The sequence below is a fragment of the Nicotiana tabacum genome, chromosome 23, assembly GCF_000715075.1.
Source record: "Nicotiana tabacum cultivar K326 chromosome 23, ASM71507v2, whole genome shotgun sequence".
Lineage (NCBI taxonomy): Eukaryota > Viridiplantae > Streptophyta > Magnoliopsida > Solanales > Solanaceae > Nicotiana > Nicotiana tabacum.
In genome coordinates this window covers 6,840,036-6,912,124 of record NC_134102.1, presented here as the reverse complement: position 1 = coordinate 6,912,124, position 72,089 = coordinate 6,840,036, and positions in this window count along the sequence as shown.

Here is a 72,089-nt window from a genome sequence, read left to right as displayed (position 1 = left end):
AGCCCATTTCTACTTCTTTAGGTGATGTTCATCTGTAATGTATGGTATCATATTGGTTGGTTTGGGTTTGGGATGTGATTTGGGAGTTTGGGTTAGAGTTAGGCTTGAATTGGCGAAATTAGTAATTTGGTGATTTCCGGTCTGTAGGGGAAAATTTGATATCGGGGTTGGAATGGAATTCCGAAAGTTGGAATAGATTCGTAGTGCCATGCTTGACTTGTGTGCAAAATTTGAGAATATTCGGACAAGGTTTGATTGGTTTCGGAGTCCTTTGTGGAATTTAGGAGTTGGAGTTCTTAGGCTTGAATCCGAGATTCGATTGGATGTTTGATGTTGTTTTCAAGTGATTTGTATGGTTGATTAAGTTTGAATGATGTTATGGGACGTGTTGGTGTGGTTGGTTGAGGTCCCAAGGGCCTCGGGTGTGTTTCAGATGGTTAGCGGGTGAATTAGCTATTGAAAGACAAGTGCTGGTGTTGCCGAGGTGAGTTGCTGGTGTTTCAGGGGTTGGTCTCTGAAGTTAGGAACGTGGACCACGGCGGAATTTCGCGGTCAGCGGTGGAAGTTCGCGGGGGCGGTGGAAATTTTGCAGTCAGCGGAGGGGCTGGCACGGACAGCGAATTAGGGACGCGACCCCAGGGGCTAGAGGCCTTTCGCAGCCGCGGTGGGAATTCCGCGGACCGCGGTGTAAGGTTCGCGGCGGCGGTAGTTTTTCGCGGTCAGCGAAATTTGAATCCGAGGGGTACACTATAAATACGAGATTCAAGGTTTTATTTTCATACATTGACCTAGAGAGCTAGGGTTTTGGCGATATTTCGAATGATTTTCAAGAAAACCATCGGGGTAAGTGATTCTAACTCAGTTTTGACTAAAATACATGATTATAACATTGAATCCATCATTTGATTAGAGAATTGGGATGAAAATTGGGGAACAATTGTAGAAAATTCATAAATGGATTTTTGAGAGTTGAACATTGATTCGAGGTTGGATTCTGATAAATTTGGTATGATTGGAGTTAGGGATGAATGGGTTTCTTGGCTTTGTGAATTTTATCGGATTTCGAGACGTGGGCCAAGGGGCTGAGTTTGGCCAATTTTGGGATTTTGATCTAAATTGATTAGATTTCATATGGGATTCATTCCTTTAGTGTGTATTGATGAATATATATTGATTTTGGATAGATTCAGAGCATTTAGAGGTCGAATCAAGGGGCAAGAGCATCGCGGACTAGAGTTTTGTCCGGTTTGAGGTAAGTAACGATTGTAAATATAGACCTGAGGGTATGAAACCCCGAAATTTCGTACTATTTCACTGTAATGAGGTGACGCACATGCTAGGTGACGGGCGTGTGGGCGTGCACCATTAGGGATTGAGACTTGGTCCATCCCATAACAACCGTAGAGTTGCATATTTGATTTAAGCTGTATAATAGCTATATGTTTTAGAAAGAATTCTTATAACTTGGGCTGAATGCCATGTTTGGGGCCTGGTGCCTGTACTGTATGGACCCTCAAGGGGTATTTTATTACTATCCTCACACTATTGTGATTTGAAAGCATATCCCCAGTCATGAGTTTTACATGTTTACTGTTTAACTCAATTTCAGCACTCTATTTTAAGGTATATGAAAGTTGCTTTGGGCTGAGTCCCCTGATTTTCACCGAAATGCCCGAGTGGCTTGTGAGGTTTATGACTGAGTGAGGCCGAGGGCCTAATTTGTGAGGATATGATATGGGATCGGGCTGCACGCCACAACAATATATGGATCGGGCTGCACGTCGCAACGGTATTGGGTCGGGCTGCACGCTGCAGCGATATAGCGCTTAGGCTGTAGGAGCCCCTCCGAATTTTGTACACACCCCCAGTGAGCGCAGGTACCTACTGAGTGCGAGTGCCGAGTGCCGAGTGATGAGTGATTCCGAGGCTTGAGTGGCTGAGAGGCTTGCCCGATGGGCTGTTCATGAGTGATATGTTTTGCCCCAGGGGCTTGGTTATGAAATCACTATTTCACTCTATTTTTATGTTGAGCCTCTATTGAAATTGTTAAAAATGTTTCTATGTGTTTTCCATTGAAACTGGAGTTTCTATGAGATATTTTGACTTGAATACTGGTTTGGCAATTGTTGTTTCCACTGAGACTTTATATTGTGAACTTTATGTGATTTTACTGCTCGTCACTGCGCTCAACCTTTATTTATGACTGTTACTTACTGAGTTGGCGTACTCACGTTACTCCATGCACCTTGTGTGTGGATCCAGGTGTCAAGGGATGTCCGAGTGAGTGTTGATTTATCCTCAGTTGGTTCCGGAGTTAGCAAGGTAGTTGCATGGCGACCGCAGCCTTATTTTCTCCCTCCTATCCTCTATTGTCATTTCTATTAGACTTTTCCTGTTGTCCTTATACATTGTATTGGACTTAGTACTTTCAGACTTGTTTCGTAGATGCTCATGACTAGTGACACCCGATGCCTGGCTGTATTTCCGCATATTTTTCCTTATTTTGGGTTTCTTTTGAAGGAATTATGAATGAATGGTTTGAAAGATAAATTTCTAAAATGGAATATTGCTTAGTTTGGGTAATGAGTTGGTTAGCCTAGTACCACGATAGGCGCCATCACGACTTGGTAGTTTGGGTCGTGACAAGTTAGTATAAGAGCCTAGGTTACATAGGTCTCACAAGTCATGAGTAGGTTTAGTAGAGTCTTGCGGATCGGTACGGAGACGTTTGTACTTATCTTCGAGAGACTGCAGAACCATTAGGAAAAATCTCACATTCTTGAATTCTTGTTGTGCGAACCCATTTCTTCTGGTGACTAAACTTCTATTGTTTTATTCTCTTACAGATGGTGAGGACACGTGCTACCAGACAGGGTAACCAGACACCAGTTGGGCCCGTGAGAGGGTGAGGCTGCGGTCGAGGCCGTGGTAGAGGGAGGGGTGCAGCCTGCGCAGCTGCCGGGGCAGTGCCTATGGACCCTCCAGTTATTCCAGATCAGGTCCCAGCCGCAGACGTTTCAGTGGGACCAGCTCAGGCACCGGCTGTGCCTATTGTTATTCCAGGTCTTCAGGAGACCTTGGCTCAGATTTTGACCGTATGCACCAGTCTTGCTCAGGCGGTCGTTGTTTCTGCTACAGCAGCTACTTCTCAGGCTGGAAGAGGCACTCAGACTCCTGCCGCTCGCACACCTGAGCAGGTTGTGTAGGGACTTCAGACACCGGGGTCACCTCCAACCCAACCGGTTGCCCCTGCTCAGGATTATGTGGTTCCAGTCATGCCTGATGACAAGCAGCGTAAATTGGAGAGATTTGGTAGACTTTAGCTTACGACTTTCAACGGTGCAGAGGGCGAGAATGCCTAGGGTTTCTTAGATAAGTGTCAGAGGATTCTCCGTACAACGGGTATTTTGGAGACCAGTGGGGTCTCATTCACTACCTTCCAGTTCTCAGGAGCTGCCTTTACTTGGTGGGAGGCTTATGAGAGGCGTAGGCCTATTGGTGTAGTGCCCCTTACCTGGCAGCAGTTCTCCACTCTATTTCTGGAGAAGTATGTGCCACAGTCCCGCAGAGAGGAGCTGCGCAGGCAGTTCAAGCAACTGCGTCAGGATGATATGACTGTGATGCAGTATGAGATGAGATTTTCAGATATAGCCCGTCATGCTGTTTGGTTGGTCCCTACAGATAGGGAGAGGATCAGGAGGTTCGTGGATGGCCTCTCACACATGCTTCGGATTCTCATGACCAGAGAGAGGGTGTCTGGTGCTACTTTTGAGGAGGTGGCTGACATCGCCCCTGAGATTGAGTCAGTTCGTCGCCAGAAGCGAGTTGAGAGGGAGGCCAAGAGGCCTCAGGGATCTGGTAGTTTTGGTGGTGCTCCTTCAGGAGGGCAGTTTCAGCACAGTAGAGGCCGTCCATTCAGGCATGCTCAGTCAGCCCGCCCAGGTCACCTTGGTGGATCATCTGGTCATAGTTCTCACAGTTCTCATCAGGGTCACTCATCATTCAGTGCCCTTCCAGCCCAGAGTTCACCTCGTGCACCATCAGGTCCTTCTACTAGTTATCCCGGTGCTAGGGGTTCCCTTCAGTCCCCATCCCCCGCACCGGGGAGTTGTTACGAGTGTGGAGAGTTTGGGCATATGAGGTGGCACTGTCCTCGTCTTCTTGGGGATCCATCTCAGCAGAGGAGTCAGCCCTCGACTTCAGCTCCAGTTACCTCACCACCCGCCCAGGCAGCTAGGGGTGGGGGTCAGGAAGCTAGAGGCCGCCCTAGAGGGGGAGGTCGATCGGGTGGAGGTCAGGCCCGTTTTTATGCACTTCCATCTAGACCAGATGCTATGGCTTTAGATGCTGTGATTACAGGTATTGTTTCAGTCTGTCACCAAGATGCCTTAGTTTTATTCGATCTCGGTTCCACATATTCATATGTTTTATCATATTTTGCCCATTTTCTAGATATGCCCCGTGAGTCTTTAGTTACATCTGTTCATATGTCCACCCCGGTGGGAGATACTATTATTGTGGACCGCGTGTATCAGTCATATGTGGTGTCTATTAGGGGTCTGGAGACCCGAGTGGATTTGTTATTGCTCAGTATGGTTGCCTTCGATGTGATATTGGGCATGAATTGGTTATCTCCATGTTATGTTATTCTTGATTGTCACGCGAAGACCGTGGCCTTAGCAATGCCGGGATTCTCGAGAGTGGAGTGGAGTGGAGTGGTTCCATAGATTATTGGATTTCGAGACGTGGGCCCGGGGGCTGGGTTTGGCCAATTTTGGGATTTTGATCTAAATTGGTAGATTTCATATGGGATTTATTCCTTTAGCGTGTATTGATGAATATATATTAATTATGGATAGATTCGGAGTATTTAGAGGTCGAATCAAAGGGAAAGAGCATCGCGGATTAGAGTTGTGTCCGGTTTGAGGTAAGTAACGATTGTAAGTCTAGACATGAGGGTATGAAACCCCGAAATTTCGTACTATTTCACTGTAATGAGGTGACACACATGCTAGGTGATAGGTGTGTGGGCGTTCACCGTTAGGGATTGAGACTTCGTCGGTCCCATAACAACCGTAGGGTTGTATATTTGATTTAAGATGTATAATAGCTATGTGTTTTAGAAGAATTCTTATAACTTGGGCTGAATGCCATGATTGGGGCCTGGTGCCTGTACTGTCTGGACCCTCAAGGTGTATTTTATTACTATCCTCACACTGTTTTGATTTGAAAGCATATCCACAGTCATGATTTTTACATGTTTACTTCTTAACTCAATTTCAGCACCCTATTTTAAAGTATATGAAAGTTGCTTTGGGCTGAGTCCCCTGATTTTTACTGAAATGCCCAAGTGGATTGTGAGGTTTATGACTGAGTGAGGCTGAGGGCCTGATTTGTGAGGATATGATATAGGATCGGGCTGCACGCCACAGCAATATATAGATCGGGCTGCATGCCGCAACAATATATGGATCAAGCTGCACGCCGCAGCGGTATTGGGTCGGGCTGCACGCCGCAGCGATATAGCGCTTGGTTTGAAGGAGCCCATTCGGAGTCTGTACATACCCCCAGTGAGCGCAGGTACCTGCTGAGTGCGAGTGCCGAGTGCTGAGTGACGAGTGATTGTGAGGCCTGAGTGGCTGAGAGGATTGCCCGAGGGGCTATTCATGAGTGATATGTTTTGCCCGAGGGGCTTGGTTATGAAATCACTATTTCACTCTATTTTTATGTTGAACCTCTATTGAAATTGTTAAAAATGTTTCTATGTGTTTTCCATTGAAACTAGAGTTTCTATGAGATATTTTGACTTGAATACTGGTTTGGCAATTGTTGTTTCCACTGAGACTTTATATTGTGAACTTTATGTGATTTTACTGCTCGTCACTGCGCTCAGCCTTTATTTATGACTGTTACTTACTGAGTTGGCGTACTCACGTTACTCCAGGTACCTTGTGTGCAGATCCAGGTGTCAAGGGACGTCCGAGTGAGTGTTGATTTATCCTCAGCTAGTTTCGGAGTTAGCAAGGTAGCTGCATGGCGACCGCAACCTTATTTTCTCCCTCCTATCCTCTATTGTCATTTCTATTAGACTTCTCTTGTTGTCCTTTTAGACTGAATTTGACTTAGTACTTTCAGACATGTATCGTAGATGCTCATGACTAGTGACACCCGATGTCTGGCTATATTTTCGCATATTTTTCTTTGTTTTGGGTTTCTTTTGAAAGAATTATGAATGAATGGTTTGAAAGATAAATTTCTGAAATGGAATATTGCTTAGTTTGGGTAATGAGTCGGTTAGCCTAGTACCACGATAGGCGCCATTACGACTTGGTAGTTTGGGTCGTGACATTCAAAAAGGTAAGTATCTTGCCTAACCATGAGTGGGGAAAATTCCCCTTAGGCATTGAGTCTTATGTACAATTTGTGTGATTGAAAACCATGTACGCGAGGTGACGAGTACATACTTGGTTTATATATGCAAATTACATTGGTTAAAATCCTTAGACGCCTTTATGTATTAAATAGGAAATTATTGGCACTTATTAAATCCTTTAATTGTCTTAACTAAATCCTTGTTTTGTTGGATTTGTTTTTATATGTTGATTTGATGTAATTTCCCCATTGATTTTTATATGAAATATTATTTTGTTGAGTTGTACACTCCCGGATATATTTGTTAAGGAAAGTTATAATATTTGAGCACTTTATCTGCAATTTGTGATATGTTGTAATATTTGAACACTTGATGTGCAATTTGTGATATGTTGTAATATTTAAGCACTTGATGTGCAATTTGTGATATGTTGTAATATTTGAGTACTTGATGTGCAATTTATGATATGTTGTTGTAACAACCCGACCGGTCGTTTTGAGTATTACAACCCCATTTCCCCATTTACTGCTCAATTATGCCTTACAGTTGATTAATGACTTATCGGGTTAGTTAGTTCGGGTCCGGAAGGATTTCGGAGTGAAATGAGACACTTAGTCTCATAATTAAAAACTTAAGTTGGAAAGGTGGACCGGATATTCACGTATGTGTAAACAACCCCGGATTCGAATTCTAATAATTCCAATAGCTCCATATGATGATTTTGGACTTAGGAGTGTGTCCGAAAAATTATTTGGAGTTCTGGTTCATGCTTTATTCTAAACTTGTTGTTCTGTAAAACTATGCATGTATGTGTCACAACCCGGAACTCCCACCGCCGGGACCGTGATGGCGCCTAACATTTTACTTGCTAGGCAAGCCAACATTAGAAAATTATTAAACCAGTCCTTATTCCATTCAGTAAATAACAATAATTTAGCTAAGATGAAATATAGTGAGTGCAGAATAATATAAAAACGGCGTTAATTACTACCACCCGGATCTGGAGTCACAATTCACGAACTTCTAAGATTTCACTACAAGTAAATATCTGAAGGAAATACAACTGTCTTCGATACAAATGAAACAGTAAAGGAAATGCATAGAAGGGGATGCCAGGGCCTGTGGACGCCAACAAGACTACCTTGGGTCTCCAAACGGATCAAGCCAGCAGCTAGACTTAGGGTCAACTCGGTCTGGTACCAAAATCTGCACAGAAAGCATCAGTAAAATCGACCCCATGTACTGGTAAGTATCGAGTCTAACCTCAGGCAAGAAATATTGGGAAAGGGACATGCCGAGGGGATTACATGGCGAGGAATCACAACAGGAATGAGAACATGATCAATCGATATATCTTTAACAGAAAGAAACAAGTAAACACAGTAAAGGAAAGTGCACGGCATCACCCTTCGTGCTTTTACTCTCAACCTCACCATAAGAAACAATAGGAAAGTGCACGGCATCACCCTTCATGCTTTTACTCTCAACCTCACCATAAGAAATAATAGAAACGGCACGGCATCACCCTTTGTGCATTAACTCTCTCATAACATGGCACGACATCACCCTTTGTGCATTATCACTCAACTCACAAAATGTTGCGCGGCATCACCCTTCATGGTTTAACACTCTCCCTCACCAAGATAATGAACAATAACAATAGGGAGATAGAAATATCAAGAACAAGTCTTACTTCAACATTCAATTCCACGTTGCTAACCTCAACTTTGAGTCAATACTCAATCAATACCAATTTCCGTAAAACATAATCAGAGTGTTCAACATAATGAATAGCTAGTCTAATCATGAACAATATGATTAAGGAATACCATGATTACAATAATAAGACTCACTCGCATGTTATGACTCGACAACAACGCATAGGTACTCGTCACCTCACCTATACGTTGTACTCGACATACAAACACATAGAAAATAGGCATATAATACCTAATCCCTCAAGCCAAGGTTAACCACGACACTTACCTCGCTCCGAAGGCCACTCAATACTCAATCACAGCTTTTCCTTTCACAAAAGCCTCCGAATCAATAGAATCTAGCAAATTACCAACCAAACAATTCAATTTAAGCTTTAAGAGCTACCCACGATTGCAAAGAATTCAATTTAGGCCATTTTTGAAAAAAGTCAACAAAAGTCAACATCCGGGCCCGCTTGGTCCAAACCCAAAATTCGGACCAAAACCCGATTACCCATTCACCCTCGAGCCCATATATACTATTGGTTTTGGAATCCGACCTCTATTTGAGGTCTAAATCCCCAAATTTCGAAATCCCTAGTATCTACCCAAAACTCCCCAATCCCACCATGAAAACCATAGAATTTAGGTTGAAATCTTGTAAAATGTAGTGAAAGATTGAAAGAGACTAGTTTAGAATCACTTAACTATGATTTGGGGAAGCAATGGTCTTTGGAAAATCGCCTCTTGTGTTTTAGGTTTTGAAGAGTTGGGAAATAAATCAAAAATCCCGTCCAAAAGTTATTTTGATCAGCTGCAGATGTCGCATTTGCGACCTGGGCTTCGCAAATGCTAAGCCCGCAAATGCGAGAAAAGTATCGCAAATGCAAACTCCTCGCATCTCTGCTGCCTTCGCAAATGCAAACCATTTGTTCGCAATTGCGAACATTGAACCATCGCGAATACGACGAAAATCTCACAAATGCGAGAATCCCAGTCCCAGCCCATCTTCGCAAAAGCGAACAACCGTTCACAAATGCGGCCTGTGATGATCGCAATTGCGATCCTGAACTTCGTAAATGCAAAGGTCCCCTTCCAACCCTAAATCACACCAGCTATGATTTCTATGTTCAATTCACTCTATAACCTATCCGAAACTCACCCGAGCCCTCGGGGCTCTAAACCAAAGGTGCACACAAGTCTAAAAACATCATACGAACACTTTAGATTTTCAAGAACACCTGGAACTACAAATTTAGCACCAAATCCAATGAAATTCTGAAGAACACTTTAAAATTCTTATTTTTACAATCGGACATCCGAATCGCGTCAAACCAACTCTGTTTCTCACCAAATTTCACAGACAAGTCTTAAATATTATAATGAACCTGTACCGGGCTTTGGAATCAAAATACAGACCCGGTACTAACAATGCCAAACATCAATCAATTCTTAAAGACATTAGATTTTCAGACTTTTAATTTTCATACAAAAATTCATAACTCGAGCTAGGGACCTCCGAATTTTATTCTGGGCATACGCCCAGGTCCCATATTTCATTACGAACACACCGGGACCGTCAAAATACGGGTCCGTGTCCGTTTACTCAAAATGTTGACCGAAGTCAACTAAAATTAACTTTTAAGACAACAAATCTTATTTTCATCAATTTTCAACATAAAATCTTTATAGAACACGCCCGGACTGCGCACACAAATCGAGGAGGGTAAAAATGAGATTTTTAAAGGCTTAAGAGCACAAAATCGAGTTCTAAAACATAAGATGACCTTTTGGGTTATCACATTCTCCACCTCTAAAATAACCGTTTATCCTCGAACGGATATAGAAAAGTACCTGAGCTGGTGAAAAGATGTGGATATCTTCTCCGCATGACCGACTCGGACTCCCAAGTAGCTGCCACGATGGGCTGACCTCTCCACTGCACTTGAACTGGAGGGTAACTCTTTGATCTCAATTGGCGTACCTGCTGGGCTAGAATAGCCACCGGCTCCCCCTCGTACGTCAAATCCTTGTCCAACTAGACAGAGTTGAAATCTAACACATGGGACGGATCGCCATGATACTTTCGAAGCATGGAAACATGGAACACCAGATGAACTGATGATAACCCCGGTGGCAATGCAAGCCTGTAAGCCACCTCTCTCACTCTCTCTAGAATCTCAAAAGGTCTGATATACCTACGGCTCAACTTTCCCTTCTTCCCAAACCTCATTACACCCTTCATTGGTGATACCCGAAGCAACACTATCACCCCGATCATGAATGCAACATCATGAACTTTGCGGTCGGCATAACTCTTCTGCCTGGACTGAGCTGTGCGAAGTCGATCTTGAATAATTTTGACCTTATCCAAGGCATCCTGTACTAAGTCTGTGCCCAACAACCGAGCCTCCCCCGGCTCGAACCACCCACCTGGCGACCGGTACCGCCTACCATATAGTACCTCATAGGGAGCCATCTGAATGCTCGACTGGTAGCTGTTGTTGTAGGCTAACTCTGCAAGGGGCAAGAACTGATCCCACGATCCTCCGAAGTCTATAACACATGAGCGGAGCATATCCTCTAAGATCTAAATAGTGCGCCAGAACTGTCCGTCTGTCTGAGGATGAAATGCTATGCTCAACTCAACCCGCATGCCCAACTCACGCTGTACTGCCCTCCAGAAGTGCGGGGTGAACTGCCTACCTCGATCAGAAATGATAGACACGGGCGCACCGTAAAGACGGACGATCTCACGGATGTAAATCTGTGCCAACCACTTCGAGGAATAGGTAACTGCCACAGGAATGAAATGCGTTGACTTCACCAGCCTATCCACAATGACCCAAACGACATCGAACTTCCTCCGAGTCCGTGGGAGTCCAACAATGAAATCCATAGTGATATACTCCCACTCCCACTCAAGAATCTCTATCTTCTGAAGCAAGCCACCAGGTCTCTGGTGCTCGCACTTTACCTGCTGGTAATTTAGACACCGAGCTACATATGCAACTATGTCTTTCTTCATTCGCCTCCACCAATAATGCTGCCGCAAGTCCTGATACATCTTAGCGGCACCCGGATGGATAGAATACCGGGAACTGTGGGACTCCTCTAGAATCAACTCACGAAGTCCATCCACATTAGGCACACAAACACGACCCTACATCCTCAAAACTCCATCATCTCCGACCGTAACCTTCTTGGCATCACCGTGCCACACCATGTCCTTTAGGACAAGCAAATAAGGGTCATCATACTGCCACTCTCTGATGCGCTCAAATAACGAAGACCGAGCGACGGTACAAGCTAGAACAGGACTGGGCTCAAAAACATCCAACCTCACGAACTGATTGGCAAAAGCCTGAAAATCTAGTGCAAGCGGTCTCTCACCGATTGGAATACATGCAAGGCTTCCCATACTTACTGACTTCCTACTCAAAGCATCGGCCATTACATTGGCCTTCCCGGGATGATACAATATGGTGATATCATAGTCTTTCAATAGCTCCAACCACCTCCTCTGCCTCAAATTGAGCTCCTTCTGCTTGGACAAGTACTGCAAGATCCGATGATCCGTGAATACGTCACATGACAAGTCGTAAAGATAGTGCCTCCAAAGCTTCAGCGCGTGAACAATGGCTGCCAGCTCTAGATCATGAACAGGGTAATTCTTCTCGTGAACCTTCAGCTACCGCGAAACATATACAATACCCTTGCCACCCTGCATCAATACCGCACCCAGACCAATACGAGATGCGTCCCAATATATCGTATAAGATCCTGAACCCGAGGGTAACACCAATACCGGTGTCGTAGTCAAAGCTGTCTTGAGCTTCTGGAAGCTCACCTCACACTCATCTGACCACCTGAACGGGGCACCCTTCTGGGTCAACCTGGTCAACGGGGCTGCTTATAGATGAAAACCCCTCCACGAATTGACGGTAGTAGCCCGCCAAACCCAAGAAACTACGGATCTTTGTAGCAGATGTGGGTCTAGGTCAGTTCTGAACTGCCTTAATCTTCTTAGAATCCACCTGAATACCCTCTGCTGATACAACATGACCCAAGAAAGCAACTAAACTCAACCAAAACTCGCATTTTGGGAATTTAGCATATAACTGGTTGTCTCTCAGAGTCTGAAGCACAATCTTGAGATGCTGCTCATGCTCCTCCCGGCTGTAGGAGTAGATCAAGATTTCATCAATAAACACAATCACAAAGGAATCCAAGTAGGGCTTGAACACTCGATTCATCAAATCCATGAATGCTGCTGGGGCATTTGTCAGCCCAAATGACATCACTAAAAACTCATAATGCCCATACCGAGTCCGAAAAGCTGTCTTGGGGACATCGGATGCCCTAATCCTCAACTGATGGTAGCCAGATCTCAAATCAATCTTCGAAAATACCTTGGTACCCTGAAGCTGATTAAACAAATCATCAATACTCGGCAATGGATACTTGTTCTTGATGGTGACTTTGTTCAACTGCCTATAATCTATACACATCCTCATCGATCCATCTTTCTTCTTCACAAACAACACAAGTACACCCTAGGGCGAGACACTAGGTCTAATAAAGCTCTTATCAAGAAAATCTTGCAACTTTTCCTTCAATTCTTTCAAATCTGGCAGGGCCATGCGGTATGGCGGAATGGAAATGGGCTGAGTGCCCGGAGCCAAATCAATGTAGAAATCAATATCCTGTCGGGTGGCATCCCCGGCAGGTCTATAGGAAACACCTATGGAAACTCACGAACTACTGGCACTGAATCCATGGAAGTAACCTCCGTACTAGAATCGCGGACATAAGCCAAATAAACTAGACACCCCTTCTCGATCATATGTCGAGCCTTTACATAAGAGATAACCCTTCTGGTAGAATGACCAAGAGTCCCTCTCCACTCTAATCAAGGCAACCCCTGCAAGGCTAAGATCACCGTCTTGGCGTGACAATCTAATATAGCATGATAAGGTGACAGCCAATCCATACCCAGTATGACATCAAAATCAACCATATCGAGAAGTAGAAGATCTACACGAGTCTCAAGACTCCTAATGGTGACCACGCACTAACGATAAACACGATCTACAACAATAGCATCTCCCACTGGTATGGGCACATACATAGGAGCACTCAAAGAATCACGGGGCACAACCAAATATGAAGCAAAATAGGATGACACATAGGAGTAAGTAGACCCCGGATCAAATAGAACTGAAACATCTCTACTGCAAACTGAAACAGTATCTGTGATAACAACGTCAGATGACTCAGCCTCAAGCCTGGCTGGGAAAGCATAACACCGGGGCTGGGCGCCACCACCCTGAACTACGTCCCTGGGATGACCTCTAGCTAGCTATTTCCACCTCTAACGGCCTGACCTCCACCTCTAATAGTCTGGCCTCTACCTCTAGCTGCCTGACCCCTATCTTTGGCTGGCTAAGCAGGCGGTGTAACAACTGGTGCCGGAACCATGGCACGAGAATCCTGATGTTGTGAGCCGTCCGATGTCCGAGGGAAAAATCTAGCAATGTTCCTCAGATCACCACAAGTATACTAAGAGCATGACGGGCCAAATCCACAAACGGGTCGCATATTGAGTAACAGTCATACTGCCCTACTAGAGATGCTCGAACTGACGGCGATGCTCCTCTCTCAATGTGATAGGGAGAAACTTCTCTAGGAAGAGCTGAGAAAACTAGTCCCAAGTAAGAGCAGGCGACCCAGCTGGTCTGGTCAACAAATAATCTCTCCACCAATTCTTGGCGGAACCATTCATCTAAAATGCAGCAAAATCGACCCCATTGGTCTCCACTATACCCATGTTCCGTAGAACCTCGTGACAGTTGTCGAGATACTCCTGGGGATCCTCTGAAGGAGCACCACTGAAGTAAACTGGAAAGAGCTTGGTGAACTTGTCCAATCTCCATAAGGCCTCAGAAGACATAGCTGACCCAACTTCGGCCTGTGCCGCAACAACTGGCTGAACTACTCTGACTGGCTGAGCTACTGGAGCCTGATACTAGGGAGCTATCTGCTCCGGAGTAGGAAGAGTGAGAGTCTAGGATCATCCTCCAGCCTGATAGATGGCTGGTGCAATGGGAAATGCACCAGTCTGGACCACACTCTCCATAAGGCCCACAAAATGGACCAAAGCGTCCTGAAGTACTGGGGTGGCAATGAACCCCTCCGGAACCTGAGCTGGCCCAGCAGGAACAGTCTGGGCTGGAACCTCCTCATCAAGCTCAATCTGAGGCTCCACTACTTTGGCTGCTGCTCGGGCTCTAGGCTGAGCCCTGCCCCTAACCCGGCCTCGACCTCGACCTCTGCCCCTCGTAGGAGCTGCCATTGGGGGCTCTGGTTGCTGCTCAGCTGAGGAAGCGGTACGTGTTCTCTCCATCTGCGAGAGAATAAGAGTAGAAGATTCCAATCAGTATTAAGAAGACAAAATTGCATGACAGAGAAGAATAAAAGTGAAATTTGTTCCTAAACTTCATAGCCTCTAGAAGATAAGCACAGACGTCTCCGCACCGATCCTCCAGACTCTACTAAGCTTGCTCATGAATCGTGAGACCTAGGCAACCTAGTGCTCTAATACCAACTTGTAACGACCCAAAATTCCCACCGTCGGGACCATGATGGCGCCTAACATTTCACTTGCTAGGCAAGCCAACATTAGAGAATCATTAAACCAATCCTTATTCCATTTAGTAAATAATAACAATTTAGCTAAGATGAAATAATATAAAAACGGCGTTAATTACTACCACCCGAATCTGGAGTCACAATTCACGAACTTCTAAGATTTCACTACAAGCAAATATCTGAAGAAAATACAACTGTCTTCGATACAAATGAAACAATAAAGGAAATGCATAGAAGGGGACGCCAGGGCCTGCGGACGGCAACAGGACTACCTTGGGTGTCCAAACGGATTAAGCCAGCAGCTAGACTCAGGGTCAACTTGGTCTGGTACCAAGATCTGCACAAAAAATGCAGAGTGCAGCATCAGTACAACCGACCCCATGTACTGGTAAGTGTCGAGTCTAACCTCGGTGAAGTAGTGACGAGGCTAGGACAAGACACCTACAAATAAACGTGTACAATATATCAATTTATACAACAATAACAACAATTAAAGAAGCAAGGCAAGAAATATTGGGAAAGGGACATGCCTAGGGGATTACATGGCGAGGAATCACAACAGGAATGAGAACATGATCAATCGATATATCTTTAATAGAAAGAAACAAGTAAACACAATAAAGGAAAGTGCACGGCATCACCCTTCGTGCTTTTACTCTCAACCTCACCATAAGAAACAATAGGAAAGTGCACGGCATCACCCTTCATGCTTTTACTCTCAACCTCACTATAAGAAACAATAGAAACGGCATGACATCACCCTTTGTGTATTAACACTCTCATAACATGGCACGACATCACCCTTTGTGCATTATCACTCACTCACAAAATGTTGCGCGGCATCACCCTTCGTGCTTTAACACTCTCCCTCACCAAGATAATGAACAATAACAACAGGGAGATAGAAATATCAAGAACAAGTTTTACTTCAACATTCAATTCCACGTTAATAACCTCAACTTTGAGTCAATACTCAATCAATACCAATTTCCATAGAACATAATCAGAGTTTTTCAACATAACGAATAGCTAGTCTAATCATGAACAATATGATCAAGGAATACCATGATTACAATAATAAGACTCACTCGCATGTTATGACTTGACAACAACTCATAGGTACTCATCACCTCACCTATACGTTGTACTCGACATACAAACACATAGCAAATACGCACATAATACCTAATCCCTCAAGGCAAGGTTAACCACGACACTTACCTCGCTCCGAAGGCCACTCAATACTCAATCTTTTCATTTCACACAAACATCTAGACCAATAGAATCTAGCAAATTTCCAACCAAACAATTCAATTTAAGCTTTAGGAACTACCCACGATTGCAAAAAATTCAATTTAGGCCATTTTTGAAAAAAGTCAACACCCGGGCCCACTTTGTCCAAACCCAAAATTTGGACCAAAACCCGATTACCCATTCAGCCCCGAGCCTGGATATACATTGGTTTTGGAATCCGACCTCAATTTGAGGTCTATATCCCCAAATTTAGAAATCCCTAGTTTTTACCCAAAAATTCCCAATCCCACCATGAAAACCTTAGATTTTAGGTTGAAATCTTGTAAAATGTAGTGAAAGATTGAAAGAGACTAGTTTAGAATCACTTACCTAAGATTTGGGGAAGAAATGGTCTGTAGAAAATCGCCTCTTGTGTTTTAGGTTTTGAAGATTTAGGAAATGAATCAAAAATCCCGTCCAAAAGTCATTTTGATCAGCTGCAGATGTCGCATTTGTGACCTGGACTTCGCAAATGCGAGAAAAGTATCGCAAATGCGAACTGCTCGCATCTCTGTTTCCTTCACAAATACGAACCATTTGTTCGCAATTACGAACATTGAACCATCACACATGCGACGAAAATCTCGCAAATGCGAGAATCCCAGTACTAGTCAGTTTTCGCAAATGCGAACAACCGTTCGCAAATTCGGCCTATGATGATCGCAATTGCGATCTTGAACTTCGCAAATGCGATGCGCCAGACGCAATTGCGAAGTCTGTAGACCTTAAGCACACCAGCTATGATTTCAATGTTCAATTCACTCCATAGCCTATTCGAAACTCACCCGAGCCCTCGGGGCTCTAAACCAAAGGTGCACACAAGTCTAAAAACATCATATAAACTTGCTCGCATGATTAAATCGCCAAAATAACACCTACAACTACGAATGTAGCACCAAATCTAATGAAATTTTCAAGACCACTTTAAAATTCCTATTTTTACAACCGGACGCCCAAATCGCGTCAAACCAACTCTATTTCTCACCAAATTTCACAGACAAGTCTTAAATATTATAATGAACCTGTACCGGGCTCCGGAACCAAAATACGGACCCGGTACTAACAATGCCAAACATCAATCAATTCTTAAACATATTAGATTTTCAGACTTTTAATTTTCATCAAGAATTCACAACTCGAGCTAGGGACCTCCGAATTCGATTCTGGGCATACGCCCAGGTCCCATATTTCATTACGGACCCACCGGAACCATCAAAACATGGGTCCGGGTCTGTTTACTCAAAACATTGACCGAAGTTAACTAAAATTAACTTTTAAGGTAAAAATTTTTATTTTCATCAATCTTTAACATAAAATCTTTCCAGAACACGCCCGAACTGTGCACGCAAATCGAGGAGGGTAAAAATGAGACTTTTTAAGGCTTAAGAGCGCATAATCGTGTTCTAAAACATAAGATGACCTTTTGGGTCATCACATTCTCCGCCTCTAAAACAATCATTCGTCCTCGAATGGACATAGAAAAGTACCTGGGCTGGTGAAAAGATGTGGATATCTACTCCGCATGTCTGACTCGGACTCCCAAATAGCTGCCTCGACGGGCTGACCTCTCCACTACATTCCAATTGAAGGGTAACTCTTTGATCTCAACTGGCGAACCTGCAGGGCTAGAATAGCCACCGGCTCCTCCTCGTATGTTAAATTGTTGTCCAACTGGACAGAGCTGAAATCTAACACATGGGACGGATCATGGTGATACTTTCAACACATGGAACACCGGATGAACGGATGATAACCCCGGTGGCAACACAAGCCTCTAAGCCACCTCTCCCACTCTCTCCAGAATCTCAAAAGGTCTGATATACCTAGGGCTCAACTTGCCCTTATTTTCGAACCTCATTACACCCTTCATGGGTGATACCCGAAGCAACACTCTCTCCCCGACCATGAATGCAACATCACGAACTCTGCGGTCGGCATAACTTTTCTGCCTGGACTGAGCTGTGTGAAGTCGATCCTGAATAATTTTGACCTTATCCAAGGCATCCTGTACTAAGTCTGTGCCCAACAACCGAGCCTCCCCCGGCTCAAACCACCCAACTGGCGACCGACACCGCCTACCATATAGTGCCTTATAGGGAGTCATCTGAATACTCAACTGGTAGCTGTTGTTGTAGTCGAACTCTGCAAGGGACAAGAACTGATCCCACGATCCTCCAAAGTCTATAACACATGCGCGGATCATATCCTCCAAGATCTGAATAATGCGCTCGGACTGTCCGTCCGTCTGAGGATGAAACGCTGTCCTCAACACAACTGGCATTCCCAACTCACGGTGTACTGCCCTCCAGAAGTGAGAGGTGAACTGCGAACCTCGATTAGAAATGATAGACACGGGCACACCGTGAAGACGGACGATCTCGCAGATGTAAATAACTGCCAACCGCTCTGAGGAATAGGTAACTGCCATAGGAATGAAATGCGCTGACTTCGTGAGCCTGTCCACAATAACCCAAATGGCATCGAACTTCCTCTGAGTCTGTGGGAGTCCAACAACGAAATCCATAGTGATACGCTTGCATTTCCACTCAGGAATCTCTATCTTCTGAAGCAAGCCACCAGGTTTCTGGTGCTCGCAGAATGAGATTGTTTTAAGGCTTAAGAGCGTAGAATCGAGTTCTAAAACATAAGATGACCTTTTGGGTCATCACATTTGACTGGAGGGTTGACATTTTTGATATCCAATTCTAAAAATTTTAATAGGTCTGTTATGTCATTTATGACTTGTGTGCAAAATTTGAGGTCAATCGGACTTGATTTGATAAATTCCGGCGTCGTTTGTGGAAACTTGAAATTTCAAAGTTCATTAGGCTTGAATCTATGTGTGATTCATGTTTTTTTAGTGTTGTCGGATGTGATTTTAAGACTCGAATAAGTTTGTATGATGTTTTAGTCAACCCCCCGGTCATCTTTGACCGGGGGTCATCACATTTGACCTTTTGGGTCATCACATTTGACCGTGGAATTGACTTTGAATCCATTTGAATTCATTATTTAATGGGTGAATTAAGTTGGAAAATTTAGAAAACCCTCTTGGTTTAAATTAAAAATTTGAGGGTCGAGTTGAGGTCGGATTTTGATAAAATTGGTATGGTTAGACTCTGGTTGATTGGGCTTTCGGATTTTGTAACTTTTGTAAGGTTTCGAGACGTGGGCCCCACAAGCGATTTTTGAGCTAAATTTCGGATTTTTATGGAAAATTATCATTTTCTTATGGAATTAATTCCAATAAATTTTATTGACTGAATCAAATTATTTGTGGCTAGATTCGAGGCGTTTGGAGGCCAATTCGCGAGGCAAAGGCTTAGCGGAATAAGAATTTCACGGTTTGAGGTAAGTAACTATTATAAATATGGTCTTGAGGGTATGAAACCCCAAATTTTTGTGTCATGTGATTATTTTGGAGGTGACGCACATATCAGGTGGCGGGCGTGTGGGCGTGCACCGAGAGAATTGTGACTTGGTCCGTCCTGTAAAACTGTAAAGTTGAATAACTTGTTGTTAGCTATATGCTCTCTACGTGTTGTGGAAATTTGACCGTAAGTCATGTTAGAAACCATGTTTAGGCTATATGTTGGTACTGTTGGGACCGACAGAGGTCGTGTACATGTTGAATTATCTTTTAAATTGTTGTTTTGTAATCAGTTACAGTTTACTTATTTATTTTATCTCAGTCTCTATTGTTCATTATTGATGCATCATATTATTGTTATTTGGGCTGAGTATCATGACTATTGAGAGCCCGAGAGATTGGAGAGATTTATGACTGAGTAAGGCCGAGGGCCTGATTGTGAGATATTATACTATAGCACGTGAGTTGTCTGTGCGGATCCTTGAGTTATCCGTACGGATCCAGATATTAATACTATAGCACGTGAGTTATCCGTGCGGATTATAGCGCTTGGGCTGTAGGAGCCCCTCCGGAGTCTGTACACCCCCAGTGAGCGCGGGTACCCATTGAGCGTGAGTGCTGAGGGCTGAGAGCCGAGTGGTTGAGCTGTTGTGACGAGTTGTGTGACTGTTGCCCTGAGAGGCTATACTTGTTTTTCATTTGTTGTTGTACTTAGTTGCTATTTGTCATTGTTGTGAAACTTTCTGAAAGATTTTATATCCGGATTACGTGAACTTGAACTGTATAAATTGATTTGACTTAAACTGCTGGATTTGAAAGCATGTCTATTCTCTGTTGTAATTACTGAAAATGAACTATAACTGTGTAGCTCGTCACTATTTTCAGTTCCTTATTTATTATTGTTACTTACTAAGTCGGTTGTACTCATACTACACCCTGCACTTCGTGTGCAGATCCAGGTGATCTCGGATATAGTGGGTGTTGATTCTTTCACACAATCAATTTTTTGGAGTTTCAGAGGTAGCTGCCATGTTTCGCAAACCTTGTCTCTCCTTCCCTATCTTTGTTTTTTGTTTATTGCATTTGGTCTCAAATTATTATAGACCGTATTCTCCAGACTTGTAATATATAGATGCTCATGTACTCAGTGACACCAGGTTTTGGGGAGTGTTCGTATCAGTATTTGTGGGATTTTGTATTATATTTAAATATTATGTTTTTCAAACTTAAAGGAAATCAGGGGTTATTGATGTTAGCGCCTTACATAGTATTGAGATAGGCGCCATCACGACAGGTCAGATTTTGGGTCGTGACAAGTTAGTATCAGAGCTTTAGGTGACATAGGTCTCACGAGTCATGAGAAGGTTTAGTAGAGCCTTGTGGATCGGTACGGAGACATCTGTACTTATCTTTGAGAGGCTGCCAAACCCTTAGGAAATTTTCCCTTTCTTGTATTCTATCGCGCGGAATTGATTCAACTTAAAACATAACTCTTTGAATTCCTTCCACGTATTCGTGTGTGTATGTGAGCGCTCAGTATCAATTATGCACCACTGGCTTATGATTCTATGAACGAGGTTTGAGATGTGTATTTTGTATTTTGTTGATGGTCCAGTCTGGAGGACTTGAGGCCAGGGTTAGACCGCAGCTTAAGCTCGGTAGCTTCAGTTGTAACGTGTACATTTGGACTCATATATTCGGTAATGTCCCTACGAGTGAAATTTGTGGCTCGATGAGCGGTGAAAATGACTATATGATGAGTATGATGTAAATGTGGCATGTGTGAGGTGGGATGAATGAGACGGATAAAATTACTTGTGACTCAAGAGTCAGCTATTGGGTACTTGATACCTGTTTTGATGTGACATACAGTCTGGAGTTGTGAGTGCGTTGAGGGATCTATCATGTTGTTTAATTATGGAGCGAAGTAGATTTTCATGTGGTGTTGATGAGTTCAAACCCAAAAATATTAAGTGATTCTGTGGTAATTGTGGGTGCGAAAGGGTATAACAAGATGCCAATTTGAGATTAAGCAAGTGGGTTATCTCCTGCGGAGTAATCTATGTAGGTGTGCTCCTTATAATGTTGAGTGGAGAGTTTTGTTTCTACCAGCGGGGCATATATGTTGAGATTTGAATTTGAATCTGGCTGAGAAAGTTGACTTGATTGTTACGAGAATAAATGCGAACTTAGCGGATGATTGAGGTATTTTATGGTGGGTGTTGCATAAGCTTGAGAAGAATTTTCGTTGAACTGATAGCAATATTATGGCAGTAATAAAGTATGGGTATTATGAGTTATCGAGTGTTTTGTTCTATGGCTTTGAGCCAAGCGGGGGAGTCTGCTATTGACAATTCAATTTCATGGATATATGTTAAATTTTAGTTTTGGTCTGAGGCATACTTGAGGTTTAGTTATGACTTACAAAGGTGGAGATGGAGGATGACTCAGGTAAGTAAATTCCTGGATACGGGTTACATTGCACTTTATGAAAAATATGAAAGTTATGGAATGATTAAGTTGTTATTTTGAAGGATGTGGTGCACACGGAGTATGAATTTTATTGGTCATGTTAAGGCAGGGTTACTTATTTGAGTGTTGATTGTTCTAAAGGAGCACATGTCTTTCGGCCCGTTTGGGGCTGGGTAAATTAGATTTGAGCAGAGTGGATGACTATCGAGAGGGTTCTAAGGGATTCAAAATGTATATGTGGAAATTGAAATTTTTTTGAATTTGTATATCACTAGAATCAGTTACTTACATTGGAAGGTATCGGGACGTGCGGTAATTCTGTTTGACTATGGATTCTACATTTCAGTATAAGAAAGAAAAGAGGAACAATTTTAAATTCGCAAACGGTATTTGTAGAGTGAGTGTTACGGTTGGGGTATTTATGAAGGTGCTTAAGAATAATACAATGGCTTATGGGCCTTAGGGCGATGTGGTTTTATGTTAGGATTTCTTATAGTGAGCTTTGGGTAAGGATAATAGTGTTTTGACAAGGAGAAATGTCAACCTGAGGGTGATTCAGAAGAAACTCGGAGAAAATAGGACAAATGGGTAACATGCTAGATCAGTATGGTAATAGTATGCTCGGTTCTTTTGGTTCTTATGATGATATGGGGCTTTACAGGTGTTTTGTGGCAATACTCTTGGATTTGGCAACTTGTGTGGCTTGGTGAAGTTAGAGGAATTCAGTTCTAATAGCTTGGTTATGTGCAAATGGATTTCAAAGTGTTCATGATGGTTTCTACCATAGTTTGAACCGTATATTTTCTGCCAGTGTATGGAACGTGTTGTGTATTGTGATTTCCTCCTGGAAAGAAGCAAGAAAGAGGTTTCTAACTAATAAAGTATGTAATTTGCTGGTGACTCAGAGTTGATAATGGGATTCTTGTGCTTTTCACATGATGGCATAATAGATGTGGTGTATTGTGCGGGATTATGATTTACATGTACAAGGGGATAGTTCAGTCTTGAAGAGAAGGTAACGAATGTTGGACAACATGGACAGTTGCAGATATTTCGATGAATGTTATAACTGCTCGGTAATTCCTGAGAAGGGTGCGCATTTCAGAAGGCGCGTTGTGTTTTGACTTCCGGATGTTCATCGGTATTGCATTACTCACCTAGTTGATAGACTGTTGTTATTCAAATTATTGCTATGTGGCACGGAAGAATTATGAAAGTATTCCTCATGGGATTATCGTGAATGGAAGATGTGTTAGTCATTTTAGTGTTGGATTTGGGATCAGTTACGGTGATTCATGTGTTTGATGAATTTGGAGACTAGAAGTTCTCAAAAGTATATTGTTTTGGGGTTGCGACCTATTTGAGGTGACTGTTTTATTTAAAACTCGGTGGAGGCACTAGTTGCGTTAATTATTTGTGATAGCTATGCGCTATGAGTGCGCATATATGTGAGGTTTGAGCCCATGTGCGGGCATTAGATCAAGTATTCATACTTGGAAGAATGCTTAGGCTATAATATGCCTAGAGTTGACTGTTAAGCGTAAAGTTATAACTTTTCCTGTATTCGTACCTTTGTTGAGAACTATCTGGGCTATACTTGAGGTTACAAGGAAGATGATTCCCTATTCTGCGTTAAAAATTGCCGATTTGAAGTGTGATAGCAGACTTTGCACATGCTTAACACTATGGCGTGTTATTTATACCAGTCCAGGAGCATGAGGATCTTATTTCATTATCATAAACGAGTGTACTTGTTTAATTGCTCTTGTATGATATGCTGGGACTGGAGGCCTGTGACCATGCCGGGCGATTAAAATTATTGGCACGTGAGTTGTCCGTGCCGTGTGTGGGAATTGTATTTCTATGATAATTTATCTGATTCATTAATTTCCTTCCTCTACAATTGTGCATATGCACCTACGGTTATCCTCTTCACGAAATTTGAGGAGTTTGTTGTAACATTGTGGTTGTGGTGGTGCTTGTTGAACTTACAATATGGTTCTCATCCTTGAGACATCTCCCATAATTGGGTACACGGATTGCGCAATTGTGGCTGGAGTTATATTGATGTGGCGTGTCTGTGGAATAGTTTTGTTTAATAATATAAGGTCATTGGACCTAGAATGGGTACTATCAGGTTGATTACGGTATATCCGGGAGGATAATATTGAAAGTCAGCTTAGAAAATGATTATGGTTCTAGTTGGGGCAAGAAAGCTCCATGACTTGTTGCTCTGATAAGGGGTCATGAGATTTATGCATGTTTCTTTTATTATCAGTAGTGCCGAAGGTTTTTGGAACGAGGTTTGGCTTGATATGAGGTTTTATACTAGTACTTGATGCATTTATTTTCCCCGCTTGCAAATCATACATGCGACGCGATCAAACATAAATTTAAGGAATTACCCCGCTCGCGAATCATACATGCGACGCGGTTACACAAAGATCTCATTAATGTTTATAGTACTCTCACATTCTTTTCAAAATACGACATTCAAATGAAAACTTTTAAGATCCCATTATTTTTCCTCAATTCCAAATTCCTTTTTTATTGAAAAATTTAATAAGCACACTCTATTCCGCCCTTGTCAAGGCAAACAATATACATAAAGCAATAATCATATCAACAAGGCATGGTGTAAGCCTAAGACTACCCGAACATATTAGGAATAGTAGCTACGTACGGACTCTCGTCACTCCGTGCGTATGTGGCCCCCCACAAACAACAATACATATTCATTTAGTTTACCTATGGGGTAATTTCCCTCTTACAAGGTTAGAAAGGAGACTTACCTCGTCTCAAAGCCTACTTCCCAATTCAAAGACACGCTCAAATCTCTAAATTTGATGCCAAACGACTCGAAGCTAGTCAAACATTACATGAACTAATCAATCTATGCTCAAAGGTTCATAATTCTACCATTTAAGTGATTACCCAACTTAAATTGCAAGATTCCTAAAATTTACTCCGGGCCCACATGCTCGGATTTGCAGAAATATTTAAAGAAAGTTGTTATCCATAACCTTAGGAACATAAATATCTGATTTTTACTAAATTCCATAACGAATTTCGTGGTTAAATCCCATTTTTATCAAAAACTGAGGTTTTCATCTAAACCCGCAATTTTCACTAATATACATGTTATAATCTACCCATAAACCATGTATTTAACTCACAATTTGATAGCAATTACTTACCTCAACTAGTTGATGGAAATCTCCTCTTTAACCAGCTCAAATATCTCCCCCAAGAAGAGTAAGAAGTGAGCAAAAGTGCTCAGAGTCCGATTTAAAACACACTGCCCTTCAGCGACATCCACATCTGCAGTTAAATTGGCACACTTGCGGCTCCGCTTCTACGGACAACTCGCACAGATGCGGACCAAAGCCAGGCTGCCACATCTCGCTTCTGCGCCCGGGTGATCGCACATGCGGCCACGCATCAGTGACAAACGACGTGCATCTGCGACACTTTCCGCTCCTGCGATGCCTGCCTTCACACCTGCGCTTTCGCAGGTGCGGTCCTTCTTCCACTTCTGCGATGGCTAGGCAGCCTATGCTGGGACACACCTGCGAGCTCGCACCTGTGGCTGACCAAGCGCAGGTGCGATTATGACAGCAGCTGGAGCTTCATCTTTGGCTTCTAAATTCCAACTTGGTCCGAGCCTCGTCCGATTGACACTCAGGGCCCCCGGGACCCCGTCCTAACGTACCAACAAGTTTGAAATCAGAAAACGGACTCGCTCAAACTCTCGGAACGCCCGAAAAAACATTAAAACTAAGAATCACACCCTAAAACCAATTGAATCAAACTTAAGAACTTCAAGTTCTTCAATTTACTTCTAATGCACCGAAACGTACTTATACTACTCGGAATGACACCAAATTTTGTGTGCAAGTCCTAAATGACACTACAGAACTATTCCCGGTCTCAGAATTCCGATTTGAACCTCGATATCACCAAAACCCGCTCCAAACCAAATTTTAAAGAACTTCTAAAACCTTTAAGAACCAACTTTCACTATTGGGCACCAAAACACTCTCGGGTCATCCAAAACCCGATCCGAACATACGCCTAAGTCCAAAATCATCATACGAACCTATTGGAACCGTTAAATCCCGATTCCGAGGTCATTTACTCAAAATGTTGACCGAAGTCAAACTTGGCCTTTCAAGCCAACCTTAAGGAACCTAGTGTTCCGATTTTAACACAAACTCTAACAAATCCCAAACCAACCGCCCCCGCAAGTTATAAATCAGTAAAAGCATGCACGGGAAGTCATTTTTAGGGGAACAGGGTTCTAGAAAGCAAAATGACCGGTCGGGTTGTTACATTCTCCACCTCTTAAACAAACATTCGTCCTCGAACGGGTTTAGATTCATACCTGATGTGCTGAATAAGTGTGGATATCTGCTCCGCACGTCCTCCTCGGACTCCCAGGTCGCCTCCTCAACTGGTTGGCCCCTCCACTGAACCTTTACCGCGAAAATCCTCTTGGATCTCAACTAGCTATCCTGCCTAGCAACAATAGCAATTGGCTCCTCCTCATAACCCAAGCTCTCATCTAGCTGAATAGTGCTGAAGTCTAACACATGTGACAAGTCTGCATGATACCTCCGGAGCATAGACACGTGAAAAATTGGATGAACCCCTGATAGGCTGGAAGGTAAAGCAAGCTCATAAGCAACCTCCCCAACTCGCCTCAACACCTCAAATTGGCCTATAAACCTTGGGCTCAACTTGCCCTTCTTTCTGAATCTCATAATACCCTTCATCGGCGAGACTTTCAAGAGAACCTTCTCGCCTACCATAAATGATACATCATGCACCTCCTGATCTGCATAACTCTTCTGCTTGGACTGTGCTGTGCGAAGTCGCTCCTGAATCAACTTTACCTTTTCCAAGGCATCAGTACCATATAACCTAGCCTCATCGGGCTCAAACCACACGATGGGAGAACGACATCGCCGACCATGTAAAGCCTAAAATGGAGCCATCTCGATGTTGGACTGATAACTGTTGCTGTAAGCAAACTCGGCCAATGGCAAGAACTGATCCCACTATCCCCCAAAGTCAATTACACATGATCTCAGCATGTTCTCCAATATCTGAACTATCCGCTCTGACTGCCCGTCGGTCTGTGGATGAAACATTGTGCTGAGCTCTACACAGGTCCCCAACTCAATATGTACGGCCCTCCAGAAATGTGAAGTGAACTGAGGGCCTCTATCTGATATGATGGAAATAGGCACACCGTGCAACCGAACTATCTCCTTAATATAAATCTGGGTTAATTTCTCTGAAGTATAGGTAGTCACAATCGGAACTGTGCCGACTTTGTCAATTTGTCGACAATGAACCAAACTGCATCAAACTTCCGCAATGTCTGTGGCAATCCAACTACGAAGTCTATAGTGATGCGCTCCCATTTCCACTCAAGTATAGTCATCTACTGAAGTAGGCCACCTGGCCTTTGGTGCTCATACTAAACCTGCTGGCAATTTAGATACTAGCTACATACTCCAGTATGTCTTTCTTTATCTGCCACCACCAATAATGCTATCTCAGGTCACGATACATCTTCGTAGCACCTAGATGAATAGAATACCGAGAACTGTGTGCCTCATCTAGGATCCTCTCCCTCAAGCCATCGACATCAGGAACTCATAGATGACCCTAGAGTCACAGAACACCATCCTTGCCAATAGAAACTTCTTTAGCACCACCCTAAAGTACCGTCTCTCTAAGAACTGCCAAGTGCGGATCATCAAACTGCCGGGCCTTGATCTGCCCCAATAATGAAGACTGAGCAACAACACATGCAACAACCTGACTGGGCTCTGAAATATCCAACCTCACAAGTCTGTTAGCCAAGGACTGAATGTCCAAAGCTAGTGGCCTCTCCTCTGCCGAAATAAATGCCAAGCTACCCATACTCTATGCCTTCCTACTTAAAGCATCCACGACCACATTTGCCTTGCCCGGATGATAAAGAATGGTGATGTCATAATCCTTCAGTAACTCAAGCCATCTACGCTGTCTCAAATTGAGATCCATTTGCTTGAACAAATGCTGTAAGCTGCGATGATTAGTATACACCTCACATGGTACCCCATACAGATAATGCCTCCATATCTTAAAAGCATGAACAATCACGGCTAACTCCAAATCGTGCCTAGGGTAATTCTTCTCATGAATCTTTAGCTGACGCGAAGCATATGTAATAACTCAGACCAACGGAACGGAGCACCCTTCTGGGTCAATCTAGTCAAAGGTGCTGCAATGGATGAAAATCCCTCCACATATTAGTGATAATAGCCTGCTAACCCCAAGAAACTCCTAATCTCAGTCGCCGAAGTGGGACGAGGCCAACTCTGAACTGCCTCAATCTTCTTGGGATCCACTTTAATACCTTCTCCTGATACAACATGCCCCAAGAATGCCACAGACTCTAACCAAAACTCACATTTGGAGAATTTAGCATATAGCTCCTACTCTCGCAATGTCTGAAGTGCCACTCTCAAATACTGCTCATGCTCCCCCAGGCTACGTGAGTAAATCAGGATGTCATCAATGAATAAAATAATAAAGGAATTGATATAAGGCCTAAACACTTTGTTCATCAAATCCATGAATGTTGCTGGGGCATTAATCAAGCCGAAGGACATCACTAGAAACTCATAGTGACCATATCTGGTATGGAAGGCAGTCTTCGGAACATCTGAGTCTTGAATCTTTAACTGATGGTACCCCGATCTCAAGTCGATCTTAGAAAACACCCTAGCACCCTGCAACTGGTCGAACAAATCATCGATACACGATAGCGGGTACTTGTTCTTGATGGTAACCTTATTCAACTGGCGGTAATCAATGCACATCCGCATAGTCCCATCTTTCTTCTTCACAAATAACACCGGTGCACCCCAAGGCGATACACTTGGTCTCACAAACCCCTTTGCTTACAACTCCTCAAGATGTTCCTTCAACTCCTTCAATTCTTTTGGAGCCATACGGTACGGTGGGATAGATACAGGATGGGTGCCTGGAGCCAAATCAATATGGAAATCAATATCACGATCTTGCAGCATACTTGGAAGGTCAGAAGGAAACACATCAGCGAACTCCCTGACTACTGGCACTGAATCAATCGTCGGAGACTCTGCGGTGGTGTCCCAAACATAAGCTAGATAAGCCAAACAACCCTTCTCGGCCATATGTTGAGCCTTCAGAAAAGAAACGACCCAACTAGCTGTACTAACCGAGGAACCCTTCCACTCCAATCTCGGTAATTCTGGCATTGCTAAGGTAATAGTCTTGGCATGACAATCAAGGATGGCGTGGTATGGGGATAACCAGTCCATGCCCAGGATGACCACAAAGTCGATCATATCAAGTAGCAGAAGGTCTTCCCTAGTCTTGTAACTACAGAATGTGACCACACAGGACGGATAGGTCCGGTCCACAACCACAGAATCGCCCACATGAGTGGGCACATAAATAGGAGTAACCAAGAACTCACTAGGAACATCCAAGAAATGAGAAAACATAGATGATACATATGAATAGGTAGATCCTGGATCAAATAACACTGAAGCATCCCTACCACAGACAGAAACAATACATGTGATCACGGCATCTGAGGCCACTGCATCTGGTCTGGCCAGAAATGCATAGAATCTAGCTGGGGCACCACCTGACTGGCCCCCGCCTGCCTGACCTCCATCTCTAGGACGGCCTCTACCCACCTGCCCTCCACCTCTAGGCGGTCGGAACACTGGTGCGGCTGCTGGAGCTAAAATCATAGGCTGCTGACACTGCTGTACTGCCTTGCCCGAAGCCTGGGGCAGGATCTCTTCATGTGACCCAGATCTCCACACTCATAATAACCTCTCGGTACCATAGACTGCTGCCCCGAAGTCTGAACCTGATGGCCTGAATACCCACTAGAAGAACCCTGAATGGCTGGTGGGTGGTATGAACTCTCTGGCTTGGCGCTAAAATAAGCACTAGAAGAACCTTGATTAACTAGTGGGTGATAAGAACTCTCTGACATAGCACTAAAATAGGGTCACGCCGGAGCACCCCGAGGAGGTGGTGGTGCTGAATATGTGGGCCTACTAGGCTAACCCCTCCCGATCTGACCTCTGCCCCTAGCCGGGGCACCTCTAAACTATCCAGAGAAATGGGCCCTCTTTTCCTGTTGCATCTACTCTCTACCCCTCTGGCGGTAGCCCTCAATCCTCCGAGCAATCTCCACTACTAGCTTATAACCAGTGCCCATCTCAACCTCGCGGTCCATATTAGCCCAAATATTGGGGTGCAACCCTGCAACAAATCTCTGCACCCTCTCTGCGTCCGTAGGAAGTATCATAAGTGCATGGAGAGAAAACTCAGAAAACCTAGCCTCATAGTCGGTCACTGACATCTGACCCTGCTCAAGCTGCTCAAACTGATACCGCAAATCTTCCCTCTCGGAGGGTGGAATATACCTATCCAAGAAAAGCTATGTGAACTGGCTCCAAGTCATGGGAGGAGAACCTACTGGTCTGCCAAGAAGATACGACTGCCACCATCTACGGGCCCTGCCCTTCAACTGGAAAGTAGTGAAGTCAACCCCATGAGGCTCTAGTATCCCCATGTTGTGCAGTTTGTCCCTGCACCTATCAATGAAATCCTGGGCATCCTCATGATGCTCGCCCCCAAAGACGGGAGAGTGTAACCTAGTCCATCTATCCAATAACTTCTGTGGATCACCGTCCGCAGTCAGTCTAGGCTTAGGTGCAGCTGCCGCAACTGGCTGGACTCCGCCCACGGTTAGTACACCCGGGGTATGATATACCGCAGCTGCTTGCCCAGGAGCCTGAACAGTAGGGGTATGTGCTCCCCCTCCTGCCTAAGATGTGGTTGGGTCCACTGGAAATAAACCAGCCCGAGTCATGGTGTCCATGAACCGCATCATACGGCCCATGACCTCCTAAAAGCCCGGTGCTGTCATGAAATCTACCGTGGCTGGCTCTGCAGCAGGCACTTTGCCCTTCTCCTCAATAATGGGATCCTTCACCAGATCCGCTGGTGGTGCTACTGGGGCAGCTCTGGGTCTCCCTCGTCCCCTACCTCGGGCCAGTGCCCGTCCCGGCCTATGCCTCGGCCTCTAGCAACGGGGGGAGCAGCTCCTCCCGGGTCTGGAATGTTTGTCGTGCACGTCCTCACCATCTGTGAGAGAATAGAAGAATGAAATTTAGTATACTATCAATTGCACGATAGGAGATGAATAATGAGTAGTTTCCTAACACCCCATAGCCTCTCGAAGATAAGTCTGGACGTCTATGCACCCATTCGCAAGACTTAACTAGGCCTGCCCATCGGCAGATCCGATCAGTCTCGTGATGAAGAGAAGCCTTTTCCGATGTTGAAAGGTATCGTCACGACAACTCAATTTGTCCGGTCCGGGGCGATCCAGTCACCCGGAGTTCAAGCGCAATTCCAACTCGGCCAGAGAATCAAAGGACATATGGTATGTCTTTCTATCCATCCTGATTGTTGGATTGAAATAGAAATAAGACTTTATGCGAGCAAGGTTCAAAACAAATTATCCGTCCTTCTATCAATCGAGAAAAGAAGCTCTCAACCGAATAAGGAGAGGTTTTAGGCGGCTTTTGGCTTTTCGTTCTTTCTGCTGCAGCTGTTTAGCTATATTCATCTCCTTTTCTTAGTCCCCATCAGGAAAGAAAGCTCTAGAGTTCAAGGCTTCCTTGATTGGTACTACTGGCTTGTCCATCTACTGGGTGGGACTACTCCGACTTGTGATATCTACGTGAACCTAGTGCTCTAATACCATGTTGTCATAACTCAACTCCATGTCAGGCCGTGATGGCGTCCAGCACCGTTGCTGGACAAGCCAACAGTGAACAACTTAGTGATTTCACATTCTTCTTCTTTTGTTTATTAAGAAATTCCAACATTTAGCTTTACTTACATTCAAGGCATTTAATGAATAAAGGATTTTTAAGGCAAATAAACGAAAACATCTAAAAGCAGTTATAGCTATTGAATTACAACCCAAAATCAAAGTCTACTAATACGTGCTAAGATCTGGTGTCACAAGTGTGTGGGCAACTAGTAGAATATACAAAAGATGACTATCCTACTGTCTGAAATAGAATAAACAGATAAAAGTAAAAGAGAAACTCCGGCATGCTACTGAACGGCTTAGAAGGGCAGCTCACCGTGAAGTCTCGGTCAAAAATCAGGTATGCGCGTTAGGCGGGTAACTAGATGCACCAGCCTCAGATCCTGTACAATTAAGTATAGAAGCATAGTATGAGTACATAAATAATATGTACCCAGTAAGTATCCCGCCTAATCTCGAAGAAGTAGTGACGAAGGGTCGACTTGAAACTTACTAGGCCAATAATAATGTAATAAAAGTATTATGCTAAGCATGGATATCATGAATGATACTGTCAGTTCAACAACATGAAGAGATAAGTCCTTCTTTCATAATTATAACATAAATTTTAGTAATTCCATTTAGCAACTTACATTTCAAGGCATTTAAGCAGAATAAACCATGGAGAATTTCCAAATAATTAGTATGCGCAATTATGCCGAGGTCATACGGCCCGATCCAACGAAATATTTAAATTGTGCATTGCCGAGGGTCGAACGGCGTGAACCATAGATCCATCTATTTTTCCCGCTCGTGAATCATACATGCGACGTGGTCAAACATAAATTCAAGGAATTAACCCTCTCGCGAATCATACATGCGACGCGAACACAAAGATCTCATAAATTTTTATAGTACTCTCCCATTCTTTTCAAAATACGACATTCAAATGAAAACTTTTAAGATCACATTATTTTTCCTCAATTCCAAAATCCTTTTTTTTGAAACATTTAATAAGCACACTCCATTCCGCCCTTCTCAAGGCAAACAATATACATAAAGCAATAATCATATCAACAAGGCATGGTGTAAGCCTAAGACTACACGGACATAACAGGAATAGTAGTTACGCACGGACTCTCATCACTCTGTGCGTACGTGGCCCCCCACAAACAACAACACATATTCATTTAGTTTACCTATGGGGTAATTTCCCTCTTACAAGGTTAGAAAGGAGACTTACCTCATCTCAAAGCCTACTTCCCAATTCAAGAACATGCTCAAATCTTTAAATTTGACGCCAAACGACTTGAAGCTAGTCAAACATTACATGAACTAATCAATCTATGCTCAAAGGTTCATAATTCTACCATTTAAGTGATTACCCAACTTAAATTGCAAGATTCCTAAAATTTACCCCGGGCCCACATGCTCGGATTTGCGGAAATATTTAAAGAAAGTTGTTACCCATAACCTTAGTAACATAAATATCTGATTTTTACTAAATTCCATAACAAATTTCGTGGTTAAATCCCATTTTTATCAAAAACCTAGGTTTTCATCTAAACCCGTAATTTTCACTACTTTACATGTTATAACCTACCCATAAACTATGTATTTAACTCATATTTGATAGGAATTACTTACCTCAACTAGTTGATGGAAATCCCCTCTCTAACCAGCTCAAATATCGCCACCAAGAAGAGTAAGAAGTGAGCAAAAGTGCTCAAAGTCAAATTTTAAAACACACTGCCCTTCAGCGACTTCTGCACCTGCGGTTAAATTGGCGCACTTACAGCTCTACTTCTACGGACATCTCGCGCAGGTGCGGACCAAAGCCAGGCTGCCACATCTTGCTTCTGCGCCCAGGTGATCGCACCTGCGGCCACGCATCAGCGACAAACGATGTGCATCTGCGACATTGTCCGCTCCTGCGATGCCTGCCTTCGCACCTGTGCTTTCGCAGGTGCGGTCCTTCTTCCGCTTCTGCGATGGCTGGGCAGCCTATGCTGGGACGCACCTGCTAGCTCGCACCTGCGGCTGACCAAGCACAGGTGCGATTATGACAGCAGCTGGAGCTTCAGCTTTGGCTTCCAAATTCCAATTTGGTCTGAGCCTCGTCCGATTGATACTCGGGGCCCCCGGGGCCCCTTCCGAACGTTCCAATAAGTTTGAAATCAGAAAATGGACTCGCTCGAACTCTCAGAATGCCCGAAACAACATTAAAACTAAGAATCACATCCTAAAACCAATTGAATCAAATTAAAGAACTTCAAGTTCTTCAATTTACTTCTAATGCACCGCAATATAATTATACTACTCAGAATGACACCAAATTTTGCATGCAAGTCTTAAATGACACTACGGAACTATTCCTAATCTCGGAATTCTATTTGGACCTCGATGTCACCAAAACCCGTTCCACACCAAATTTTAAAGAACTTCTAAAACCTTCAAGAACCAACTTTTACTAGTGGGCACCAAAACGCTCGCGGGTCATCCAAAATCCGATCCGAACATACGCCCAATTCCGAAATCATCATACGAACCTATTGGAACCGTCAAATCCCGATTCCGAGGTCGTTTACTCAAAATGTTGACCGAAGTCAAACTTGGCCTTTCAAGCCAACCTTAAGGAACCAAGTGTTCCGATTTCAACCCAAACTCTTCCAAATCCCGAACCAACCGTCCCCGCAAGTCATAAATTAGTAAAAGCATGCACGGGAAGTCTTATTTAGGGGAACAGGATTCTAGAAAGTAAAACGACCGGTCAGATCGTTACAAACAAGTTCTAAAACATAACACAGACTTACTCGGGGTCTCAGATCACATCAAACAACATCGAAATTTCAAGTCACACCTCGATTCGAACTTTTAAGTTTTCAAACATTTCAATTTACAAATCTTGTGTCGAAACATGTTAAATGAATCCAGACTGACTTCAAAGTTGGCACACAAGTCATAAAGGACATAACAGAGATATTTAAATTTCTAGAATCGGATTCCGGCCCCGATATGAAAAAGTCAACTCCGTGGTCAAACTTGGAAATTTTTAGCCTTTAAATTTCTAGTTTCCTTTAAATGGTCAAAACTTGAGCTAGGGACCTCCAAATTAAATTCCGAGCAAATGCCTAAGTTCCAAATCACAATACGGACCTACCGGAACTGTCGAAATACTGATCCGGATCCGTTTACTCAAAATATTGACCAAAGTCAACTCAGTCAAGTTTTAAGGCTCTATTTCACATTTTAATCAATGTTTCATATAAAAACTTTCCGAAAAATTATACGGACTGTACACGCAAGTCGAGAAGTGATAAATAGTGCTTTTCAAGGTCTTAGAAGTTATATATTCAATTATTTTTTAATTTATATTTTCTGACATATTAATGCATATTTTATGTAGCATCTGGTTTTGTTGATGTTGGAATTCCAGATGAAGATAAATGGTTAGAAATATGTGATTCAGAGGCTCATAAATTAACAGTTCATCTTTGTAAACAAACAACAAATGAAGATATTCCATCTACTAAGATGACGAAACAGTCATGCAATGAAGATGTTCCAGCTGTAGAGGTTTATATAAAATCATCAACTGAGATGATTCCAGATCATGAAATTGAGATGACTGACTCTCAGATTGATTGTCAGATTCATAAATTAACTTCCGAATTTGTAGGTGTTGCTCCTGTAATGTCATCTATTCCAAAATGCTCTGCACCTGAAAATGCTGCAACTTCTTCCTTGCCTATTCAGTCAAGTTTTGAAGGCATCCAAGCTTATGACGTTTTGGACGACTCTAGTCAAGAAGATGCAAGAAGAATAAGAAAACCTGTTGTACCTCGTGTTATTGTGAAAGGGGATCACCCTTGTAAAACGTCAATTACTGAAGAAATTCATGTATCGATTAGTGACGAGTTTAGTAAGTTTGTTCAAACAAAGTTAACTCAAAGTCGCAGGTAATTTTATATTTTTCTTAATGTTTTGATTTTATTTTCTTTGTAATGATAGTTTGGACAATTATATTTATATATTTATTAAATCTTTTTAGGAAGAAGGGGTACGAAAAGAAGGATGATATTTTGGAGGAACAGTTTGATCTTGGAATTGCATTTATATTTGAGAGAACATGGTTTTTTGAACTTCATTATCCTGGTATAGGTATCAATGAGACGGTATGTCAACATATATTTTTTTTTATTTTAGTATCGGTATGTGTGTGTATATTTGATTGATGTCTATTTTCTTTTTGTAGCATATTGATGTAATATTCTATTACCTCCGGAAGAAAGCAAAATATGGGGACATAAGGATGACAACTACCGACAACTATTTCAGTTCTGCCATTGAAGAGGTGTACAATAAATCAACCATAGATAGCATGAATGTAAAAAAGCAGATATTTGAGTTGACAAAAAAATTAAAAGAGTATGTACTTGGGTTTTACATTCTTTGTAACACTCCCTGGCTTTTTGTTGATTATGTTCTTATGCCAATCAATGTAAAAGATGCATGGCATTGGGTGTTGGGCGTTCTATCTTTGCATGATGGCTGCATATACGTATATGACTCAATGAGATCCCCAAGACATGGTGTTGTAGTTCGTAAAGCATTACACTTATTTGCTGTGATGATACCATTGTTGCTCAACACTACTATATTTTTTTAGCAAAGAAGTGACATTGCAACAAATAGATCACATTACTTGGGGAAAGAGGATCTATCTGAACCATTTCCTCTTATATCAGTGGATGAGTTGCCTCAACAGGAAAAAGCGTAAGTTGCAATGTTTTTTTATATCATATTCTTCAGTTTTTACTCATTTATTGTTTATCTTATTCTTTCTTAATATGTGTTTTATTGTAGTGATTGTGGTATATATTGTTCTGCATTTGCGGAGTATTTTATTGAAGGCAAGAAGATACCTGTTGACAAGAACATATTTGATCCTACACGTCTTCGAACCAGATATGGAGCATTGTTATAAAATTATGGCAAGAAGAAGCAGCTGGAAAATCTGGTTAGTGAAGATGAGGCCACTGGAAGATTAGACAAACCTTACGTTTCAAAAAGGCATAACACAAACACCAATAAATAGTTTTTTGTTTTTTGATGTAATTAAAAAGATATTTTGGATTGAAATGCAGATTAAAATACTGGAATATATATTTTTAGCATGTGTTTTTGTTTTTATTTTTAGATTTTTATGTATAATGTAGTTAGGAGTTTATATTTTTAATGGTGCCTCGGGTGAGTTTCGGGTGGCTAACGGATCATTCTTGGCCTTGGTGAGATTGCTGATATCTGCCGCTGCATTCTTCTGGTTTCATCTTTCACGATCGCGAGTGGGCTCTCGCGTTCGCGAAGAGTGTTTTCTGAGTGGTGAATTTTTGTTCAATGCAGGGGAGGACGTGAACGCGAAGGTATGGTCTGCGTCTGCATCGCGAACGCGGGAGAAGGGTCACGTTCATGAAGAGGAGTGAGGCAGTTGGGGACCCCAGGTCCTTGTTCTACGCGTTCGCGAGGTGGTGGTCGCATTCGCGAAGGTCTGAGCTAGTAAAGCATCGCGTTTGCGAGGCATGTGTCGCTTTCGCGAAGAGTAAAGTGGTGAGGCGGTCAATTTGGTCTACGCGAACGCGAAAGGACGGTCGCGTTCGCGAAGAGGAAAATCTAGGTAGACAGTGTTAAATTCAAATCGAGGGTTTGAACTCATTTTTTCATATTTTGAGCTAGAGATCACGGATTTGGGCGATTCTTGACGGGATTTTCGTGGAGTTGATTGGGGTAAGTGTTTCTTACTTGGTTTTGGTAAAATTCCATGATTATATCTTGATTTTTATCATCTAAATTGTGATTTGGGGTGCAAAATTGGGGAAAAGTGGAAGAGTTCTTGAGATGGAATTTTGAGGTTTTGAAGGGGATTTTGTTGTCAGATTTGAGTAAATTTGGTATGGTTAGACTTGTGAGTAAACGGGCTTTCATATTTTGTGACTTTTATCGGATTTTAAGACGTGGGCCCGGGGGGTCGGGTTTGAGCCGATTCCGGATTTTGGCTATAATTTGGTATTTTTCTTGTGGAATTGATTCCTTTAGACTATATTGATCGTATTGTACTACTTGTGGCTAGATTCAGGACGTTCGGAGGCCGAATTGAGAAGCAAGGGCATTCCAGAGTGGGACTTTGCTTGGTTTGAGGTAAGTAACATTTTCAAACTTGGTTCTAAGGATTCGAGACCCCTAATTATATGCTATGTGATTGGTATTGAGGTGACGCACATGCCAAGTGATGGGCGTGCAGGAGTGCACCATGAGAATTGTGACCTAGGTGATTCCATGGCACCGTTTAGTGACTCTATCCTGTTGATATCCATGTTTTCATCATGTGATAAAGTAGTTGAGCTGTAAATCATGCTAGATATCATGTGTAGGCTTTGTGCCGGTATTGTTTGGACCCTTAGCGATCGTTTCTTGCTGTCATCTCACTAGTGTCATTTACTATTTCATACTCAGTCATGATCATGTATTTTTATATCGTACCTCAGTCTCAGTTATTTATTGATTCATCATATCATTGTTCCGGGTTGTTTTCATGACATTGTGAGCCCGTGGTGAGACTAGAGAGGTTGATGACTGAGTGAGGCCGAGTGCCTGGTTATGAGTGACAGTTATGGGATCGGACTGCACGCCGCAGCGGTTATATTGATGATTATGATAGCTCTTGGGCTGTAGGAGCCCCTCCGGAGTCTGTAACACACCCCTAGTGAGCGCGGATGATATTATTGAGGGATGGATTTCCCTGGACGTGGATTTTTCCTAAGTACTTGATACCTGGAGATGGATTTCTCCACAGGGTTGGATTGCCCTTTTTCCTCGGTACTGGTGACTTATAGTCAGAGTTGTATATGTTTCGGGATGGATTTCCCTGGGCCGGATGGCCATATAGTACCGAGTGGTTAAATACTTGTGAGTGGTGCACATGGTACATTTCATACAGTCTGTGCATTGGTATATAGAGATAGCTGAGTAGTATACCTTACACTGTTCAGATCTGTATTTCCTTTACTGGTTGAGTTGTATATTTGACTTGAAAGCATGCCTACGTTTCTGCACATTTACTTATGTTATACCTATTAAGGTCTAGTTCATCACTACCTCTCAATCCAAAGTTTGGAATTGTTACTTACTGAGTTGGTGTACTCACGTTACTCTCTGCAGCTCGTGTGCAGATCCAGGCAATGCCGGTCGTAGTGGCGGTTGCTGATTGAGGATCCTAGAATTTCGGAGACTATCAAGGTAGCTACACTGCGTTCGCGGGCCTTGACTCTCTTTCTTTATCTTTGTCGTACTTTTAGTTTATATATCTAGACACTATAGTAGACTGTATTTATGATCTAGATGCTCATGTACTCAGTGACACCTGGTTTTGGGCTGGATTGTATCGCTTTGGGATTTTCATATATTTTAAACAGTTTTTTCTTTAATGTTAAATGCTTCCGTTAACATTTTCAAACTTATTGTTGTTGGTGTTGGATTGTTGAGTTGAGGCTGGCCTAGTTCCATGATAGGCGCCATCACGACGGTTGATTTTGGGTCATGACAAGTTGGTATCAGAGCCTATGTTACATAGGTCTCATGAGTCATGAGCGAGTTTAGTAGAGTCTTGCAGATCGGTATGAAGATGTCTGCACTTATCTTCGAGAGGCTGCAGAACCCTTAGGAAACTCCACATTCTTGAATTCTTGTCGTGCGAAGCTGTTGATTCTAGTAACTAAACATCCATTGTTTCATTCTCTCACAGATGGTGAGGACTCGTACTACTGGTCAGGAGGGCCAGCCACCAGTACCACTAGCTAGGGCCGCGATAGGCCGAGGCCGTGGTAGAAGCTGTGGTAGGGAAGAGGTGCAGCCCGCACAGCAGCTGGGGCAGTACCGGTAAATCCACCAGTTACCCCAGATCAAGACCACATTCCAGTTGTTAATGCACCAGCTCAGGCATCACCTGTGCCTATTGTGATTCTAGGCCTTCAGGAGGCCATAGCTCAGATTCTGACTGCGTGCACCAGCCTTGCTCAGGCGGTCTCAGTTCTGGCCGCAGCAGCCACTTCTCAGGCCGGGGGAGGTGCTCAGACTCCCGCTGCTCACACACCCGCGCAGGTGGTACAAGGATTCCAGACAACGGGGGCACCACCCGTCCAGCCGGTTACAGCGTAGATTGGAGAGGTTTGGGAGACTCCAGCCTCCATCTTTCAGTGGTGCAGAGGGAGAGGATGCACAAGGTTTCTTGGACAGGAGTTAGAGGATACTCCGTACAGCAGGTATTCTAGAGACCACTGGGGTCTCGTTCACTACCTTTCAGTTCTCTGGGGTTGCATTCAGTTGGTGGGAGGCTTACGAGAAGCGTAGGCCAGTCGATGCAGAGCACCTTAGCCCATGTACGGGCATCGGGGCAAGTATTCATACTCGGAAGAATGCTTAGGCTGTGATATGCCTAGAGTTGACTGTTAAGCATAAAGTTATAACGTTTCTCACATTCGTACCTTTGTGGAGAACTATCTGGGCTACACTTGAGGTTACAAGAGGCTAATTCCCTAAATAAACGGGGTAGTTACTATTTTTGCATTAAATTGCCGATTTGAAGTGTGATAGCAGACTTTGCACATGCTTACACTATGGCGTGTTATTTATACCAGTCTAGGAGCAAGAGAATCTTATTTTATGTATCATATACATGCGTACTTAATTGAATGCTCATGTATTATATGCTTCGACTAGAGGCCTGTGACCATGCCATGCGGATTATTTTATTGGTACGTGAGTTGTCCGTGCAGATCCATATATTGATACTATAGCACGTGAGTTGCCCGTGTAGATCCATATATTGATACTATAGCACGTGCGTTGTCCGTGCAGTTGATGTTAATGTGAGCTTTAGGAGAGCTAGTTACCGTTATTAGATTCGTGTGTCTTGGTTCTACTATAGATGATGAGCTCATAGCATGGCAGTTGTGGTGGTGCTTTTTGAATTTGCAATACGATTCTCTTCTTTGAGATATTTCCCATTTTTGGGTACACAGATTGCGCAGTTGTGGCGTGAGTTATATTGATGTGGCATGTATGTGGGATAGTTGTGTTAAATAATATAAGGTCATTGAACCTAGAATGGGTACTATCAGGTTTGATTACGGTATATTCGGGAGGATAATATTAAAAATCATCTTAGAAAGTGATTATGGTTCTGGTTTGGGCAAGAGAACTCCATGACTTGTTGAACTGATAAGGGGTCATGAGATTCCATGTGTTTCTTTCATTTTTAGCAGTGTATGAAGGTTTTGGAACGAGGTTTTGTTTGATATGGGGTTTAATACTAGTACCGTGTTAGTTTTGAGTAGTTACTGTGATCGTGAATTGTGCTGCAAGTATGCGAGTTGTGTACTGTGTTATGTGGTTATATCTAAGGTTATGGTTATGGCTTAATACGACTTGTTCAAACTTATACAACGTGTAGATGTGAGACTCGGGTCTTGTAAGAAATTCTGGATATTGGAAATTGGGTTCTAAGTTTTACGGACTAAGGTTAACGTAATGATCTTTAATTGTGTTGTGTTGTAAGGCCTGTGAAATAGGAATAGGGTGGAGTGGGATCACCCCAGGTAAGTGCGTGGTAAGGTGGAATAGTGATTTGAAGGTTTAGGAATAACTTTTGGCACGTTCGAGAACGAACGTATGTTTAAGTGGGGGAGAATGTAACGACCCGACTTGCCGTTTTGAACATCTACGTTCCTTTCGACAATTTGAAGTCTTGATCAGCTTCGTAATGTGTACTATGACTTGTGTGAATTGTCGGCTTTGATTTTCGGATGATTCGGGATTTAATTGAGAGAACAATCCTTGTTTAGAAGCTTAACTAAAAAGAGTTGATCGATTTGACTTTTGTGCAAACAACCCCGAAATAGAGTTTTGATGATTCCAATAGCTCTGTATGGTGATTTTGGACTTAGGAGTGCGTCTGGATATTCATTTTGAAGTTCGTAGTTAAATTCGGCTTGAAATGGTGAAAATAGAAAATTTAAAGTTTGGAAATTTGACTGGGGATTTGACTTTATGATATTGAGGTCGGAATCATATTTTGGAAATTGGACTAGCTTTGTTATATCATTTTTGACTTGTACGCAAAATTTGAGTTCATTCCGGATTCATTTGCTATGTTTCGGTATCGAACCTAGAATGTTTCGACATTGTTTCTTCAAGAATACGTGGTATTACATTAATCAAATGAGCTCCAAATTCAGTTTTGAATGAAGCATTAGATCCGTATTGAAATTTTGGATCCATAGCAAAAAGAATCGTCTAATTCGGACATCGTATGAAAGAGTTATGCTCATTTCCATGTTGGGAGTGATTTTCTGTCGCCGTCAGCGCCCAGGGTAGCGTGGGGCGCTAGCCCTGGCACTGGGATGTTTAAAGGTACTGGAAATAGCGCCACATGTGGCATGAGGCCCTATAAACGGGGGTTTTCTTCTATTTTTGACAAAAATAGAGTTGGGGAGCTCGGTTTAGGCAATTTTTGGGCGATTTTCATGGGTAAACATTGGGGAAAGTGTTCCTTATACTATATTTATTATATATCATGATTCCATATTCATTTACATCATGAATCCGTGAATTTATGGAAGAAAAATCAGATTTTTATAAAATCTTCCAAAAATGTAAAATGAAGATTTGAAGGTCAATCCGATGTCGGAATTCGATAATTTTTGTATGGTTAGACTCGTAATTGAATGGGTTGTCAGATTTTGCAAGTTTCAACAGGTTTCGAGATGTGGGTCCCACTATTGATTTTTGAATTAATTTCAGATTTTTATTGTGAAATTTAGCATTTTCATATGGAATTGATTCCTATACCTCGTATTGATTGTATCAAATTATTTTGACTAAGATTCGAGGCGTTCGGAGGCCGAATCACGAGGAAAGGGATTATTGGAATAAAGAATTTGCACGGATTGAGGTAAGTAACTTTTCTAATCTTGGAGCTAAAGGTATAAACCCTGAATTATACGTGTTATGTGTTTGGTGTTGAGGTGACACACATGCTAGGTGACGCGCGTGTGGGCGTGCACCATGTGAATTGTGATTCCGTTATTCCTGTGGTACTGTGTAGTTACCTGAACTTATTTGAAATCATGGAAATCTCTACGTACTAGAGCTATTGAGCTGAGAATCATGTTAAAATCATTTTGAGACTATATGCTAGTATTATTGAGACCCACAAGGGTCATATTGTTGTTGAATTTGTTTAAATTGAAATTTTAAAACTCAGTCATGTTCATTCATATCATATCATCTCTCAGTCTCTGTTTCTATTTATTGATTCATCATATCATCATTTTGGGCTGATTTTCATGACATTGTGAGCCCGAGAGACTAGAGAGATTGATGACTGAGTGAGGCCGAGGGCCTGATGGTGAGGATATTTATGGGATCGGGCTGCGTGCCGCAGCATGTTTCATTGATTTATGCCATGATTGGCTTGTTATAACGCTTGGGCTGAAGGAGCCCCTCTGGAATCTGTACACACCCCCAGTGAGCACAGCTACCTACTGAGTGCGAGTGCCGAGCGCGAGTGTCGAGCGCGAGTGCCGAGCGCGAGTGTCGAGTGCGAGTGCCGAGCACGAGTACCGAGTGACTTGGGAGGATTGAGTGACTTTGAGGCATGAGTGACTGTGAGAATTGAGTGACTGGGAGGACTGAGTGATTGGGAGGACTGAGTGACTGAGAGGATTGAGTGACTGGGAGGAGTGAGTGAAATGATACTCTGAGAGTATGCATATGATTTTATCACTGAGGTTAATCTCATTGACATGCACACTTGACATATATGCATAGAGATGCATTTTCCTCATGCTATATGGTATCACGTCATTCATGACTTCTCACACATATTGGCATATGGGAATATTGATGCATTTTCCACTGGCTATGTGGAAAGAAAATGAAACATCTTATTTATTGTTGAAAGGAATTTTGGAAAAATTACTGTTTCAAACTTACTCATATTTTTGGCAACTTCGGTAAAAGACTTGAGTTTTCACTAATTCACTAGAAAGACAAAGCTACTTTTAGAAATCATGATTAAGTTGAGCATGTTATTGTTGAATTATTACTTGTGCTGCTTTAAATTATATTGTTATGAAATGTTGTTGGCTATTGGTGTTGGACCCCAACTTGTGTTCCAGCTCGTCACTACTTTCAACCTAAGGTTAGGTTTGTTACTTATTGAGTACATGGGGTCGGTTGTACTCATACTATACTTCTGTACCTTGCATACAGATATTGGATGTTGATGTTGCTGTGATCGACGGGAGTTGGATTTGAAGATGTACCTGTGTTCCGGTCATAGCTGCCTCTTGTTCATGGTAGCATTAGATTTATAAGAATCTGTTTATGTACATTTCGAACAGATGATGTATTTATTTCATACCAGTTTTGTAAATTCTAACTTTAGAAGCTCATGATTTATACTACCAGTCCTTAGGGAGTGTATTATAGTCAGTTAATTATTAATTGAATCAGATTATGTTATTTGGCTTACCTAGCGGGTGAGGTTAGGTACCATCACGACTAGTTGGATTTTGGGTCGAGACAAGTTGGTATTAGAGCCCTAGGTTCGTAGGTTCTACAAGTCATGAGCAAGTGTCTAGTAGAGTCTTGCGGATCAGTATGATGACATCCATACTTATCTTCGAGAGGCTACATGGCATTTAGGATAATTTTCCATCTTTCTTTCCTTATCACGCGGAATTGATTCAGCTTGAAACATAACTCTTTGAATTCTTTCCACGCATTCGTGTGCGCATGTGAGCGCTCGGTATCAGTTGTGCATCGCTTGCTTGTGATTCCATGAACGATGTTTGAGATGGGTATTCTGTGTTCTAGTGATGGGCCAGTCTAGAGGACTTGAGGCCAGATTTAGACCGCAGCTTAGGCTCGGTAGCTTCAGTTGTTGGAACTTATACATTTGGACTCATATGTCTAGTAGTGTCCCTATGAGTGGAATTTGTGGCTTGATGAGCGGTTGAATAGCTATATGATGAGCATGATGTGACTACAGAATGTGTCCAAATGGTTTGAATATGACGGGATGAGTTTGTTTGGGATGTGAAAAGGACTATTGGGTGCTTAATTTCTATCTTGATGTGACGTATAGTCTCGGATTATGAGTGTGTTAAAGGGTCTTTCACGTTGTGAAATTGGGGACAAATTAAATTCTCATGTCTTGATAATGAGTTTGGACTCAGAAAGATTAAGTGATTGCATAGAAATTGTGGCTGCGAAAGGGTATAGCAAGTTGCCAATTTGAGACTAAGCAGGTGGGTTATCTCCTGCGGAGTAATCTACATTGGTGTGTTCCTTATAATGTTGTCTGGGGAGTTTCTTTTCTAACAGTGGGGTATATGTGTTGATATTCGAGTTTGGATTGGTTGAGAAAGTTGACTTGACTGTCATGAGGATGAAAGCGAGCTTAACAGATGATTTAAGGTATTTTATGATTTGTGTTACCTGAGCTTGTGAAGAATTTTCGTTGGAATGAGTACGGGAGTATGAAAATAGTAGAGTATGGGTATGATGGGTTATTAGGTGTTTTTTTATATGGCTTTGAGACAAGTAGGGGAGTCTTCTATCTTGTAACGCCCCGGCCAGTCGTTTTGAGAATTAGAACCCCGATCCCCTAATATCTGCTTTCCCCATAATTGTGATTGCTTATGGAATTCAGAGAGTTTTGGGACACTTAGTCCCTAGTTATGAGTTTAAGCCTTAGAGTTTGGACCGTAGTCGGAACTGTGTGAAGACGAATCCGAAATGGAATTCTGTTGACTCCGTTAGCTCCGTTGAGTGATTTTGGGGCTAAGAGCGTGTCTGGAATGTGTTTTGGAGGTCTGTAGTAGATTTAGGCTAGAATTAGCGAAAGTTAGTTTTTCGGTGATTTCGACCAATAGTGGAAATTTTGATATCGAGCTCGGAATGGAATTCCGAAAGTGGTTGTAGGTTCATAGTGTCATTTGTGACCTGTGTGTAAAATCTGAGGTCATTCGGACTAGTTTTGACGTGTTTCGTCATCGTTTGTTGAATTTGGAAAATTCTAAGTTCTTAGGCTTAAATCTGTGCTTAATTCATGATTTTGGTGTTGTTCGATGTGGTTTGAAGGCTCGACTAAGTTTGTATTGTGTTTTAGGATTAGTCGGCATGTTTGGTTGAGGTCCCGGGGGCCTCGGGTGTGTTTCAGATGCTTAACGGGAAGAAAATTGGACTTTGGAAAATCTAGTGCATTGCTAGTTCTGGTGTTTTCGCACCTGCGGAGGGGAGTACGCAGGTGCGGACTCGCAGGTGCACTTGGGAGTTCGCAGATGCAGAAATGAACAGGGGCATGCTGGGCTCGCAGATGCGGCTGGTCGTCCGCAGAAGCGGAGCCGAAGATGCGGCCCAGGGGTCGCAGATGCGGACCTATCCCAATAAGTGACTTCCGCACCTGCGTTGATTTTTCCGCAGGTGCGGGACCGCAGATGCGGCCCCATGAGTGCTGATGCGGAAATCGCTGGGCTGAAAAGGGGATTTCGAGGGTTTGAAATTTCAATAACACAAAAACTGATTTAGAGCTCGGTGGGAGACGATTTCTCGAGGGATTTTGAAGGAGAACTATTGAGTAATGAATTCTATCTCTATTTTGATCATAATACAATAATCTATTGTTGTTTTCCTAGTCTAATTAAGGAAATTGAGGGTAAAAGTTTGGAAATGGGGGAAAAGGTTCCCCAATTGAAAGTCTGAGATTTGAATGGGAATTTGACGTTGGATTTAGATGATTTTTGTTCGAGTGAACTCGTGAGTGAATGGGTGTTCATAAATTGTAATTTTTACCCGATTCTGAGATGTGGTCCCGAGGAGACTTTTTGGGCATTTTTCTTAATTTTACGGTTTTGCTCCAAATTAATTAGTTAAATTAGTTACTTGTTGTTATATTTATATTATGCAATTAATTTGAATAGATTCGGGTCATTTGGAGTCGGATACTCGTGGAAAAAATGTGATATCGAGTTGATTTGAGCGGTTCGAGGTAAGTGGCTTGCCTAACCTTGTGTTGGGGAATTTCCCCTTAGGATATATTGATGTTATTTGGTGTGTGGGCACCGTGTACATGAGGTGACAAGTACGTACACGGGCTATTATTGCAAAAATCTTGTTTATTCTTTTTAAATCATAAATTGTTTCTCTTATTAAATTGTACTAATATGTTTAATTATTTAGTTTAGACTAGAAAAGCATGCTTAAGTGTTTTAACTGCCTATTTGACATTCTGTGCGCCATGCTTAATTAAATCCATATATTCCTTATCTGTATTCAGTATAAACTGTATAACTCGATGCCATACATGCCATTTCATCTTGCGTTGCATATTTAAATTGGGACTACGGACGTATTTCGGGAGATCCCCCAGCACTGCATATTTAACTTTGGGATTACGGACGTATTCCGGGTAGATCCCCCTGTCATGCATATTTACTTTGGGACTACGGACGTATTCCGGTAGATCCCCCAGTACTGCATATTTATTTTGGACTACGGACATATTCCAGGAGATCCCCCAACACTGCATATTTACTTTGGGACTACGGACGTATTCCGGGAGATCCCCCTGTACTGCATATTCATTCGAAACTACGGGATAGTATCCCGAGAGATTTTCTACTGTGTTTACCTTGTTTTGAGCCGAAGGCTCCCTTAACTGTTAAATTTTCGAGAATCTCTTTAACTCTGTTACTATAAATTTTACTTATATCTTTTACTGTTTAATTTATTATATTTACTCCGGTAGGGCCTTGACCTGACCTCGTCACTACTCGAACGAGGTTAGACTTGGCACTTACTGGGTACCATTGTGGTGTACTCATGCCCTTCCCTACACATGTTTTCGTGTGCAGATCCAGGTGCGAGCTATCAACCTCGGGGTTAGTGCGTGCTGCTAATTTTAGGAGACTTCAAGGTATTACTGCTTGCGTCCGCAGATCTTCGGAGTCCCCTTCTACTCCCTCGCCTAGAGACTTTCTTTATTAACTTCAGACTTTTGTATAGAGCTACATAGATTATAGCATCTTGTGACTTAGTGATATTCCGGGTCTTGGGAAATTATTTTGTATATGCCGAGTGGTACTACTCTTGGCTATTTATAATATGCTGTTTATCTTTAAAATGTTGTGTTTTCTTTATATTTGTCGTAATATTAGGCTTACCTAGTCGTAAAGACTAGGTTCCATCACGACACCTTATAGAGGGTTAATTTGGGGTCGTGACAAGTTGGTATCAGAGCACTAGGTTCGTAGGAGTCGCGAGTCACAAGACGGTTTATTAGAGTCTCGCGGATCGGTGCGGAGACGTCCATACTTATCTTCGGGAGGCTATGTAACTGTTAAGAACAATCATATTTCTTTGGTTTCCTTGTCGTGCGAGTTATTGACATCAAAAATTCTAAGATTCTATTCTATTCTTTCTCATAGATGGTGAGGACCCGTACCGGGAGGACCGGCAATCAGGCACCCGAGCCCCCTGCCAGAGCCGCCAGAGGCCGGGGTCAGGGTAGAAGACGACCACGCAGTGCAGCCCAAGCACTTGCAAGAGATGGATCAGAGGAGCCCCCAGCAGCTCCAGCTAGAGGGCCAGCACCGGAGATCCCTATTGCTACTCCAGCCCTCCAGGAGACTTTAGCTCAGTTCTTGAGCATGTTCAGCACTCTGGTTCAGGCTGGACTATTTTCGATAGCTCCCGCTACTTCTCAGGCCGGGGGAGGGGAACAGAGTCCCGCAGCCCGCACTCTTGAGCAGAGGATCTAGGTTGATCAGGCCCCAGAGTATATTCCTATGCCCCCAGTGGCTCCGGTTCAGCATGAGACCAGGGTAACTGCTTTTGAGGCAGAGCAGCTCAGACTTGAGAGGTACAAGAAGTACCACCCACCTACTTTCAGTGTACTAGCTTCAGATGATGCTATGGGTTTTCTTGAGGAGTGTCATCATATTCTCCGCACTATGGGCATTGTGGAGACGAGTGGGGTTTCTTTCACTGCTTTCCAGCTGAAGGGAGCGGCATATCAGTGGTGGCGTGCCTATAGCTGAGTAGTCCGGATGAGGCAGCCTCACTTGCTTGGACTCGGTTTTCAGAGATGTCCTTGTGTGAGTATGTTCCTCAGAGCCTCAGGGACGCTTGGCGCGCAGAGTTTGAGCAGCTGCATCAGGGTGTTATGACTATGTCAGAATATGTAGTCTATTTTAATGAGTTAGCTCGCCATGCACCGGCTCTAGTTGCTACCGTCAGAGAGAGGGTTCGTCGCTTCATTGAGTGACTCCACCCTAGTATTCGGACTAGTATGGCTGGGGAGTTGGAGATGGACATCACTTATTAGCAGGCAGTGAGCATTGCCAGGAGAGTGGAGGGCATGTTTGCCCGGGATAGAGAGGAGAGAGAGGCTAAGAGGTCTCGAGAGACTGGTCATTATTCAAGAGCTCGTGCACCAGCAGCACGCTATGGTAGGGGTTTTGTGAGTCGCCCTGTTCATTCAGCTCTTCCAGCAGCTAGCGGTGTTCCAGCTCCTCCTAGACCTCAGGAGACCTATTATGCACCGCCAGTATCCAGTATACCTCCTACTCGAGATGTTATTACTGGCCAGTCCAGCAGGCCAGGTCCGAGTCAGTCTCAGCTGTCGTGCCCTCCGAGAGTTTGTTTTGAGTGTGGTGACACTCGTCAACTGGTTAGAGATTTCCCCAGAGCCAAGAGGGGTGCACCTCCACAGACTTATCAGCCTCCAGGTGCTCCACCGGGTCCTTCGGCCATTCTTCCAGCACCAGCTGCCACCCCACCTCCTCAACCAGCTCGAGTTGGAGGTCGGGGTGGTCGAGGTCTCCTTAGAGGGGGAGGCCAGGCCAGATACTATGCCCTTCCAGCCCGATCAGAGGTCGTTGCTTGAGATTCAGTCATCACAGGTATTGTCCTTGTCAGTCATAGGGATGCAGTCGGTTTTATTTGACCCAAGCTCTACATACTCGTATGTGTCTTTTTATTTTGCTCCATATTTGGGGATATCTCAGGATTCTTTGAATTCCCCAGTTTACGTATCTACTCCCATGGGAGATTCTCTCATTGTGGACCGTGTATATCGGTCGTGTTTGATTTCTCTTAGTGGTTTTGAGACCAGAGCCGATTTGTTATTACTCAGTATGGTAGATTTTGATGTTATCTTTGGCATGGACTGGTTTTCACCCCATTATGCTATTCTTGATTGTCATGCTAAGACCGTGATGCTGGCTATGCTAGGTTTGCCCAGATTAGAGTAGAGATGTACCTTAGATTATACTCCCCGCAGGGTCATTTCATTTCTTAAGGCTCAGCGAATGGTTGAGAAGGGGTGTGATGCGTATTTGGCCTATGTGAGAGATGTCAGTATTGATACCCCTAAAATCGAGTCAGTTCCAGTAGTGAGGGACTTTCCAGATGTGTTTCCAGCTGATCTTCCGGGTATGCCGCCCGATAGAGATATTGATTTCGGCATTGATTTGTTTTCGGGCACTCAGCCCATTTCTATTCCTATCTACTGTATGGCTCCTCCTGAGTTGAAGGAGTTGAAGGAGCAGTTGCAAGAGTTGCTTGATAAGGGCTTCATCAGGCCCAGTGTATCACCTTGGGGTGTTCCGGTCTTATTTGTAAAGAAGTATGGTTCTATGCGTATGTGTATTGATTATCAGCAGTTTAACAAGGTAACAGTGAAGAACAGGTATCCATTGCCTCGTATTGATGACTTATTTGACCAGTCATAGGGTTCCAGGGTGTTTTCCAAGATTGACTTGCGTTCTGGCTATCATTAGTTGAAGATTCGAGAGCCGGATATCCCAAAGACTGCTTTCAGGACCAGATATGGTCACTATGAGTTTCTTGTCATGTCATTTGGACTGACCAATGCCCCAGCAGCCTTTATGCATTTTATGCATAGTGTATTCCGGCCTTATCTTGATTCCTTCGTCATTGTGTTTATTGACGACATCCTGGTATATTCCCGGTCTCGGGAAGATCATGAGCAGCACCTGAGGACCGTGCTTCAAACTTCAAGGGAGAAGAAATTGTATGCAAAATTTTCTAAGTGTGAATTCTGGCTTGATTCAGTGGCATTCTTGGGCCACATAGTGTCTTGTGATGGGATCAAGGTAGATTCTAAGAAGGTGGAGGCAGTGTAGAGTTGGCCCAGACAGTCATCAGCTACGGAGATCTGTAGTTTCCTTGGTTTGGCGGGGTATTATCGTCGCTTTGTGGAGGGATTTCCATCCATTGCAGCACATATGACCAGGTTGACCCAGAAGGGTGCTCCGTTCAGGTGGACCGAGGAGTGTGAGGAGAGCTTTCAGAAGCTCAAGACAGCTTTGACTACAGCCCCAGTATTAGTATTACCTACAGGTTCGGGGTCCTACACTGTCTATTGTGATACCTCGAGGATTGGCCTTGGATCGGTATTGATGCAGGACGGTAGGGTGATTGCCTACGCGTCTAGACAGTTGAAGGTGCATGAGAAGAATTATCCGATTCATGATCTCGAGTTAGAAGCTATTGTTCATGCCCTGAAGATCTGGCGTTATTATTTGTACGATGTTCCGTGTGAGATTTACACTGATCACCGGAGTTTTCAGTACTTGTCCAGGCAGAAGGACCTTAATTTGCGTCAGCGGAGGTGGTTGGAGCTACTTAAAGACTATGATATCACTATATTGTACCACCCGGGGAAGGCCAATGTAGTGACCGACGCCTTGAGTCGCCGGGCAAAGAGTTTGGGGAGTATGGCATATCTTCCGGCAGCTGAGAGGCCCTTAGCCTTGGATGTTCAGGCCTTAGCCAACCAGTTGGTGAGATTGGATATTTCAGAGCCTAGCCGGGTATTAGCTTGCTCGGTCTTCTCTTTATGACTGTATCAGGGAGCGCCAATATGATGATCCTCATCCTCTAGTTCTTCAGGACAGGGTTCAGCGAGGTGATGCCAGAGATGTGACTATTGGTCATGACAGTGTGATAAGGATGCAGGGCCGGATTTGTGTGCCCAATGTAGATGGGCTTCGGGAGTTGATTCTTGAGGAGGCCCATAGCTTGCGGTACTCCATTCATTCAGGTGCCGCGAAGATGTACCAGGACTTGAGGCAGCACTACTTGTGGAGGAGGATAAAGAAGGATATAGTTGGGTTTGTGGCCAAGTGTCTTAACTGTCAGCAGGTCAAATATGAGCACCAGAGGTCGGGTGGATTACTTCAAAGGTTAGATATCCCAGAGTGGAAGTGGGAGCGGATCACCATGGACATTGTAGTTGTACTTCCACGGACTTTGAGAAGGTTCGATGCTATTTGGTGATCGTGGATCGGCTGACCAAGTCAGCTCATTTTATTCCAGTGTTGACCACTTGTTCTTCTGAGACGTTGGCTGAGATTTATATCAGAGAGATTATCCGCCTTCACGGTATTCCAGTATCCATCATTTCAAATAGAGGTACACAGTTCACATCTCGATTTTGGAGAGTCGTACAGCAGGAGTTGGGTACTAGGGTGGAGTTGAGCACAGCCTTTCACCCTCAGACGGACGGGCAGTCCGAGTGCACGATTTAGATTCTTGAGGATATGTTTCGTGCCTGTGTGATGGAGTTAGGAGGGTTATGGGACCAATACTTTCCACTTGTAGAGTTTTCCTACAACAACAGTTACCAGTCCAGCATTCAGATGGCACCGTATGAGACTTTGTATGGTAGGCGGTGTCGGTCCCCAGTGGGATGGTTTGAGCCAGGCGAGGCCCAATTGTTGGGTACAGATTTGGTCCAAGATGCCCCGGATAAGGTGAAGGTGATTCAAGAGAGACTTCGCACAGCCCAGTCCAGGCAGAAGAGTTGTGCAGACCGTAAGGTTCGTGATTTGGCATTTATGGTTGGTGAGCGGATCTTGCTTCGGGTATCGCCTATGAAGGGCGTCATGAGGTTCGGGAAGAAGGGCAAGCTGAGCCCGAGGTTCATTGGTCCTTTTGAGATATTGCGGGGCATTGGGGAGGTTGCTTATGAGCTTGCCTTGCCTCCCAGCCTAGCAGGAGTTCATCCCGTATTCCACGTTTCTATGCTCCGGAAGTATCACGGTGATCCGACTCATGTATTGGATTTTAGCTCAGTCTAGTTGGACAAGGAGTTATCTTATGTTGAGGATCCAGTAGTCATTTTGGACAGGCAGGTCAGAAAGCTCAAGTCAAAGAATATTGCTTCAGTAAAGGTCCAGTGGAGAGGTCAGCCGGTCGAAGAGGCGACTTGGGAGACCGAGCAGGATATGCGCAGCCAGTACCCTCATCTTTTCACAGTTTCAGGTATGTCTTTATACTCGTTCGAGGACGAATGATTGTTTTAAGAGGGGGAGGATGTAACAACTCGACCGGTCGTTTTGATAATTAGATCCCCGATCCCATAATATCTTCTTTACCCATAATTGTTCCTACTTTTGGGACTTGCCGGAGTGATTGGTTATGGAATTCAAAGAGTTTCGGGACAATTAGTCCCTAGTTGTGAGTTTAAGCCTTAGAGTTTGGACCGTTGTCGGAACTGTGTGAAGACGGATCCGGAATGGAATTCTGTCAACTTCATTAGCTCTGTTGAGTGATTTTGGGGTTAGGAGCGCGTCCGGAATGTGTTTTGGAGGTCAGTAGTAGATTTAGGCTTGAATTGGCGAAAGTTAGTTTTTCGGCGATTTCGACCGATAGTGGAAATTTTGATATCGAGCTCGTAATGGAATTCCGAAAGTGGCTGTATGATCATAGTGTCATTTGTGACCTGTACATAAAATTTGAGGTCATTCGGACTAGTTTTGACGTGTTTCGATGTCGTTTGTAGAATTTGCAAAATTCTAAGTTCTTAGGCTTGAATCTGTGCTTAATTCATGATTTTGGTGTTGTTCGATGTGGTTTGAAGGCTCGACTAAGTTCGTATGGTGTTTTAGGATTGGTTGGCATGTTTGGTTGAGGTCCCAGGGGCCTCAGGTGTGTTTCAGATGCTTAACAGGAAGAAATTTGGACTTAGGAAAATGTGGTGCATTGTTGGTTCTGGTGTTTTCGCACCTGCGGAGGGGAGTCCGCAGGTGCGGACTCGCAGGTGCGCTTGGGAGTTAGCAGATACGGAAATGGACAGGGGCATGCTAGGCTCGCAGGTGCGGCTAGTCTTCCACAGAAGCGCAGTCGTAGATGCGGCCCAGGGGTCGCAGATGCGGACCCAGCCCAATAAGTGACTTCCGCACCTGCGTTGATTTTTCCGCAGGTGCGGGAACGCAGATGCGGCCCCATGAGCGCAGATGCGGAAATCGCTGGGCAGAAAAGGGGATTTCGAGGGTTTGAAATTTCAATAACACAAAAACTGATTTAGAGCTCGGTGGGAGACGATTTCTCGAGGGATTTTGAAGGAGAACTATTGAGTAATGAATTCTATCTCTATTTTGATCATAATACAATAATCTATTGTTGTTTTCCTAGTCTAATTAAGGAAATTGAGGGTAAAAGTTTGGAAATGGGGGAAAAGGTTCCCCAATTGAAAGTCTGAGATTTGAATTGGAATTTGACGTCGGATTTAGATGATTTTTGTTCGAGTGAACTCGTGAGTGAATGGGTGTTCACAAATTGTAATTTTTACCCGATTCCGAGAAGTGGGCCCGGGGAGACTTTTTGGGCATTTTTCCTAATTTCATGCTTTAGCTTCGAATTAATTAGTTAAATTAGTTACGTGCAGTTATATTTACATTATGCAATTAATTTGAATAGATTCGGGTCATTTGGAGTCGTATACTCGTGGCAAGAACGTGATATCGAGTTGATTTGAGTGGTTCGAGGTAAGTGGCTTGCCTAACCTTGTGTTGGGGACTTTCCCCTTAGGATATCTTGATATTATTTGGTGTGTGGGCGCCGTGTACATGAGGTGACGAGTACGTACACGTGCTGTTATTGCAAAAATCTTGTTTATCCTTTTTAAATCATAAATTGTTTCTCTTATTAAATTATACTAATATGTTTAATTATTTAGTTTAGACTAGAAAAGCATGCTTTCGTGTTTTAACTACCTATTTGACATTCTGTGCGCCATGCTTAGTTAAATAGTTATTTTCCTTATCTGTGTTCAGTATAAAATGTATAACTCGATGCCATACCTGCCATTTCATCTTGCGTTGCATATTTAAATTGGGACTACGGATGTATTCCGAGAGATCCCCCTGTCTTGCATATTTACTTTGGGACTACGGACGTATTCCGGGAGATCCCTCTGTCTTGCATATTTACTTTGGGACTACGGACGTATTTCGGGAGATCCCCGAGCACTGTATATTTATTTTGGGACTACGGACGTCTTCCGGGAGATCCCCCAGCATTGCATATTTTCTTTGGGACTACGGACGTATTCCGGGAGATTTTCCTGTACTGCATATTCATTCGGAACTACGGGACGGTATCCCGGGAGATTTCCCACTGTGTTTACCTTGTTTTGAGCCGAGGGCTCCCTTCACTATTAAATTTTTGAGAATCTCTTTAACTGTGTTACCATAAATTTTACTTATATCTTTTACTGTTTAATTTATTATATTTACTCTGGTAGGGCCTTGACCTGACCTCGTCACTACTCGACCGAGGTTTGGCTTGGCACTTACTGGGTACCATTGTGGTGTACTCATGCCCTTCCCTGCACATGTTTTCGTGTGCAGATCCAGGTGCGAGCTATCAGCCTCGGGGTTAATGCATGCTGCTAATTTTAGGAGACTTCAAGGTACTACTGCTTGTGTCCGCAGATCTTCGGAGTCCACTTCTACTCCCTCGCCTAGAGACTTTCTTTATTATCTTCAGACTTTTGTATAGAGCTACATAGAATATAGCATCGTGTGACTTAGTGATATTCCGGGTCTTGGAAAATTATTTTGTATATGTCGAGTGGTACTACTCTTGGCTATTTATAATATGTTGTTTATCTTTAAAATGTTGTGTTTTCTTTATATTTTTCGTACTATTAGGCTTATCTAGTCGTAAAGACTAGGTGCCATCATGACACCTTACGGAGGGTTAATTTGGGGTCGTGACATATCTGCGATTTGATTGCACGATTATGTGTTGTATTAGTTTTGGTCTGAGGTATACTTGTGGATTAGTTATGACTTGCAGAGGTTGATATGGAGGATGAGTCGAGGAAAGAAATTCCTGGATATAGGTTACATTGCACTTTATGAAAATATAAAACTTATGGAATGATTAATTTGTTATATGTGAAGGATGTAGTGTACACGAAGTATGAACTTGATCGGTGGTGTTAAGACAGGTTTACTTCTTTGGGGTGTTGTTCTGCTAATTGAGCACAGGCAGTTCAGCCCATTTGGGCGGTGAAATTGAGATTTGAGGAGAGTGGATGACTCTCGAGTAAGATCTAATTGATTCAAGATTATTATGTAACAACTGAGAATTTTTGGCGGATTTGTATATGGCAAGAATCTTAGATTTAAGTTGGATAGTGTCAAGACTTGTGGCATTTTATTTTTATTTTTATTTTTTATATCATTATGGATTTTATATTTCGGTAGCAGGAAGGTGATGGAAATAACTTAAGATTCAAATAAGGTATTTTCAGAGTGGATGTCTCAGTTGTGGTATTTATGGGGGTGCGTAAGAAGAATGCAACGACTTATAGGCCTTAGGGCGGTGTTGTTTTATGTTAGGATGTATTGTAGTGAGTTTTGGTTAAGGATTGTGGAGTTCTGACAAGGAGAAGTGTCGACTTGAGGATATTTTAGAAGAAACTTGGAGAAAATAGAATGACTAGGTAGTAGGCTAGACTAGTACGGTAATGGTATGATCGGTTTTTTGGTTACCTATGATGTGGTGAGGCTCTACAGATGTTTTGGTGGCAATATTCTTGGGTTTGGTGACCTGCGTGGCTTGGTCAAGTTAGGGAGATTCAGCTTTAATAGCTTGGTTATGTGCAAATGGATTTCAAAGCATTCTTGATGGTTTCTACCATGGTTATAACCAGATAATTTCTACTGATGTGGAGAACACAATGTGTATTATGATTTCCTCCTAGAAGGAAGCAATGGAGAGGTTTCTAACTAACCGGGTATGTAATTTGCTGGTGACTCAGAGTTCATAATGAGATTCTTATGCTTGTCACATGATGGCATAGTAGATGTGGTGTGTTGTGTGGGGTTAAGATTTATATGTACAAGGTGGCAGTTTAGTCTTGAAGGGAAGGTCACCAATTTTGGACATAATGGTCAGTTGTATATATTTAGAGAAATGTCATAACTGCTCAGTAATCCCTGAGAAGGGTGCGTATTTCAGAAGGCGCATTGTGTTTTGACTTACAGATGTTCATCGGTATTTCGGTACTCACCTGGTTAATAGACTGTTGATACCCAAATTATTGCTATGTGGCACGGAAGAATTATGGAAGTATTTCTGGTGGGATGATCATGCGTGAAGGATGTGTTAGTCATTCGAATGCTAGAGTTGGGATCAGTTATGATGATTTATATGTCATATAAATTTTGAGACTGGAGTCCTCAGAAGCATATTGTTTCAGGGTTGTGACCTGTTTGAGGTGAGTATTTTATTTAAACTCAGTGGAGGCACTAGTTGAGTTAATAATTTGTGATAGCTACGCGCTATGAGTGTGCATATATATGAGGTTTGAGCCTATGTACGGGCATCAGGGCAAGTAATCATACTCGGAAGAATGCTTAGGCTATGATATGCCTAAAGTTGACTGCTAAGCATAAAGTTATAACGTTTCTCATATTCGTACCTTTGTAGAGAACTATCCGGGCTGCACTTGAGGTTACAAGAGGCTAATTCCCTGAATAAACGGGGTAGTTACTATTTTTGCGTTAAATTGCCGATTTGAAGTGTGATAGCAGACTTTGCACATGCTTACACTATGGCGTGTTATTTATACCAGTCCAGGAGCAAGAGAATCTTATTTCATGTATCATATACATGTGTACTTAATTGATTTCTCATGTAATATATGCTTCGACTGGAGGCCTGTGACCATGCTAGGTGAATTATGTTATTGGTACGTAAGTTTTCCGTGCGGATCCATATATTGATCTTATAGCACGTGAGTTGTCCGTGCAGATCCATATATTGATACTATAGCACGTGAGTTGTCCATGCAGTTGATGTTAATGTGAGCTCTAGGAGAGCTAGTTACCATTATTAGATTCATGTGTTTTGGTTCTACTATTTATGATGAGCTCATAGCATGGCGGTTCTGGTGGTGCTTGTTGAATTTGCAATACGATTCTCCTCTTTGAGATATTTCCCATTTTGGGTACACGGATTGCACAGTTGTGGCTTGAGTTATATTAGTGTGGCATGTATGTGGGATAGTTGTGTTTAATAATATATGGTCATTGGACCTAGAATGGGTACTATCAGGTTTGATTACGGTATATTCGGGAGGATAATATTAAAAATCGGCTTAAAAAGTGATTATGGTTCTGGTTGGGGCAAGAGAACTCCATGACTTGTTGAACTGATAAGGGGTCATGAGATTCTGCGTGTTTCTTTCATTTTCAGCAGTGTATGAAGGTTTTGGAATGAGGTTTTTTTTGATATGGGGTTTAATATTAGTACCGTGTTGGTTTTGAGTAGTTACTGTGATCGGGAATGGTGTTGCGAGTATGCGAGTTGTGTACTATGTTATGTGATTATATCTAGGGTTATGGTTATGTCTTGATACAGCTTGTTCAGACTTATACAGCGTGTAGATGTGAGACTCGGGTCGTGTAAGAAATTCTGAATATTGGAAATTGGGTTCTAAGTTTTAAGGACTAAGGTTAAAGTAATGATCTTAAACTATGTTGTGTTGTCAGGCCTATATGGAATAGGGTGGCATGGGATCACCGCAGGTAAGTGCGTGGAAAGGTGGAATAGTAATTTGAAGGTTTAGGAACAACTTTTGGCATGTTCGAGGACGAACGTATGTTTAAGCGGGGGAGAATGTAACGACCCGACTTGCCGTTTTGAACATCTACGTTCCTTTCGACAATTTAAAGTCTTGATCAGCTTCGTAATGTGTACTATGACTTGTGTGAATTGTCGGCTTTGGTTTTCAGATGATTCGGGATTTAATCGAGAGAACAATCCTTGTTTAGAAGCTTAAATGAAAAAAGTTGACCGATTTGACTTTTTTGCAAACGACCCCGGAATAGAGTTTTGATGATTTCAATAGCTCTGTATGGTGATTTTGGACTTAGGAGTGCGTCCGGATATTCATTTTGAAGTTCGTAGTTAAATTTGGCTTGAAATGGCAAAAATAGAAAATTTAAAGTTTGAAAGTTTGACCGGGGAGTTGACTTTCTGATATTGAGGTCGGAATCATATTTTGTAAATTGGACTAACTTTTTTATGTCATTTATGACTTGTACGCAAAATTTGAGTTCATTCCGGATTGATTTACTATGTTTCGGCATCGATCCTAGAATATTTCGACATCATTTCTTCAAGAATACGTGGTATCCCACAAAATGAGCTCCAAATTCAGTTTTGATTGAAGCATTAGATCCGTATTGAAATTTTGGAGCCATAGCAAAACGAATCGTCGAATTCGGACATCGTATGAGAGAGTTTTGCCCATTTTCGTGTTGGGAGCGATTTTCCGTCGCCGTCAGTGCCCAGGGTAGCGTGGAGCGCTAGCCCAGGTGCTAGGATGTTTAAAGGTACTGGAAATAGCGCCACAGGCAATGCCCCACGCCACCTGTGGTGCCCGAAACAGCTGAGGCCCTATAAACGGGGGTTTTCTGCCATTTTTGACAAAACTAGAGTTGGGGAGCTCGGTTTGGGCGATCTTTGGGCGATTTTCACGGGTAAACATTGGGGTAAGTGTTACTTATACTATATTGATTATATTTCATGATTCCATATTCATTTACATCATGATTCCGTGAATTTATGAAAGAAAAATCAGATTTTTATAAAATCTTTCAAAAATGTAAAATGAAGATTTGAAGGTCAGTCCGATGTCGGAATTCGATAATTTTTGTATGATTGGACTCATAATTGAATGGGTTGTCGGATTTTACGAGTTTCGTTGGGTTCTGAGATGTGGTCCCAACTGTTGATTTTTGAATTCATTTCGGATTTTTATTGTGAAATTTAGCATTTTCATATGGAATTGATTCCTATGCCTCATGTTGATTGTATCGAATTATTTTGACTAAGACTCGAGCCATTCGGATGTCGAATCATGAGGAAAATGTTTATTGGAATAAAGAATTTTCTTGGATTGAGGTAAGTAACTTTTCTAATCTTGGAGCTGAGGGTATAAACCCCGAATTATACGTGTTATGTGTTTGGTGTTGAGGTGACGCTCATGCTAGATGACGGGCGTGTGGGCGTGCACCGTGTGAAATGTGATTCCGTTATTCCTGTGGTACTGTGTAGTTACCTGAACTTATCTAAAATTATGGAAATCTCTATGTACTAGAGCTATTGAGCTAGGAATCATGTTAAAATCATGTTGAGGCTATATGCCAGTATTATTGAGACCAACAGAGGTCATATTGTTGTTGAATTTATTTAAATTGAAATTTTAAAACTCAGTCATGTTCATTCATTTCATATCATCTCTCAGTCTCTGTTGCTAGTTATTGATTCATCATATCATCATTTTGGGCTGATTTTCATGACATTGTGAGCCCGAGAGACTGGAGAGATTGATGATTGAGTGAGGCCGAGGGCCTGATGGTGCGGATATTTATGGGATCGGGCTGCACGCCGCAACATGTTTCATTGATTTATGCCATGATTGGCTTGTTAAAGCGCTTGGGCTGAAGGAGCCCCTCCGGAGTCTGTACACACCCCCAGTGAGCGCAGGTACCTATTGAGTGCGAGTGCCGAGTGACTTGGGAGGATTAAGTGAATGTAAGGCATGAGTGACTATGAGGATTAAGTGACTGGGAGGACTGAGTGACTGTGAGGATTGAGTGACTAGGAAGACTGAGTGACTGAGAGGATTGAGTGACTAGGAGGACTGAGTAAAATGATACTCTGAGAGTATGCATAAGGTTTTATCACTGAGGTGCATCGCATTGACATGCACACTTGACATACATGCATAGTTCCTCATGTTGTATGGTATCACGTCATTCATGACTTCTCACACATATTGGCATATGGGCATATTGATGCATTTTCCACTGGCTATGTGGAAAGAAAATGAAACATCTTATTTATTGTTGAAAGAAATTTTGGAAAAATTACTGTTTCAAACTTACTCATATTTTTGGAAACTTCGGTAAAAGACTTGAGTTTTCACTGATTCACTTGAAAGATGTAACTACCCGATTTGTCGTTTTAAGAATATATGCCACGTTCAGTGACTTAAGGTCTCTAGCAGCCTCGAAATATGTATTATGACCCACGTGTGTGGTCGAGTTTGATTTACGGATGATTCGGAGAGATTTCGGACACTTAGTCCCTGAGATGGAAGCTTAAGCCTTAGGATTATTACCGTAGTCGGAACTGTGTAAAGACGATTCCGAAATAGAGTTCTGTCAGTTCCGTTAGCTCCGTTGGGTGATTTTGGACTTAGGAGCATGTCCGGACCGTGAATCTGAGGTCTGTAACCAATTTAGGCTTAGAATGGCGAAAGTCGAATTTTTGGAAAGTTTGACCGGGGGTTGACTTTTTAATATCGGGATCGGAATGCTATTCCGAGAGTTGGAACAGCTCCTTTATGTTATTTGGGACTTGCCTGCCAAATTTGACATCATTCCGGGTTGGTTTGATAGGTTTCTGCACGAGTTTTAGAAGTTGAAAGTTTTTGAAGTTCATAAGTTCGATTTGTGGTGCGATTTGTATTTTCGGCGTAATTTGATGTGCTTTGAAACCTCGAGCGAGTCCGTGATATGTTATGGGATTGGTTTGTATGATTGGATGGGGTTCCGAGGGGCTCGAGTGTGTTTCAGAGTGGTTTCGGACCAAATTGGAGTTGTTTGGACTATTGTTGCTGAAGTCTGGTTTCCTTCTTCGCGAACGCAAAGGGAGTCCCGCGTTCGCGAAGAGGAATTTCAGGGGCTGATGATTTGTCCTTCGCCAATGCGAAGCTGTGAACGCGAATGCAAAGAAGGAGCAGGGCAAGCCTTCACGAACGCGACCCAGATAACACGAACACGAAGAAGAAAGGAAGATAGGGGCCTGGGGTCGTTTGGCCTTCGCGAACGTGAAGAGTTGAATGCGAAGAGTTGAACACGAATGCGAAGGCGTTGATCAGCTGGTCATCGCGAACGCGAAGAGGAAATGATGGGGTAAAAATATTTGGCCTTCGCGAACACGACTAGGACGTCGCGAACGCGATGAAGGATTTGAGGCAGTTGGGTTTTGGCCTTCGCGAACGCGAAGAAGGCCTATCTCGGCAAAATTAAAAGTCCCAAAAACGGGGGTTTGAGTTCATAACTCAAAATCAAATTTGGAGCTCGGTAGAAGGCGATTTTTGGAGAGATTCTTGTGTGGGTGTTTGGGGTAAGTGATTCTTATCCAGATTTGACTAATTTCCATGATTATATATTTGAAACCATCATTTAATTCGGATTTAATGGAGGAAATATCAAGATTTTTGTAAAATCTTCCAAAAACATTTTTAAGATTTGGAGGTCGAGTTGTTATTGGAATTCGATAAAATTGGTATGGTTGAACTCGTATCGGAATGGGTGTTCGGATTTCATGAAAATTATGTCGGGTTCCGAAGGCGAGCCCCGCGTTGACTTTTGTTGACTTATTGGAATAAAATTTTAAGTCGACATATTATTATCCGGAATTATTTTCAATGAATTTTAATGAAGTTATACAATTAATTTGGATAGATTTGAGTTGTACGGAGGCCAATTCAAGCAAGAAGGCTATTTTGGAATATCGGCCTAACTTCAAAAAGGTAAGTGTCTTGCTTATCCTCGAGTGGGGGAAATTCCCTTTAGGCATTGAGTCTTATGTGCAACTTGGGTAATTGAAAACCATGTACACGAGGTGACGAGTACGTACTTGGTTTATATGTGCAAATTTTATTGAGTTAAAGTCTTAAGCATATTGTGTAGTAAATTGGATAATTGTTGGCATATATTTAATCATCTACTTGTCGTGCCTAAACCCTTGTTGTTGACTCTGTTGTTATATGACAATGTGATGTGCTTGTTATTTGATTATTTATGAAATTTTGTGAATTTGATGGTTTGATAATTATTGGAATTTAATTTCATTTTGAATTTTTCCCCTCTGTAAATAATTAATTAAATGAGCTTAAGAAGAGGTGTTTATATAATTATTGAAAATTTGTTCTTTTATGAAGACTTTGCTTTATGTTGAGTAATTTCTATCTCTATTGATTGCTTTTGGATGTTGTACACATTGCGTGGAGCCTTTGGCTATTTTGCCGTGAAATTAATTGACTTGGTTGTAGGTTTGAAATTTGGTTGTGGCCATTGGGCACATTGTGATAATTTCCCGTGCAAATTATTGTGTTGTGTGAGTTGTTATTTTGGGGGAGATAAGGGTGGCATTTCACCGTTGATATTATGTGGTTATAAGGGAGGCATTTCACTGTTATGTTTGTTGGGTATTGATATTGTCTGGGCGGAGCGATAAGGGTGGCTATAGGAGCGATAAGGGTGGCAATAGAAGAAATAAGGGTGGTAATAGGAGCGATAAGGGTGGCTATTGTCAGGGACGATATGTGATGATGTGGGGTTGTGGTATTGACAATTTTCATGTGATGTTGTGATGTTCTTGTGTTTATTTTTATACCTTGTGCAACTTGTCTTGTTGTTAGTAAATTGATAATAATGTAATTTATGTTGAAATTGGGAGCTTGTGGCTATTGTCAGGCAGTTTATAAAATGAAATGTGGATACGAGGTGCCGTGAATTGTGATATGAAATGGGGATATTGGCACGTGAATTGTCCGTGCAGTTGTGATATAAAATGTGGGCACGAGGTGCTATGATGAAATGATAATGATATTTGGCACGTGAATTGTCCGTGCAGTTATGATATGAAATGAGGGCACGAGGTGCCGGGCAAATATGATGATTTAATTATGGGCACGAGGTGACGTGAAAATATGAAAATGGGCTGAGACCCGTATTTACGAAAAATATAAAAATGGGCTGAGACCCGTATTTTGATAATTTTGAATTGAAGTGTCACAGGGTGACTTTTTAATTGAAAGAATTATATTCAAAATATTTATTTGGAAGGATTTTTACTTAGAAAGTATTATATAAAAGAATTGTATTTTGAAAGATATTTATTTGAGCAAATTGTATTTGAAAAGATTTATTGAAAGAATTATATTTGAAAAATAATTATTTGAGAAAATTATATTTGAAAGAGAGTTATCTGGAAGAACTATGTGAAAGACATTAATTTGAAGGGCTTGATTTAATTTGGTGTAATTGTGTTTATTAATTGTTGAGTGATATTTATGGTATTCTTGTTGTCTTTTATGCTTATCACTGGTTGTTTTATCCTGCCTTTATTATTATTTATTTTCTATTATTTTGTATATTATATTGCACAGGTTATTAGACTAGTGAGTGTCTTGACTGTACCTCGTCTCTACTCCATTGAGGTTGGTCTTGATACTTACTGGGCACCGTTGTGGTGTGCTCACTCTACACTTTTGCACATTTTTTTGTGCAGAGCCAGGTATTAAAGATATCGAACTTGAGTAGAGTTAAAGCGGGATTGTAAGGATTCAAGGTAGAGCTGCTTGGTCGTCGCAGTCCCTTGGAGTCTTTTCATTTCATTGTACTGTTAATTTGTATTCAAACAGTATTGTATATTCAGTCCTCGTGATCATTCCATGTATTCAGTTAGAGTTTGTGACTCAGTACTACCAGTCTTGGGAGGTTGTGTATTGTAATTATTTTCGTTGTTATATTTTAATTCAAAAAAAGAAAAAAAGGCTTCAAAGCGTAATAGAAAACGGCTTACCTAGTCTTAGAGACTAGGTGCCATCACGATGCATGTGGTGGGTTTTTGGGTCGTGATAAGTTGGTATCAAAGCTCTAGGTTCATAGGTTCTACGAGTCATGAACGAGTTTAGTAGAGTCTTGTGGATCGGTACAGAGACGTCTGTACTTATCTTCGAGAGGCTGCAGAACTGTTAGGAAATTTCCATTTCTTTCATTCATGTCGTGCAGAATTTGTTGAATTTGGAATTTGAACCTTTGTATCTCCATTCTCTCACAGATGGTGAGGACACGTGCTTCTAGGGCTGCAAGAGGACGGGGCCGAGGAAGAGGTCGAGGAAGGGCACGTGCTGCGACTAAAGCACCTGTCAGAACAACAGTTGAAGAGCCACTAGTAACTCCAGTTGGGGGACAGGTACCAGAAGCACCTGTTGTTACCCCCGGATTTCAACACACCTTAGCACAGTTCTTGAGTATGTTTGGTACATTAACTCAGGCGGGATTGATCTTTGTTGCACCAAATATTTCGCAGATTGGGGGAGTAGCTCAGACTCCTACCACAACTCCAGAGCAGCAGGTTCACGTTGGTCAAGTTTCGGGTGAAGTACCGGTACAACCTGTTATTCCGGTTCGGCCTGAGGTCAGGCCCGAGGCATCAAAAGAAGAACAAAAGAGACTTGAAAGGTTTAAGAAATATGATCCACCAACTTTCAGTGGCACAGCTACAGAGGATGCCCAAGAATTTCTAGAAAGTTATCACCGTATTCTCCGCACCATGAGTATTGTGGAGGTTAGCGGAGTTGCCTTTACTACATTTCAACTGCCAGGCGCAGCGTATCGGTGGTGGTAAATCTACGAAGAAGGTAGACTAGCCGATACCACATCACCAACTTGGGCTCAATTTTCGGAAATGTTCTTGAAAGAATTTGTTCCCCAGGCTCTCCGAGATGCGTGGCGCACAGAGTTTGAACGGTTACGTCATGGCACAATGACAGTGTCAGAATATGCTATCAGGTTCAGTGAGTTAGCCCGTCATGCACTTATCTTAGTTGTTACAATCAGAGAACGGGTCCGCATATTCATTGAGGGGCTCAATTATGATATTAAAATATGCATGGCTCTAGAATTGCAAACTAATGCTTCATTTCAGCAAGTAGTAGAGATTGCTAGGAAGATTGAGGGTGTTTTAGGCGAGGAAAGGGGGTCTAAGGAGGCCAAAAGGTCTCGAAAATCTGGAGGGTTCAGTGGATTTTACTCTTCAGCTAGAACCCATTATAGCGGAGGCTCAAGCAGTCGGTCAACTCAGTCCGCACATCAGAATACTCGGAGTGCTCCAGTTTACAGTGCACCACCGACACGAGATTCTTACAGTGGTTATTTTAGTTATCCGGCACAGACTCAGTACGAGTAATCGCAACCTCCGAGGGGTTGTTGTGAGTGTGGTGATACTAGGCATACCATGAGAAATTGTCCCAGACTTGGGAGAGGTGGATTTCATCAGAACACTCCAACTACAAGCTTTATTCCAGTTGATACTCCACGTGCACAGTCAGCTAGAGGTGGAGGACAGGCGGGTAGTAGACGCCTAAGAGGTGGAGGCCCGACCCGTTGATATAATCACTATGATTTGGCTGAGGCCAATACACCAGATGGTGTCGTTGCAGGTACGATCCTGATTTTTATTATAAAAGGATATTTTCCTTAATTTGATTCGGTTTTGAATAATGAGGTGAGTCCTCCTATTATGCTCCACTTATGGTGAGCTTCGTAACTTTGTGACCCACTTATATATTTATCCTTGTTGGGAGATTTAAAGATGTGAGCCCGTGTCCGTTATTTTATTTCTGTACACCATTGAGGGCTATAAGTCCAAAAGTAATTTTTATTATTCATCACAGTGGGTTTAATGTGTTTCGGAATAATTGATTCTAATTTTTATGAATTATATGCCCTACCGGTATGAAGGTTCATTATATGTTGTGAAAATTGTTTATGAAATGTATTGAAAATAAGAAATAAAGGAAATTGAAAATTTCAGTTGGCACAATGTGCAACATAATTGTGATTCGGATTTGAGGATGAGATCCTCGCATTTTTACATGATGTGAAATATTTAAACCGGGCTGCAAACCACGATGGAAGTTATATAAAAACGAGGTCCTTGTGGTGAAATATTTATGAGTTTAAAATTCCCCCTTGTAAAATTTAATTTGTGCAATAATATTAAAAGGGAGTCATGCATGTTAGGTTAATTGATAATGCTTGTATATTTTCTGTTCATATTCAGCCATTTTCGTGCTGTAAATATTGAGTTTTAGCCTATGAGGTGAGTGCCCAGGTGGTGTTAAATGTGACTCATTAATCCGAGTAAGTAATCATGAGGTCTTCATGCCTCACGATCTGTTGTCAGTATTGTGAAAATTCGAAATGAGATGATGGTTAATATGAGATTAATTGATGATGCTAGAATTAATTATGAACAGCTTTTAAGACCAGAGATGTGGTGATGAGCATACATATGATATGCTTCATGTCCTGATATCATTATGATAAGGCAATGCTGAGATTAATGTTATTAATATATACCCTGTGGTATTTTGTTGGGTTGTGGATATGTTGTTAGGAGTTATTTGGGTGTTACTCTAGAAGTTGGATAGGCCCAATTACAGGGGAGACTCTGCCCAAATTTCTGAAAACTTTGGGAGTTGGTAAAATTTGGGGGATTGAGATTTGCAAAGGAAGAGATAAATTATGTTATGTGTTTGAGGGAAAATGATCCTAAGCGGGGAATAATGTAGCACCCCAGAGAAAGTCTTGAATTACTTCAACACTATCGAGAAAATTGATGTGTGCATAGACACGAGTTGCTATAGCCAGTTGAGACTAATACTGTGTGTTGTTGTGAGAAATCAGGACTTTTGAAAATATTGGAGCGTAAGAAAATGGCCTTAAAGTTTACAAATATGGATAAAAGAAATAATCTCAAGTGAGATGATGTTGTCGGGCTTATCTCAAATGTGATAACGTGGAATCAACCTTGAGTTTATGTGTAAAGGTAAAATTATCAACTCGGTAACCTCAGAATAATTCTTAGAATGTTCGACGACGAACGTTTGTTTAAGAGGTGGAGAATGTAATGACCCGATTTGTCATTTTAAGAATTTATGCCCCGTTCAGTGACTTAAGGTCTCTAGCAGCCTCGCAATATGTATTATGACCCGCGTGTGTGGTAGAGTTTGATTTACGGATGATTCTGAGAGATTTGGGACACTTAGTCCCTGAGATGGAAGCTTAAGCCTTAGGATTTTTACCGTAGTCGGAACTGTGTGAAGACGATTCTGGAATAGAATTTTGTCAGTTCCATTAGCTCCGTTGGGTGATTTTGGCAGTAGGAGCGTGTCCGGACCGTGAATCTGAGGTATGTAGCCAATTTAGGCTTAAAATGGCGAAAGTCAAATTTTTAGGAAGTTTGACCGGGGAGTGACTTTTTGATATAGGGGTCGGAATGCAATTCCGAGAATTGGAACAATTCCGTTATGTTATTTGGGACTTGCCTGCAAAATTTGACGTCATTCCGGTTTGGTTTGATAGGTTTCGGCACGAGCTTTAGAAGTTGGAAGTTTTCCAAGTTCATAAGTTCGATTTGTGGTGCGATTTGTATTTTTGGCATAATTTGATGTGATTTGAAACCTCGAGCGAGTCCGAGATATGTTATGGGACTGGTTGGCATGATTGGATGGGGTCCCGAGGGGCTCGGGTGTGTTACGGAGTGGTTTCGGACCAAATTAGAGTTGTTTGGACTGTTGTTGCTGAAGTCTGGTTTCCTTCTTCGCGAACGCGAAGGCAGTCCCGCATTTGCAGAGAGGAATTTGAGGGGCTGATAATTTGCCCTTCGCGAACGCGAAGCTGTGAACGCGAATGCGAAGAAAGAGTAGGGCAAGCCTTCGCGAACACGGCCCAGGCAATGCGAACGCGAAGAAGAAAGGAAGATAGGGGCCTGGGGGTCGTTTGGCCTTCACGAACACGAAGAGTTGAACGCGAACGCGAAGGCGTTGATGTCACAACCCAAAATCCCCTCCGTTTGGGTTTCGTGATGGCACCTAGTCTTAAGGACTAGGTAAGACTAACATTAATTGAAGCAACAATATTATTTAAAAAATATCTAACAATTTGAAATAGAAATCTCTTAAAGCTTTACAATTCCCAAAACCCGGCAGTACAAGTCATAAGCTCTACAGAGTGTTTGCTAGAACGCTTCTAAATACAATTGTCCAGAACTAAGAATAAACAGTGCAAAATGAAAACTTGAAGGTGACTCCGAAGCCTGCGAACGCAGCAGCAGTATTACCTTGAGTCTCCACAGCAACGACCCGCACAGCTACTAACGAAACATACCGGGATCTGCACAAAAATAATGTGCAGAAGTGTAGAATGAGCACACAACAGCAGTGCCCAGTAAGTATCAAGACTAACCTCGGAGTAGTGACGAGGTACAGTCAAGACACTCACTAGTCAGATAACCTATGTCATACTAAAATAATCGAGAACAAATAGCAGTGATATAAATAGTAAGGCAGCAAGAACACCACAATTATTGCTCCGACAAATAAGAAAGAATACAAGTACAACCAATTAAACAAGTCTTTCACATAAGAACTCTTCAAATAAAATACCTTTCAAATATATATTTCCTTCGAATATAAAACTCTTTCAAATAAATATCTTTAAAATAAAATTCTTCAATTTAAAAGTCACCCTGTGATACCTCATTTCATAATCATCAAATACGGGACTCAACCACCTTTATATTTTCACGGCACCTCGTGCCCATATTTCTATCACAACTGCACACACTACTCACGTGCCAATAATATCAATGCATATAAGATCCACATGATCAATTTATTCCCAATAAGGCAAGTTTAAAATATTTAAATCAAGTAGGAAATCAACAAAAGAATGAGTTTATTTTAGAAATTATTTGGGTGGAGAAAATAACATTTCAATAAAAATGAAACACCTCATAGTTGCTGATTTGGATGTGAAACATATAAGAATTAAAGCATCTAACAATTTCTTTTATTCAAAACAACTTATAATCCTCAGAGTCTCGTACAAGGGCCAAAGCCAACACATTACCACAAGGAATACAAACACACAATAAAATCAAATAATACATCGCGGAAGAATACAAGGATTTACATATCACGAAAAAACAAAATAACCAAAGGCAAGTGCAACCATAGAAAATATCAACAAAAAGGGGTACTCCCGAGGTACCGCCTCGTAGTCCCAAAAGTAAATATGCAACATCAACAATGCCCCCAGGCCATCACAAATCAATCCCCGACATAGACCACCATGTCTCACCACGTGTGCAATAGTAAAGTGAATGCCCGTCTTGTCTCGCCACCCGTGCACAATAATGTTCCCACCTTGTCTCGCCACATGCGCAATCCCTCCCCCGCGCACCCAAATACATATATATATATATATATATATATCCCGCCTTGTCACGCCGCATGTGCAAATATCAATAGTAACAATAGCACGGCAGAAACCTCGTGCAAACACCCGAACATAACTCTCACAATATAATGTGCCAATATCACATCTCATAGATTGCACCTCAAGTGCTCAAATATTACAACATAGCATAGATTGCACATCAAATGCTCAAATATTATAATTATCACAGATTGCACATCAAGTGCTCAAATATCACAACTTGCCACAAAAATCAACCATACCTTATTTTCCACAATAAGGAACTCATGGCTCGACCATAATGTGCACAAAAATCTTAATGAAATATCCGAAAATTAAAAACTCAACAAAATAATATTTCACATAAAAATCAAGGTGGTAGTTATATCAAATCATCATGTAAAAACAATTTCAACAAACAAGGATCTAGGCATGACAAATAGAGAATTTAATAGGTGCCAATAATTTCCCATTTAATACATAAGGGCGTCTAAAGATTTTTAACCAATGTAATTTGCACATATAACCCAAGTACGTACTCGTCACCTCGCGTACATGGTTTTCAATTACACAAATTGCACATAAGACTCAATGCCTAAGGGGTAATTCCCCCACTCGAGATTAGGGAAGATACTTACCTTTTGAAGTTAGGCCGATATTCCAAAATAGCCTACTTGCTTCAAATGACCTCCGGACAGCTCAAATCTAACCAAATTAATTATATAACTTCATTAAAATTCATCAAAAACAATTCCGGATAATAATACATCGACTAAAAATTTTATTCCAAAAAGTCAACAAAAGTCAACGCGGGACCCGCCTCTCGGAACCCGACATAATTTTTATGAAATCCGAAAACCCATTCCGATATGAGTTCACCCATACTAATTTTATTAAATTCCAATAACAACTCGACTTCCAAATCCTCAATTTTTTGTTTTTGGAAGATTTTACAAAAATCTTGATCTCCTCCATTAAAATAAAAACTAAATGATGAATATAATCATGGATTCATAAAAACTAATCACTTTAGGATATAGAACACTAACCCAAGTCAAAGTCTTGAAGAACTCCTCCAAAATCGCCCAAACATCGAGCTCCAAAATCTCAATCGAAAAATGGCGAAATGACCATTTTTGGTCCTTCACATTCTGCCCAGTTTCGCACCTGCGGACGAATTTCCACACCTGCGTACTGGCTTTTGCGAGCAAAAATCTCTGTTTTGTGAAGGCCACTGCCAGTCGACCATCGCATTTGTGGAAGTTTTTCCGCTTCTGCGGGAATCGCTTTTGCGATGCCTCACGTGCACCTGCGATGCCCCTCCGCTTCTGCGCCTTCTCTACCCGCTTCTGCGCTTTCGCAGGTGCGGGATTTTCTTCGCACCTGCGACCACTGCCATGCCCTTCCATCCTCGCTTCTATGATGAAATCCTCGCTTCTGCAAGGTCGCACCTGCACCCAAAATTCCGCAGGTACGAATCCAACAGCTGCTGCCATTTTCCAGCCGCTTCTTCCAAGTCCGAAATGCTCCGTTAACCTTTCGAAATCCACCCGAGGCCCCTAGGACCTCAACTAATTATACCAACACCAAAATACAATACGAACTTAGTCGTGGCTTCAAACTACATAAAAAAAAATGCCAGAATTACGTATCGCGCATCGAATCGAATTATAAGTTTTCAAATCTTTCAACTTCTATATTTTGCGCCAAAATGTATCAAATCAATCCGGAATGACTTTAAATTTTGCATAAAAGTCATAATTGACGTAAGGGAGCTATTCCCATTTCCAAAATCAAAATCCATCCTCGTTATCAAAAATTCACCATT